Consider the following 72,089-nt stretch of genomic DNA (forward strand, 5'->3'; position numbering starts at 1 on the left):
TATATGATGTACACTTTCAGAAAATTTCTAAGGTTCAAAAATTTATAATTACCCCAAAATTTAGAACGACACACAACACAAATTCTTAGGTCCATAAAGTTAAAATATTTATTTTATAAGTAAAATTGTCCTTGAAATTCAAAAAGATCTCAAGTTCAAGAAGACATACACAATCAAGGTGTAAAGACCAAAAGAGGTCATATTATCAGTTTTATCACAAATTTATAGAGTTAAAAAAACTAAAAGACAACCTTTATTACTAAGCCGACATCAATTTATTCTCCACCATTGTCCACTCCCCTTATCCGTTTCTATCTCTCTCTCTCTCTTTTATTTTAATTCTAAAATCTCTCCTTCCACCTAAAGCTCCAACAACCCTAGCAAAACCTCTTGTTTCTTAGATAACTTCTATAGGTTTAAGTAACAGGAGCAAAATTATTATTTGGTCATTCATTATTTATCTCATATTTAGTTAATTATTCTTTTTGAGCATAAATTTTATAGACTGTACTAAATAGTGTATTTTTTATGTAAGATTAATTTGACGCAAAAATAAAGAAATTTAGAGCTAAAATAAATTAAAGATGGAAGATTAAAGAAGAAAATCAAGCAGACAACTTAATGGATTAAATTGAATATTATATTATATTATATTAATATAATTTTATTGAGATCATCACACATGGCATGAAGGCTCATCAAAGGAGTTGGTTACAAATCTGTTAGAGCATTAGTTGAAGTTGTTAGCTAGATATTTTATTGTATTGCCAGTTGTAACTTGTATAAATAGATAGCTTGTATTCATTTTACAAACACAAGTTCACAATATATGTAGCTAAGGCAGTTTCTGCTTTTTCTCTTGTTTAGCTGCATTGGTGCGATTGGATGTTCATCATTAACGATTCAATCTAAGCTTGAGTAGCTGGATTTCACATGGTATCAGATCTTTAGAAGGTCCTATCTAATCTCGATTTTTTGTTTCTCAGTTCTCTATTGGTGATTTCTTCTTCAATTTGAGTTCCTTCTTCTCTGAAAATTTCTTATTGATTAATTATCCTATCGCACCATTTAATTTGATCTTTCTAGTCTTCAACTTAGATATTCGAATTTTAATATGGTAGAAGTTGTACCTAATTTGGTGGTTCATCTAGTTCGACTTCCACGACATTTGATGTGGGAACTCCATTATATATTCATCCTTCTGATAGCGCAGGTTTAATGCTAGTTCCTGTACCATTTGATGGAATTAGATTTTGTTCATGGAAGAGAGGAGTGTTACACTCACTTTCAGTGAAGAACAAACTAGGATTTATAAATGGAGAATGTAATAAGCCTCTATCAACGTCTTTTAAGTGTAGACAATGGGAGCGTTGTGATGATATGGTAACCTCTTGGATATTGAACTCTATAAGTAAAGACATTGCAGATAGTGTTGAATATGTGTTCGACTCATTGGAACTGTGGAGTGAGCTACAAGATCGACATGATCAAGCAAATAGGGCTAAATTGTATCAAATCGAAAAGGAGATTAATGATCTCAGCCAAGAAACTCTAGACATCACCTCATATTACACAAAAATGAAGAAACTTTGGGAGGAACTCAGTACTTTGAGTGTTAAAAGCCAATATAGTTATAAATGTACATGTGGTTCCAAAGACACCATGCACAAGGCAAAGTAGGACATACGTCTTGTTCAGTTTCTCATGGGTCTCAATGAAGTCTACACTATCATCAGAGGAAGTATACTCATGATAAATCCATTACCTTCTATGGGACAGGATTTTGCTCTCCTTATTCAGGAAGAAAAGCAAAGAGAATTCAAGCCTAGCCATCAACATTTTGCATACCATCTTCCCTTAACGTCAGCTCTTCAGGTGGACACTCAAGAGGTCTTGGAGTCCTTCAGGAACACAAGGATTTTAATGCAACTATACACAGAACAATGGTACAAGAACAAGACCATTTTGTGATCACTGCAAATGGCTAGGGCACACTAAATACAAATGCTATAAACTTCATGGTTATCCAAATAGAACAACAACCAAGATTATAACAATCAGCCTCAGAAGAGTCAGTGTTACACCCCGTAATTTGGTACCTTAGAATGCTTCTAAGGCTTCTCAAGTTTCTGGGAAGGCTCTTAAGTTTCTTAAAAGTCGTTATGTGAGTCAGATAGTTAATAATGCTATCAAATAACTCCAAGGAAAGGAGAACGAAATGCTTCATAATAAGGAAGATTGGAAATAGGGTTATTAAAATTCGAAAGGAGTTGGAGGCCGAGAAATGAGTCGTAGAACTCGATTTACCTACGTAAGCTACCAACTTAGACGTCTTACATACTTGAGTTGCTTAAGGACATACCAAGCTTACGTAGTATGGATTACATAGGCTCCTAAAATAAGACGAGATGACAAACCTATGAAAGAGAGCAAAAACGAGTTTCCGAACTTACGAAAGCGAAGCAAGCAGGTGACAAGCAAGCAGGTGACAAGCAGGCAGGTCAGGCAGGTGATAAGCCTAGATGGGACCCACACTGCCACGTGGCATCATGTGATTAGTGGCATGTAATGATGTGGCTGCCTAAGGTTGTGACACATGTCACCCTTAGAGGATGACACGTGTCACCTTCCAAAAGGATATATATGTGTAAAGTGCTGAAAATTTATCACATTTCAGCATTCTCTCTTCAAAAAAAAACTTGAGAGAAAAACCAAGAACAAGAGAAAGTATAGCTACGGGTTTGGTGGCCACGAAAGGTAAGGCCCGATTTCTTTCCGTGAATTAATTATTTAATGTATCCTATGGTGATATGACGGTGTTTAACAACATAAAATTTATCGTTAGGGAAAAGAGGAGGTTTTGTTCTTGTTAACAGACCCATTTTTGAAGATACCGCTGTTAGTAAAACGAGTATAACTCCTTGTGTAAGTCTTCATTTCAAGTGATTAAATATGTTTTGGAAAGATATTTCGTAGGGATATAACTTTCATTTAGACTCTACAACCCAGTTTTGCTTTTCTGTGCTCGAAACATGGTGGTGAAGCATGGGGGAGCTGCTGCCCGGATTGTGTTTTGGAAATCCTACACGGACATCTGTGAGTATTTTGGTCATATATTTTCATACAAAATTGCTGTAGGGGTAATTTAAAATTGTTTACGACCTTGATACACATGTCTATAACTTTCATTAGGCCACAAATCCTGTTTCCCTCAATTATCCCTCCGAAACTAAGCGACAATATAAGACAGTGGGCTGTCCAGATTTCACGTTTTGGATAGTTTTGGCGAGTTTGACAAGTTTAACGTAAGGTAAGGCCTTTATTTTTAAATTGTAGTTTATGGTGTTGTTATAGAGGGTATTATACATTGTGTAAGTGGCTGGAAATGTGAAAATATGATAAATATGTTTGACGCCCGAAATAAACTAAATTGGAGTCGCTAGAAGTGAATTGTCGTCGAAATAAAGTGTCGTTCTTGTAAGTTGTTGCTGCAGGGGTGTAATGTATTGTTGCAGGGCCTAAATGCGTTCTAAAAGGGGTGTGGATGTTGCTGGTTGCATCCACACGATCCCTCGTTGCGTATAATGAAAGGCGTTACAAAATAAAGGCTAGACGCCCTATTGTGCTATCGTATTTTTGAATAAGTCGTTTGGAGTTTATGTTGTATATTGTTGGTGTGAATTGCTGCAGGTTGTTGTTGTTGGTTGGCTGTAGGTATTAGGTACCTAATTGGAAATTTGGATAGGGCACATTATAGGGGAGGTGCTGCCCAATTTTCGTCGACGCCTTACCGAATAACAGAACTAGTCGGCGAAACGACTAAGGAAATAGATTCCATTAATACTAAGATGTAACCTAGGGTGCTGGAAAGTAAAAGGGGTTAATATTCATACTACTTTCATGTTGAATAGGTTCAAAGGACGGCGAGACAAGCAGGATAAGGAATAATTCAGACAAGGTATGTGAAGCTTTCTTTTGGCATGTTTTGGCATAAGTATGTAAAGTTATTCTTTCTTTTGGCATGTCTTAGTCTTAAGTGAATTGTGTATGTAATGTAACCCCGAGTATGGTTCATCAATCTTATTCACTTCTCGATATTAGAACTCCTGCGATAGTTGAGTTATGGACCTGTAAGTCTTCTATATGCTGAAAAGTAGTGTATGTAAAGCTATTCTTCTCTTTTTTTGGCATGTCTTAGACGTTAGTAATGAATGATATGTATTTGAGCTTGGGGTAATTCCATTCATAAATTCCAAGCATGAGCCATGAGTTTCATTGACTTCGTGATATTAGAACTCCTGTAGTAATTGAGTTGTTGCCTTTTAGGGCTTCTATATGACGAAAGGTGGTATGTGTAAATCATGTCTCTTCTTCCCGTTGGAATGTTTTAAAATATAAGTGAATTGAGGTATGATATGAGTGTAAAGGCAGTTCCAGTTGTAAGTCCCGAGTATAACTTGTGACTCGAGTTTACTCCTAAATGCTAAGGGTCTTGAAGTAGTTAAACTACGATCCTCGGGCCTTCTATAGGCTGAATAGTGATTGGGTGTGTAAGTTCCTAAATCTGGGGTCTCTTAGGCATATTTGTAATAATGGTGATATCTAAGGGATATTTGATATGTTAGAGAGTTTTGCGTGCACGTATATGCATTATGATATATATATGGATCGGGCCGAATGTACCTCGGCACATTTTGCTATGTAAGGATCGGGTTGTACGTTCCACGACAAATTATGCATTATACGGATCGGGCCATCGTACCTCGGCATTATTATGCATTATATGGATTGGGATGTCGTACCTTGGCATTATTATGCATTATATGGATCGGGCCGTCGTACCTCGGTATTGTTATACGATATACGGATCGGGCCGTCGTTCCTCGACATTATTATATGATACATGGATTGGGCCGTCGTTCCTCGGCATGTAATTTCTATATACAGGGATTGGGCTGTATATCCCACAGCATTAATGGCGTATATACACCTATCATGATAGATGATGTGTTTGTAACACCGAGTCCTCGAACGGGCCGGATACGGTATGTGATAGTGGTATACATGACTTTATTTTGTAAGGTACAGGTACAGTACCCTATTAAATGTTATACTTGGTTTTCTGCATCCTTGGTTCAGTTGTTATCTCAGTTATGTTATGCTTATATACTCAGTACATATATCGTACTGACCCCCCTTTTTTCGGGGGAGCTGTGTTTTATGCCCGCAGGTACAATACAGATTTTGGGAGTCCACCAGCTCAGGATTCCAATCAGCAAGTTTAGAAGAAGCTCCATTGATTCAGAGCCAAGTTTTGGTACCAAACCACCGATGTATATATTTGGTTACACAAGGGTACGACGGGGGCCCTCTCCCGCCATATGTTGTCGTTCCTATTCTTAGAGTTCTGTAGACATGTATGTGTGGGTTGTTCATGAGTTTATTTTGGCTGTGCCTATACGACACGTTTTAAATCTTTTTACGTTATGACAGTTTTGTCGGCTTGCATTCTCTTTAATGATACGATATGAATGAAAGAGGCCACACGTACACGAAATTTGTTTAACTCATTGGGTTTTTTTGAGAGTAGTATCGCTTTGCTCATAGTTCAATTTGACTACAGTTGACAAATATGTATACAGGGGTCCAGGTCGGACCCCAGTCGCAGCCCACGGGGTTGGGTCGTGACAGTCAGTTCAACAACAAAGGTTATAAAGGAAAGGGAGTTGAAATAAATATTCATAAAGATTTGAATGCTTCTTATCCAAATGAAAGAGGTGGGATTAATACACAGAATGGTCCTATCAATGCCTTGTCTAAAGAAAAGTACACCCATCGAGTTAACATGCTGCAGAAACTCCAAGTTGGAAATATGGGAGATTTATCTACTGAACCACTGACTACCACTGGATCTGTCAATTTTGCAGGTATAATAGCTTGTAATTCTTCTATTGATTTTGACAAACTTTCGTATGGATGTTTCAAAGCAAAATCTGACTTATGGATCCTTGACTCAGACCTTTGAAAAGACTCACCTAATTAAACTCATAACTATACCTTATCCCACATGTCAGATTACCTAATGGATATAGAGTTAAGGTCACATAAATTGGAGAGGTAACACTGACTCTTGAGATTACACTATCTAATGTTCTCTTTATTCCTACTTTCAAGTATAATCTGATTCCCATTAGTTCATTAACAAAACACCTTAAGTGCATTACTTCCTTTACTGAATCTTTATGTCTACTACAGGCCCTTTCACTAAAGAGGCCTCTTGAGATTGGTAGAGTACATGATGGTCTATATTTCCTCTACTCACAATGCATATAGAAAAGCAGATCCATAACTCAGAAAAGCAACATGTTCCCTTGTCTTTCATCTCATGTTCTCAATATAGATAAAGTACACTGTCAATGTCATTCCCATTCCTATTCCCCTAGTTCTGTTGTACAAACTTCATTTGTTGTTCCTAGTTCTATTGTAGAAAATTTAGTTGTTGCTTATAAAGACAGTGTTTTAGTTCCTAATTCCTCTATATATCATGTTAATAATATTGATCTGTTATGGCATTATAGACTTGGTCATGTCCTTTTTGTGAAAATAAGAGGATTAACCTCTTTTCCTGTGAAGTTCTCGGCTAAACAACCTTTCTTTTGCCCAATTTGTCCCATGGCTACAAAATCTAGACTTCCCCTTCCCACCAGAACTACTACCTCTAAGGCTTGTTTTGACCTGTTACATTAGATTTATGAGGTCCATATCACATCCAAACATATGAAAATTACAAATACTTCCTTACCTTAGTTGATGACCATAGTAAAGCCACATGGACATATCAGCTAAATAGCAAGAGTAATGCCCCCCATGTGCTCCAAACCTTCACATCCATGGTTGAAAATCAATTTTATACCACTATAAAGACAATCAGATTAGATAATGGCTTAGAATTTTCCAACACTCAAGCCAACTCTTTCTTTCAAACCAAGGGGATTATACATCAGAAAACTTGTCCACACACACCACAACAAAATGGTGTTGTGGAAAAAAAGCACACATACCTTCTTGAAACAGCTAGAGCACTTCTTATTCAGTCCAAACTTCCAATAAAATACTGGAGAAAGTGCATTCTCACAGCCACTTATATTATCAATTGATTACCCTCACACATCTTAAACAACAAGTGTACTATTGAGGTACTTCACCAATAGAAACCATGCTACTCTCATATGAGAAGTTTTGGATGGCTATGCTATCCTACTATTCCTAAAGTATAAAGAATCAAATTTGACGCTAAAACTAATCCCCATATCTTCATAGGATATCCTTCTCACACAAAAGGGTACAAATTTCTAAGTCTAGCCACCACGAAAATCAATATTTCCAGGGATGTGGTCTTTCATGATAATATCTTTCCATTTTCTTTGACTAAAAATAATACTACTTTCCCTACATCACCACTTTATTACTCTAGAATTCCCTCTTTTTCTTCTCTTTATCCTGATAATGTGTCTTCTACTTCTACTCATGAGAATATAGCCTCTAGACAGTGTGATCAAGGCACTAGTGATATCTCCACACCATTTGTGAACCCTCACTGTCCCTCATCTACCCAGCCTAGCACCGTGTCTCTTTCTGAGAGTGGTCCCTCATATCTCCCTACAACACCAACCTTACCCAACCAATCCACCAGACAAAATATCCATATAGAAGTTCCCACACTTAGACAATCTACTAGAACACACAAACCACCTACCTACTTAAAGGACTATGTTCATTATGTCCCAAAGTGCACTTTACTTTCTCTATGTGCATCTTTTAAACACAGTAACCACATTGATCCTGAAGATTTAATGCCTTCTAGTCAATCTTTTGTAATGAACATATCCCATGATTGTGAGCCATCATCTTATGAAGAGGCAACCATAAACCCTGCTTGGTAGACAGCTATGACACAAAAGTTTAATGCATTACATGAGAATCACACATGGTAATTGGTTCCTTTACCACCTAGAAAAAAACCCATTGGGTGCAAATGGGTATATACGATCAAACATAAAGTAGATAGTAGCATAGAAAGGCTGAAGGCTAGGTTGGTTGTGAAGGGGTATACACAACATGCTGGTATTGACTCTACTGAGATATTCTGTCCTACAGTCAAGATGACTACAATCAGATCTCTACTTGCAATTGCAACCAAGAAACATTAGGATATATTTTAATTAGATGTCAATAATGCATTCCTTCATGGATAATTATACGAGGAGGTTTATATGGAAGTACCACAAGGATTGGACACTGTTTCTCATGGAGTTGTATGCAAACTTAACAGGTCCTTATATGGACTTAAATATGCTACCAGAAAGATGCAATACTAACTGATGCTCTCAACTCAAGAGGTTACACACACTCTATAAATGCTTATTCCCTGTTCTACAAAAGATTTGGTACTTGTATTATTTTTATAGCAGTCTATGTTGATGATGTCTTACTCACTGGGACCGATCATGCTGAAATTCACCACTTGAAGTCTTTTCTACATGAGACATTCAAAATAAAGTACTTAGGAAAATTGCACTACTTCCTTGGTCTAGAAGTTTTATACAAACAAGATGACATTCTTATCTCTCAGAGAAAGTTTGCTCTAGACCTGCTCAAAGAGTATAATTGCAGTCAGTTTACCCCTTTGTCTTCACCTCTTGATCCCTTGATAAAATTGAGAGCCGAAGAAGGACCATTGTTGTTAGATCCTACTTATTAAAGGAAGCTAGTTGGGAAGTTGAACTTTCTCACAAACACTAGACTTGACATTGTTTATGGTGTCCAACACCATAGCCAGTTCATGTATGCACTTAGAGAACCTCATTTGGAAGCAACCTTCCACATATTAAGATACCTCAAGTAGGATCCAACATTAGGCATTTTTATGTACAACTCATATGACTACTCAGTGAAATCATTTTGTGATTTTGACTGGGCATCCTGTCCTGACTCTAGGAAATCTTTCATTGGTTATATTATTCTACTTGGGGACAGATACCATTTCTCTATCCTCAGCTGAGGCAGAATACAAATCCCTTAGAAAGGTGGTTGGTGAACTAGTCTGGTTACAAAGATTATTTAATGAACTCATAGTCCCTTCTACATGTCCTTATCACGTGTTTTGTGACAGTCTGTCTACTCTACATATTGCATGAAATCCTATTTTTCATGAGCGTACCAAACACATCAAAATAGATTATCATTTTGTTCGAACCAAACTTCAGAAAGGCCTAATTACTTTACATCATATTGGCACTAATGAGCAACTGGATGACATCCTTACTAAGTCCCTAACTGGAGTTAAACATTCTAGTATGCTGTCCAAGTTGGCTGTGATTACATTACCTCCAACTTGAAGAGGGTATTGAGATCATCACACATGGCATGAAGGCTCACTAAAGGAGTTGGTTACAAATCTGTTAGAGAGTTAGCTAAAGTTGTTGGCTAGATATTTTATTATATTGCCAGTTGTAACTGGTATAAATAGGTTGCTTGTATTCATTTTACAAACACAAGCTCACAATATATGTAACTAAGGCAGTTTTTACTCTTTCTCTTGTTTAGCTACATTAGTGAGATGGGATGTTCACCATTAACGGTGATCATGAAGTTTCAATCTAATCTTGAGTAGCTAGATTTCACAAATATTCAAAATTTGAAAAGAGAAAAGAATTACCTCCTTCCATTGAAGAAACCATCGATGTTCACAGTGATTGTGCACATCCACAGTCCAAATTTGTTTTGGGTTTTGGTTTCTCAATTAGTTTTGGAGTTAGTTATTTTATTTTTGAGTTTTCCTACATTTATAAATATTCCATAAAATTAGTTTTTTTGAAGAATTAACTTTTAACTTTTGACCTAGACTTCTTTTCTTCTTCTTCTAGCTAAAGACCCTTGTTCTAGGGTTGTGGATACGAATGTTTGTTGAACATTAATTTTATGGATGAAGTTGGTTATTATTTTTATTACTCCTATATTCTTGATTCTACTATTTTAATCTTGATCACCATTAGAATAAATTTGTTGTCTACCTAGAACTCGAGAGACGGAAGGGAGATAAAATATTATAATATAGGGAACATGTTTGTTCTAGAATTGCCTAGGATAATTTGTGTATAGGATGCCCATGACACATACCTATACACCATATTTGGTTACTAGACAGGGTGATAGGATTAATGCATCTTTGTTGGTTCATGCTTATCCGCACTCAATATTGTAGTTAGGCTGTCAAGAAAGGTAGGCAACTAGAGGTCGGAGACCATGATTGTAAAATCAGCCTTGTAAATTAGTAATTTGTTAACCTTATTAAATTCATAAAAGAGATGAGAAACATGAATTTTCAGTACACTGCAGCACTGGAATTGTCCCAATAATATTGTAAGTTTACTATATTATTTAATTCTTACAATTTATAGTATAAAAAGATTAATAGTATTTATTTTATTTCAATTAAATAAATAATGAGATTTAATTTAATTTAGCAAAATAATTGAGTGAAAGTCCCTGTGGGTTCGACATCCAGCTCCTAAAAAGAGCCACTATATTATTTGTGAGGACGCGTATACTTGCGTGTGCTTTGATAGCAATAACACAATCATATAAAATTAAGATCCAAGAGAATTTAGAAATCAAGAAATTAAAAGAAGATAGAGGAAAATAGAAGTAGAATCATGTGAAGATGAACATAATTGAAATTGTGATCAGCCGAAAGATGAAGAAAATCGAAAGAATACTTTGAAACTTAGAAGAAAAAAATACCAATAAGAAAATAAAACTCAAGGAGATTAGACATACCCAAACAAGCTTTAATATGATTACTATAAAAAGTTAATTTAGTGCTGTAATAACTTAAGTTTTAGTTTGATTTTTACTTCAAAAATTGAGAAATGAATTTAGTGTAAGATTTTCCCCATTTTCACACCCCTTCTTATGTGAAAAATCCGGTATTCTTTCCCTCTTCACTTTATTGAAAGTATAGAATTCAAAAATTGTTGCATATATAGTAAATTTATTTGTGCCCATGCATGTAAGTAAACTTACATTATCAAATTGTGGATTTAACTTTTCAGTTATATATCCTGCTGGATCCTCATGTTGAATACTAACAAATGCAGATTAATACAAGTTATAATGTACTTACATAATAAGTGAAACTTCTTTTAATAAGAAGAATTCTCTGCAAGGTAAAATATTTATTTTTTATGGAATTCAAGTTTAGATATATAAAGAGCAATCAATTTCTATTTTTAACGTATCTTATTTGTTTATCTGAAAGTTATGCCTTCATTGTACTACTTTGCTTAGTAAAGCACCTAATTACCAACATGGGTTGTGATGCAATGGTGATATTGCTTTATCCTTAACTAGAGGTCTCGGGTTCGAGCCCTAGGTATGAAAAAATCCTGTTGGAAGAGCCACTCCTAAATGGGATTTGCAATGCGCGATCCGAATTTAGTCGAGGCTCCACGGGGCTCCGAACACTGTGTGGAAAACAAAAAAGAAAACACCTAATTGAAAAGTTCAAACCAGATAACTCTCAAGATTTGCACATGTTTATGAATAAAAGTAATAAAATGAAGTTAATTTCCTTAACAGGCTAAAGGAAACAATACATGGACATAAATCAATGAACTTAGAAAGAAGCCCATTTGTATTGTATAAATAAGAAAATTAATTAATTTCTGATGCAGAACGAATACTTCTCCAATATATGAAGTATGAAGTATGATGGTCAGACAGTGCAGTTAGTTAGTTAGAATAGTACACGTGCACAGTTAGTTATAACAGTGCAGTGTAAGTGTACTCGTTGATCAGTATTAGCTGGCATCCAGCTGGCAAAGGGTAATTAGTTAGTTTGGTTAAGATATTTTGTGATCCTTGGCTATAAAGCCTACAGTATATCTTGGTGTATACTCATTCGAGATAGACGATTCAATAAAATCTCCTCTCCTTTTCTTCATTATTTTCTCTCTAGCTTGTAATGGAGTTTTGAGTTCTCAAAGTTCACTTTTCATCATTGTATTAGAGCATTCGATACTGGCCGACTAGAGTTAGATTAATAGAGTTTAGATCCTACTAGATAGTTGTTTTTCTGGTTTACTTCATCACTAGATTCTGCAGAAACGACAATTACGAAGATTGATCAGAATGATCCTCTGTACATTGGGCCTTCAGATACTTATGGTGCCGTGTTGATTTCAATTAATCTGGTTGGATCCGAAAATTATGGACTATGTAGTAGGTCAATGAGGATCGCATTATTGGGAAGAGAGAGTGGTTTCATGATAGGTGCTTGCACTAAAACACTATATAGTGATGAACTTCATGAGCAATGGGAGACTTGTAATGCAATTGTTCTTTCTTGACTGATGAACACAAACAGTGAGGATCTTCTTAGTGGTATTGTTTATTCCATAACTGCCTTCTTAGTTTGGGTAGATCTGAAAGAGAAATTTGACAAGGTAAATCTTTATGAGAATATATCAATTACATAGAGAGATCACCACACTTGCACAAGGCACAAATTCTGTGTCTCATTACTACTAAATTGAAGACATTATGGAGTGAGTATGATGCAGTGATACCAAGTTCTTGTTGTACATGTCCTCAATTGAAATAGTATGTTGGTCATCTACAAAAATTGACATTGATTCAATTTCTGAGTGGTCTAAATGAATCATATGATTAGGCTCGAAGATAGATCTTACTGAAAGGAGATACACCATCCATCAATTAAGCCTATGCTATGATCATAGAAGATGAGATTCAACACTCAGCTTGCATGACTAATGTAGTTGAAAAACCAGATCTTGTAATCATGAATGTGAATAGAAACCAAGGAAGGGAGTATTACAAAGGTAGAAAGTGTAAATACTGCCACTTTACTGGTCACACCAAAGGGAATTTCTACAAGTTGATTGGTTATCCGACTGATAGAAAGGAAAGGAATAATTAAAATTATGGAAATGGTGGAATGAGGAATGATAAAATCCAAATATACTTCTCGAAAAAAATTGTTACAACCCAAGCCTAGGGCCTAGACGTGATATGGCTAATGAGGAAACCGAAAGTAACTCAAACAAGCCTCTTAGCATTCTTTTAGCCTTTAATAGGTAATGACAATAAATAAACAAGTGGAAATCATAATAGTAAATCTTCAGCTCACATATGTCCAACAATACCTCTAACCTTTAGATTTAATGGGGCTAAGACAAGTTCCTAGCTCACCCTCAATCATAACAAAAAGAAATGCCATAGTAAGAGTCTAGAGATCTTAATATATCATAAGCTAAAAAGATAAAGGAGTATTGTTCTCGGAACATGGGAACTCACCAAAAGTAGTCTTCAAACGAAATCTTAACTAGCCACGTGGAGGAGAACGAGGAGGAGCTCCGATCCCTACATGGTGATATCATGTAGGAAAAAGAGTATGCGTTAGTACTTTTAATGCACTAAGCATGTAGGCATGCATTACAAAGTAAAATATTTAGGACATTTATAAGGAAAAGTACAAAAATGAGTGCATGCATGTGTAATCAAGTAGATATCATTTAAATCATACATATGTGGATATATACATGCATGAGTAATCATGTAAATAGTATTTGAAATATTCATTTGTGGGAAGTTGACTATAACTGACATTAAGACCACGTGAGCTATTACATGAAATCCAACATAATGCCCTACGTTGGAAGGGGAGTCTACTTGCCTAAGGTATAATTTTATCAATTTTACATTAATTTTTTAAGTTTAACTTTAAGGACTTTTGTGGATCCATTAGCCTAAGCCTACAAAAGGCTCCTATGTTGTCATGTAGTTAATGAGATAAGGAGTTGCTGATAACGCTCAATTACACCTATCGAAAGAGATATAGACGATCGTTAGCAGTGTATTTTATCCAACTAAGAGTCGGGGTCGAACCCACAGAAAATAGGTTGAAACAACTTCTATTAGCTATCACTATTTAGTTGTAATTTCTACTTCCCGAAAATAAATTTGCATAAAGTAAAAGTGGGGGTTTTGGTTTTAGTTTAGAATAAGTATAATGCAAAGACAAGTACACAAGATTAAGGTTGTAAATAATAGGAACACTAGATAGGATTTTGTTCCCCATGACTTATACTTTAATAGGCTAATCGTATTCATGATATCGTTCATTGTATTGCATGTAAAATCTAGCGAGTTAGGTAACATGTAATTCACCTCTCGATACTTGTTAGACGTATTTCATTCATCTCCTTCCATTCTCAGAATGTATATTTTACTAACCCTCACCCTGGATCCCAGAGTACTATCTCCTCTTGTTCTCAAGTAACTTAGACGAAGTTTATTCCTTCTTTCGAAGTCAGACTCTTCAAATTTCTATCGTGAAGTCTTTTCCTAATCACTACCTCTCTCCTGGGAAAAAAATGAATACGGGCAAGTTATTAATGTGTTTCTCACTAAGAAAGACTTTTTAATAAAGAAAATCATAATACATGAAAAAACAAATCACGAATATCAATCCTACTTTTGCCTATTCTAGTTAAGTTGTCATGGTTCCCACAATCCTAGTTGTGGGTTTAGCCTTGCATAATTATGATGAATAACTCAATAAAAAATGAATGAAGCATGTATTAGAAAGCTTAAAAACACCAATGAATCAAACTTTGCAATTGAAGATTAAACCTTGAGTTAAAATACCAAAATAAGAATCAAAAGAAACCAAGTATTGTCATTTTCTCTCCAATCTGTCTCGTGTACCTTTGATGAAGGAAAAATATCCCAAAATAATGTTTGAGTCATGTATTTTCAACCTCAAAACAATAGGTAAAATGTGTGAAAAGTATATGTAAAGTGTACCCTAAAAATATAACACAAGAGGGTATTTATAAAAACCTAAAACTAGTCCTAAACCAACTAGGAAACCAACTTAGTTTTGGACTCTGATGATGCTGGATGGGAGCAACCACGGCCAGTGGTGTCCACCATAGCCAGTGGTGGGAACCACAGTTTTTGGTTTCCCTTCCTTGGTGATTGCCTTAGCCTTTTATGGATGTCCATTCCACCACGGCACCCACCACGATAAGTGGTGAGGACCACGGCTCGTGGTGAGGCCCTTGGTGATTGCCTTGGCCAAGTTGCTCCTTGCCTTTGCATTTTGATGGATGCCTCTTCACTACGGAACCCACCATGGCCAATGGTAAGCACCAAAGCTCGTGATGGATGGGTGTGGTCCATGCCTTAGCCCAAACGATGGCTACCTTCTCTTGGATGGATTCTTCACGGATGGGGGCTTCCTTTCATGGCCAATAATGCACACCACAGCCTGTGGTGGCTGTCTTGGTGTGCATACTTGGTTAAAACATGATGATTTAATCTCCCAACACCCATTCCAAGGTCCTTCAAGTTCCGGTAAAGTTTGTTCTTTGAGTTCTCCTTTCAAGTTATCGCAAAACCTTGCCAAACTCAATTCAACATAGAACTTCTTGCATATTTTGCTTTCCTTTTGACCTCATCTCAACACCAAGCTACCATCATCCTTCAAGATCAATCAAATTTCTACATAAACCATGCCAAAAATCATCAACCCAAACGTGCTTCAATTTTCCTGAAAACTAACTAAAAACACATAACAAACTAACAAAATGCGCTTAAGAATTTACAACAACTTCTTGTATTGAGCGTTGTAAATGTCATATTTTGGAGACACATCAGTTACTACTAGGATTCCCTTACCGAATATCACCTCAATGATCCATTCAATGCTATCCCACAAAATAGTTTATTACTTCAAAATAGTCATAGCATATAGCTTGAGAATTCAAAATATCACATTTGGTAGAATAGCTCATTAAAACCTTTGGTTATTAAAATATACAAGAATTGTCCTTTTTGCATAAAGAATCCATCATTCATATAATTTCATCATTCTTTTCTTTCATAAGACTCCCTTTTGATCATAGACATTGCTTTCACAAACATTCATTTAGAGTAAAAACTTTCAAGTTAAACTTCATTGAAAATATAGTAAAACTAGGTGGGTTCAAATCACTTCAACTTTCAAACATGTATGTAAATGAATATGCATAAATACTTTGAAATTCATTAATTAAAAATCATGCTTTAAACAACCCACCATGAATTTCAAGAACCTTTAAAGAGCTAAATAGAGAAAATACTTGAAAACCATCAATTCATACCTATGAAATTATTTTGAATCAAAACAGATAAATAGTAATTAGTTTAACCATGAGTCATGCTATTAAGTAGAAATAAGAATTACCCATAATAAAATCTTATTGGAAATCAAGAGATTTAGTTGATAGAGTTTTGGACTCCATGGGTGGAAGAACCCATGGATAAACAACCACATACCTTAGAGTAAAGTTTAAAGAAAATAAATATAATTTATCATATAATCAAAATACTTTAGCCATGAGAGTGGAAGGAATACTCTTATTGAAACGTTACATATCTGGAATCCATAGGTTTACTCAAAATCGAATGACTTAATGAACACTCTTGAATCCTAGCCTTTTCTCCTTGCCGGAGCATTTTGTGTACTACCCAGAGTATTTGAATCACCATAATAATATTTCTACACTACTAATGACTAAAACTATATTTTGAGAATAAGTAAAGAAATATATAGAGAGAAGAGGTGCTTGAGAAATCTTGATGAACAAAATGATGAAATAAGGTGGGTATTTATAAGTGTAAAGGAGAGACCTAATAATAATAAAAAATTATAAAAAAATATGAAAATTTAATGGAGTATTGTGATGTCATGCTGATGTCAAATGGAAGACTATTGATGTCATGGGTGATGTCAAATGGATCTAGATCTTCCATGGTTGGTGAGATGAATCTTCTTTATTACAGAATACCCTTTTTCGGAGCTACGTTTGAATAAGATAACTTCCTAATTAGGATTTTGTGTCTTATATGAATTGTAGCTCTAGAAGCCTCCTTTCATGTCATTCAAGATTCAACTAAATGGGATCATCCTACAGTGAGATATGATTTTTCTTCTACAAACACTCTATTTCATCACAGGACCAGGTCTTGTAAAGATTAATTTATTTGACCTACTTAGCATCCGAATCTTAAATTATGGTCTTCTCAAAAGTTGTAGGTAATGATGTTGGAGTTATTGACAAATTTGAATCTCTTAATTTAGACCATTGTATAAAAAGTTATGCCTAAAATACAGAAGCAGTATTATTTTCATTGAGAATTGGAACACCATATATAATATTTTTAGGGGGTGTTACATTATCTCCCCCTTGGGAACATTCTTCCTTGAATGAGGAAAGACTTAGCTTGAGTAGAGTAGAGTGTAAACCAAAAACCCATCATTAATGAAATGATGCAATTTAAAATATCGATCGAAACACATTTCATAATTTTGCAAGCATATGACAAGAAATGTTGGAATGCAAGGATTCCAAGTAATTGAGCAAGTACAACTTAATACCTTAGGTTTGAGTAAAGGGAAAAAGATGATGGTATCTCTTAATCATATACGCTTCTGCTTTTGCTTCCCATATAGCACTTTCGACTTGTTGATTTTTTCAAAAGACTTTAATAGCTGCAACTTCTTTATTCCTCAATTTCTTAACTTGTAGGTCCAAAATTTCAACCATGACTGCTTCATAGGTCAAGTTTTCTTCAACATTCACTACTCCCAAAGGAACAATGGAACTAGGATCACCCACATATTTTCTCAACATAAACATATGGAACACCGGGTGAACCATGGTCATTTCCAATGGAAACTCCAACTCATACGCAACCTTGCCAACACGTCTCATGATTCTATAAGGCCCTACATACCTAGGGCTCAATTTCACTTTCTTACCAAACCAAACCATACCCTTCATGGGTGAAACCTTTAAATACACCCAATCATCCATATTAAACACAAGATCCCTTTTTCTAGTATCAAAATAGGATTTTTGATGACTTTGAGCCATCTTCAGCCTTTTTCTAATGATCTTTACATTATCTAAAGCATCAAGTACCAAATTAGGGCCCAACAAGGTCATTTCACCTACTTCGCACCAACCAACCGGGGATCTACATCATCTCCTATACAAAGCCTCAAATGGCGCCATCTCAATACTTGAGTGGTAACTATTATTATAGGGCAAGCGGTATTATTTTCAATTCATTTTTGAAGCAAACGCGATGAGTGGTAGATGATCATCCCAATTTGCTTTAAACTTCAACATACATGCCCTTAACATATCCTCTATTGTTTGAATCATCCAAAAGAGAGAAGTGAATTGGGTACCATGATCCAAAATAATTGTTAAAGTCACACCATGCAACCTTACCAACTCTCAAATATATAATTTGGCATAGTCTTCGGCACTATAGGAAGTCTTAACCAGTAGGAAGTAATCTGACTTAATCATTCTATCAATAATTACCCAAATTGAATCATGAAGCTTCTGGGTATGAGGCAAACCCACTACAAAATCCATATTCACATCTTCGCACTTCCAAGTAGGAATTTCAATGTCTTGGGCTCGGCCACCCGACCTTTGATGTTTGGCTTTCACTTGTTGGCAATTCGGACACGAACCTTGCTATGTCTTTCTACATGACACCCCAACAATAGAACTCTTTTAAGTCTTGGTATATTTTTGTAGAATCGAGATAAATGAATTATGTTGAATTACAAGCCTCCATCAAGATCAAACTCCTTAGACCATCCACATCCGAAACACATAGACGACCTTGGTAGTATAGTACCCCATCTCCCCCTTGGGAAAAAAACTCTACCTTCTTTTCCTTCACCAATTTCTTTAACTCAATAAACGTTGCGTCAAGATCTTTCTTTGACTTAATACCCATTATCAAAGAGAATTTAGACCCATTTTGAACAGCCATACCACCATTATCGATACCACACAACTTCACCCCTAATCTATCCAGCCGGTGAACATATTTCACCAACTCCCTGTTTCCTTCATCAACATGGGCTACACTCCCCATAGACACTCTACTAAGTGCATCGGTAACCAGATTGGCTTTACCCGGATAATAGTGAACATTTATGTCATAGTCCTTAAGGAGTTCTAGACACCTCCTTTGCCTTAGATTAAGGTCCTTTTCAGTGAATATATATTGAAGACTTGAAGACTTTTATGATCGATATACATATCCACATGTACCCTATAGAGGTAATGCCACTAAATCTTCAAAGAAAAAATAATGACCATAAATTCAAGGTCATGGCTAGGATAGTTACGCTCATGCAACTTTAATTGCCTAGATGCATAGGCTATGACATTGTTTTTTTGCATTAAGACACGACCTAAACCAATCTTTGAAGCATCACAATAAATTAAAAAACTTTTAATCCTTTCAGCAGAGTCAAAATAAGAGCGGAGGTAAGTCAATCTTTCAAGTTCTGAAAACTCTTCTCACACTCATCTGTCTATATGAATTTGGCTTTCTTTTAGGTCAATTTTGTCATAGGAGATGAGATAGAAGAAAACCCTTCGACCAACCTTCTATAGTATCCATCTAGACCCAAAATGCTCCTAATGTCTGAAGAAGACAAAGGTCTAGGCCAATTCTTGACTGACTCTATTTTCTTAGGATCAACCATGATCCCATCACCAAACACTATGTGTCCAAGAAATGCCACCTCCTTCAACCAAAATTCACACTTACTAAATTTTGCAAACAATTGCCTATCTCTCAAAGTTTAAAGCACAACTCTCTAGTGATTCTTATGTTCTTCCTCACTTCGAGAGTAAATCTAAATATCGTCAATGAAGACCACCATAAAAGCATTAAGGTAAGGTTTGGAAACGCTATTCATCTAGTCCATGAACACCGTGGTTCATTCATCAACCCAAATCTCATCACCCCAAACTTGAAGTGACCATACCTTATTCAAAAAAGTTGTTTTAGGAATGTCACACTCCCTCACCCTTAGTTGGTGATAGCTGGACTAAAGGTCAATCTTGAAGAAGTGACTTTCCCCTTACAATTGATCAAACAAGTCATCTATTCTAGAGATTGGGTACTTCTTCTTAATGGTCATCTTATTTAATTACTGGTAGTCTATGCACATTCAAGGTGACCTATCCTTGTCACGACCCGACTCGGGACCTAGTTGTAACACGGCGATCGAAACCCCAAAGGGATCAGACCAAGCCTCTTATTCATATCATAAGCATACATAAGGTAAAGTAAAAGTGGAAATATCATAAGAGAGTCTAAACCATGAATAGAAAATGAAGAATGCACATGACAACATAGACTCAAAATCTTTGTCCAACTAGATGCCTCAACTCATGAACATGGGCGGGGGATAAGACATGTCCCTAGATCACCCTCAAAATAAAACTTAACAACAATCTTTACAAACGAAAACCAACTCGATAACTAGTCCTTGAAGAATGAGGACTCACCATTACTTCGCTAGATAGAAAAGCTTAACTAGCCATGTGGATGAATATGATCCTTAACCTCAATCCCTACATTATGAGTCAATGAAGGAAAAAAATATACATTAGTACATTAGAATGTACTAATTATGAGGGTATGACATGCAATGTAAATGAGAAAATCATTATGACCAAATCATTTGAAGTGCATAAATTCGATTATGACATACATAAGAGATCATACATATGTGGAATAGGAATCATAATTGACTTTAAGACCATGTGAGCTATAACATGAAATCTCGTTGTCTCTCCACACAATGAAAAAAAGGGAATCTACTTGCCAAGGTAGACTCTACCCCGCTAGGCGGATTATGTACATACGCTATATGTGGATCAACTAGCTAAGCCATAAAACAACCTATGGTGGCACATAGTTTATGGGACATGAGGCTGGTACTAAGGCTTTTAATAGGGTCCCCACCTCCAGTCCACTCGGTGCTAAGTCAAATCCCATGGAATACCTATGTAGCAAAGTAATCATAGTTAACATATCATAGACATGATGATAGATTTGAAATTCATAGAGTAGCTCATTTTATAACGTAAGTGCAATGTGAGTATTGTCCTTCTACATTAAAAATCATGCATACAATATTCATATCATTAGGCCTGAAGTCACCACATAGGGCCCTAATTTACCTTTTCCATAATTTGTATGAAGAAAGCACAATTTGAAACATACTTGAAAATCATACTTGAATAGTCATGCTTGAAAGTAAGTTCATGTAATGGAGGAGTAATTGATGCTTAGTTGAGAGGTTAAATCATAATAAAATGTAATTCATCCACTTGAAAGAGTAGTTGATGGGAAGGAAGGGTCAACAAGACAAAACAAAAGAATTTTTATATCATACGTCGTATTTGGTGAATGCGTTTTATGGAAAATTGGGCGATAGAGCTATAAGGGTGCATCGCACCAAGGTGTAATCCACTGGCTCTCTGCAGACACTATAGTGGTCCCTCTCACCAGGTGGCAAACTACAGAGATACATTCCTGGTGCGATAGTTGCGTGCCACCCCAACCTTTTCTCAGCAAATTCTTAGATTTTTCATTATTTCATGAGTTTTCATCACTTACAATGAGATCCTAAGAACTAACTAACAATATAATAAATATATATGAAGAATATACCAATTCCAAATAATTACCAATCAATTTATACTAAAATAGATTTGAATTCACAAGATACATGATAGGTCATGTAACTGAAGTTGAAATTAAGAAGATTCAAAGTTTTAGTTGAAACTCATGGACGATTTAAGAAATTCTTTGGGCTCCATGGGTGAAAAGTACCCATGGATAAATCCCACATACCTTGGATACAAATTATGAAGAAAACTTGAAGTCAATGGAGAATTTAAGAAGATTATTGCTAGGTCTTCAATGGAGGTCTAGAGAACCTTTTGTAGAAAAACAATTTTTAGGATGAGTGATTAGTGAATGAATGAGGAAATATTAAGAGCTTTGGGGATTAAATAGATTAGGAACCTAGCCCAAAAGCTGTCTAAATTCATCCCCCCTATAAAAATAGGGAAAAGACTACTTTATCCTTAATGAAAATCTCCCTTAACCCACCAATGGATTCACCAAGGCTAATTATTCATTTTATTATGTCATGAATCTAAACAACATTACTACAAATTCAAAATCACCATACCGTGTCCCAAAATCCATTTTAGGAATATCACACTCTCTTACCCTTAATTGATGATAAGTGGAACGGAGGTCAATCTTAGAAAAGTAGGTTGCTCCTTGTAATTGATCAAACGAGTCATCTATCCTTGGAATTGGATACTTGTTCTTTATGGTGACCTTATTCAATTGTGGGTAGTCTATACATATTAGGAGTGACCCATCTTTCTTCCTTGCAAATAACATAGGAGCACCCCATGGAGAAATACTCGGTCTTATAAAACCCTTATCCAATAAATCCTTCAATTGCTCTTTCAATTCTTTAAGTTTCGCTGGAGCAATATGGTAAGGAGGAATAGAAATAGGTTGGGTATCGGGAAGGAGATATATTCTAAAGTCAATTTACCTTTCGAGAGGAATACATAAAAATCATCAGAAAACACATCAAAAAAATAATTAACTACAGGGACCAATTCAAGAGTAGGAGTTTTGGATTCGATTTCCCTAACTCGCACAATATGATAAATGTACCCTTTGGAAATTATTTTCGGGCCTTAATATATGAGATGAATCGACCCTTAACCACCGAATCATTACCCTTTCATTCAAGACTAGGTTCATTAGGAAGGTGAAACTTAACCATATGAGTCCTACAATATATAGATGCATAAGCGGCATGTAACCAATCCATACCAAGAATGATGTCAAAATCAGTCATGTCAAGTTCAACAAGATCACATGGAATAACTCTTCGCAAGACCCATATGGGATAATTTTTATAAGCTCTTTTGGACAATATCGAATCACCAACGGGGAGTATAAACAGAAAAAGGTTCTAATAACACTTCGGGGCACACATCATATCGCATAGCAAGGTAAGAAGTAAAAAAAGATAAGTTAGAACCCGAATCAATAAATGCATAAACATCAAAGTTAATAACCCATAACATACCCAAGACAACATCGAGAGTCTCATCAACATCTTGCCTAGCATGAAGAGCATAGAATCAGTTGTTTTGTTAGCCACCCTTAGGTTGAGCTTGGGTGCCTTTTTGCACTTGGCCTCCTAGAGGACGACCTTATCCACCCTTGTTGGCAACATAAGGGCATTCAGATTGCATATGGCCCATCTTGCCACATCCATAACAAACATTTCCCTTCATGATTTTTCCACACTTTGCAAACTTAGGAGCAGAAGGGTACTGTCATTCACACCTTCTCCTCTTTGAGCTTTAGGGTATGAAACTCTATCCTTAGAAAATTTCTTCTCCGAGCTTTGGCTTGTTGAGAGCGTCCACTACCACCACCGGTCCTAGAATTGAAGAACCCACCCCTCTTAGAATCCCTTATCCTAATCTCCTTGATCTTTTCTCCTTCAAGTTATTTGTCAAAATTGATGAGCTGAGATATGTCCATCTTTTTAAAAAGCATAAAGGTACGACATTCCTTAGAAACTAAGTCGGACACCCTTGATATGAATTGACTCATTCAGGCACATGGATCGGCAACCAATAAAGGAGCATACTTGGATAGCTTAGTAATTTTGAGGGCATAGTCTCTCATCCCCATATTGCCTTGTCAAAGATTTATGAACTCCAACACTTTAGCCTCCATTAACTCAAGAGGGAAAAAGTTATCAACGAAAGCAAGTTTGAAAGCTTCCCGTTCAATAGGACCTTCATCCACCCTCTCCAACTTCCATTGAGTGTACCAAAATTTAGCAACACCCATAAGTTGGTAAGCTGCCAACTTTGCTTTTTCTTCTGAAGGTTCCCCCATAATGCTCACTATATTGTAGACTTTATCAATGAACTCCTGAGGATCCTCATCACCTTTTGAGCCATAAAACTCTAGAGGATTCATTCTTGCAAAGTACCTCACTCTTGAGGCCGAAGTAGGAACATTGGGAGGAGACGCAATCCCTTGGTTGGTCACCACTTGGGCTAACATAGTAATAAGAGTCCGTAAATCTGCATTAGTCACTTGGTCCGATAGAAGACCATTGTCTTGAGGAGCCAGGGGAACTTGGTCTCCATTAACATTATTTCCCCTTGGAAACAGTGGTCTTCTTAGAGCCATTCTTCTGAAAATTGCAAAGAAAGACTGTTAGGGAAAATAATTCTTAAGGTAAACTCTATAGCATGACAAAGATCATGAAAGAAGTGAGAATTCCTAAAACGTCTCATAGCCTTCTATTCATAGATATGGCACTTTTCACCACCATGAATAAGACTCTACTTAATGCAGCATATTGGAAATCCTAGGACACTTGAACCTTATGCTCTGATACCAAATTTGTCACGACCCAACCTAGGGCCTTGTTGTAACATAGTGATTACCCCAAAAGGCTCCAACCAAGCCTTTTGTTCATATTATAAGCACATATAAGGTAAATTAAAAGAGGAAACATCATAAGAGAGTCGAAACCATGAATAGAAAATAAAGAATGTCATATGAAAACATAGATTCAAAACCTTTGTCAAACTAGATGCCTCTACTGATGAACATGGGCGGGGGCTAAGACATGTCCCTAGCTCACCCTAAAAATGAAACTTAACAAAAGTCTTTACAAACAACAACCAACTCGATAACTAGTCCCCGATGAATGAGGACTCACCACCACTTCGCCAGATAGGAAAGCTTACCTAGCCATGTAGATGAATATGATCCTCAACCTCAACCCCTACATTATGAGACAATGTAAGCAAAAATATGCATTAGTACGTTGAAATGTACTAAGTATGAGGGCATGACATGCAACATAAATAACTGAATGCAATGGTTAAGTAAAGTACATGATAAGATGAGATAAGTTAAACACGAGAAAATCATTATGACTAAAGCATTTGAAGTGCATAATTTAGATCATGACATACATAAGAGATCATACATATGTGGGATAGGAACCATAACTGAATTAAGACCATACGAGCTATAGCATGAAATCTCATTGTCTCCGCATACAATGAAGAAAAGGGGAATCTACTTGCCAAGGTAGACTCTACCCCTCTAGGAGGGTCATGTACATACGCTATATATGGATCCACTAGCTAATCCATAAGGCAACCTACGGTGGCACATAGTTTATAGGACATGAGACTGCTACTAAGGATTTTGATAGGGCCCCACCTATGGTTCACTTGATGCTAAGTCAAATTCTACGGAATACATACATAGCAAAGTAATCATAGTTAACATATCATAGACATGATGATATATTTGAAATTCATAGAGTAGCTCATTTCATAGCATAAGTGCAATGTGAGTATTGTCCTTCCACATTATAAATCATGCATACATAATTCATATCATTAGGCCTTAATTCACCACATAGGGCCTTAAGTCACTTTTTCCATAATTTGTATGAAGAAAGCATAATTTGCAACATACTTGAAAATAATACTTGAATAGTCATGCTTGAAAGTAAGTTCTTGTAATGGAGGAGTAATTCATGCTTAGTTAAGAGGTTAAATCATAAAATAAAATGTAATTCATGCACTTGAAAGAGTAATTTATGAGAAGTAAGGATCAAAAAAACAAAACAAAAGAATTTTTATCACATACATCGCATTTGGTGAATGCATTTTATGGAGAACTGGGCGATGGCACTATAGTGGCGCATCGCGCCAAAGTGTAAACGAGTGGGTGCTATGCAAGTACTATAGTGGCGTGTCATCCCAGATGGCAAACTACAAAGGCACATTTCTGGTATCATAAGTTTTCATCCATTACAATGAGATCCTAAGCGCCCTAACTAACAATTCAATGAATATATATGAAGAATATACCAATCCCAAGCAATTACCAATCAATTTATACTAAAATAAATTTGAATTCACAAGATACATCATAGGTCATGCAACTGAAGTTCAAATTAAGAAGATTCAAAGTTTTAATTGAAACTCATGGAAGATTTAAGAAATACTTTGTGCTCCGTAAGTGAAAGGTACCCATGGATGAATCCCACATACCTTGGATACAAATTATGAAGAAAACCTGAAGGGGAACTTGAAGATCAATGGAGAATTTTAGAAGATTCTTGCTAGGTCTTCAATGGAGGTCTAGAGAACCTTTTGTAGAGAGAAGATTTTTAGTATGAGTGATTTGTTCATGAATGAGGAAAAGTTAAGAGCTTTGGGTATTAAATAAATTAGGAACCTAGCCCAAAAACTGTCTAGGTTCATTACCCTTATAAAAATAGGGAAAATACTACTTTACCCTTAATGAAAATCTCTCTTAACCCACCAATGGATTCAGCAAGGCTAATTATTCATCTTATTATGTCATACTCTATCTTTCTCAAAACTAAGATATTACAATCCTTCTTTCTCACAAATAACACGGGAGCACCCTATGGCGAAATACTTGGCCTTATGAACTCCTTTTCTAACATGTCCTTTAGTTGTTCCTTCAACTCTTTCAATTTCGCCGGGGCCATCCTGTAAGGAGGAATAGAGATAGGTTGGATATCGGGGAGGAGATCGATACCAAAATCAACTTCCCTTTTGGGAGGGACACTGTGAAGGTCATTGGGGTACTCATTGACTACGAGAACTGACTGAAGGGGAGGACTTTCAGAGTCAATATCCCTAACCCTCACAATGTGGTAAATACAAACCTTAGAAATCAATTTTTGGGCCTTAAGAAAAGAAATTAACTTACCCTTCGTTACCGAATCACAACTTTCCTATTAAATAACAGACTCATTTAGAAATTAGAACTTGACTCAAAGAGTCCTACAATCTATCGAATCATAAGATGCATGTAACCAATACATCCCAAGAATGACATCAAAATCTATAATGTCAAGCTCAATGAGATCACAAGGAATAACTTTATGCAATATAGTCACGGGAAAACTCTTATAGACCTTTCTCGCAACAACCGACTCACTAATGGGGGTAGACACCAAATATGGCTCTAATAATATTTCGGTGACACATCCAACCTATTAGCAAGGAATGGAGTTACAAATAATAAATTTTCACCCAGATCTAATAATGCATACACATCAAAAGCAAAGACCTTTAACATACCGGTAATGATATTGGGTGCTTCCTTAATCTCTTGTCTCCTATGCAAGGCATAAAAGCGGTTGGTGCATTGACTACCTCCTTGGGCATGTTGACCATGAGAAATTTGGACTGGAGGCCTACCACCACGACCTCTACAATCCCTAGATGGTGGCGCCTGACTTTCCACACTTGAAGCATGCATTGGAGCTGGCTAATCATTCCCCTTTGTGAGTCCTTCCACACTTCTTACAAACGGGGAAAGTTTGAGACCAACATTCTCTATTGGAACCATTGGGTTAGCACCCTTGTCCTTGTTGAACCTTGGAGGAGGAGTATTGGTGGAAACCTTTCCCACAAACTATTGCCCACCTTGGCCTTTACCATTATTACCATAACCGTACCTTTGAGGGTTAAACCCTCCACCATCCACTCTACCCTTTTTGAATGCCCTTGATCTCTTTTTCAGCTTCTCTTCTTCAATTTGTTTTGTGTAAGTCATTAATTGAGAGGTCTCCATCTCCTTGACCAACATGGCCATTTTGCAATCCTTGGACACCAAGCTTGAGACACTGGAAATAAACTCTCATTCTATCTCTTGGGTCGGAGACTATGAAGGGAGTATACTTTGACAACTAAGTGAATTTGAGGGCATACTCCCTCACTCACATACTTCCTTGATGGAGGTTGATGAAATCTTGAATTTTGGCCTTTCTTAGCTCCAATGGGAAGAAGTAATCTAGGAAGGTATATTTGAACTCTTCCCATCCTATCGACCCTATTTCTCATTCGGTGGCATACCCATGATAGCCACAATCTTCTACACCTCATCAATGAACTCCATACGGTCCTCATCTAGTTTAGAACTATTGAACTCATGCGGATTCATCCTTTGGAAATACCGAATCCTAGAGGCTAGATTTTGCATTTGGAGAGGAGGAACACCTTGATGCCCTTGGTCGGCTATGACTTGAGCCAACAACATAATAATATTGCAAAACTCGGTATGGGTTACCCCTTCTTCATGATATGGGGCATCGAAACCGGAAGAGCTTGGTCCTCATTGTCAACCCTTGCTTTTTGAGATGCTCTTGCACGAGTCATTATCTAGAGAACACGAAATGGGTTGTTAGTTAGAGGAAATCTTAGGACACTCTAAGCTACGACATGAATTTTAAAAAAGTGAAAACCTTCCAAAACGTCCCATAGTCTCCTATTCATAGTTATGGCTCACTTCACAACCATGAACAAGATCCTATTTGATGCAGTATTGTGTACTCTGAGGATCATTCAAAACCTAAGAGCTCTGATACAAAGTTTTTCACGACCCAATCCTACGGCCCAGACATGACATGGTGAATGAGGAACCTGAAAGTACCTCAAACAAGCCTCTAAGTATTATTTTAGCTTTTCATAGGTAATGACAATAAATAAACAGGCGGAAATTATAATAGTAAATCTTCAACTTACATATGTCCAAAAATATCTCTAACTTTTAGATTTAACGGGGCTAAGACAAGTCCCTAGCTCACCCTGAATCATAATATAAAGAAATGTCATAGTAAGTGTCTAAAGATCTAAACATATCATAAGCTAAAAAAATAAAGGAGTACTATTTCTAGAATATTTGAACTCACCAAAAGTAGACTTCAAATGAAATCTCAACTAGCCACGTGGAGGAGAACGAAGAGGAACACTGGTCCCTACATGGTGATATCATATAGGCAAAAGAGTATGCGTTAGTGCTTTAAATGTACTAAGTATGCACGCAGTATTACAAAGTAAAACATTTAGGACATTTATAAGGTAAAGTACATAAATGAGTGCATGCCTGAGTAATCTAGTAGATATCATTTAAATCATACATATGTGGATATATACATGCATGAGTAATCATGTAAATAGCTTTTGAAACATTTATTTGTGGGAAGTTGACTACAACCGATATTAAGAACATGTGAGCTATTACATCGAGTCTAGCATAACCCCTATGTTATCCAGAGAGTCTACTTGCCTAGGGTAGAACTCCGTTAATTTTACATTCATTCTTTAACTTTGACATTAAGGGCTTTCGTAGATCTATTAGCCTAAGCCTACAAAGGCTCCTATGTTGGCACATAGTAATTGAAATAAGGGGTTTCTACTAGGATTCCCTTATCGAATCTCACTTAAATGACACATTCGGTGCTAAGTAAATCCCACAGAATAGTTTCATACTTCAAAATAGTCATATCATATAGCCTGAAAATTCAAAACATCACTTTTGGTAGAATAACTCATTAAAACCTTTGGTTATTCAAATATGCAAGAATTATCCTTATTGCATAAAGAATCCATCATTCATATCAATTCATGATTATTTTATTTCATAAGACTTCCTTTTGATCATAGACATTGCATTCATAAATATTCATTTGGAGTCAAAGCTTTCAAGTCAAACTTCATTAAAAATATACTAAAACAAGGTGGGTTCAAATCACTTCAACTTTCAAACATGTATGTAAATGAATATGTATAAATACTTTGAAATCCATTAATTAAAAATCATTCCTTAAACAACCCACCATCAATTTTAAGAATCTTTAAACAGCTAAGTAGAGAAAATACTTGAAAACCATCAATTCATACATATGAAATCATTTTGCTTCAAAGTAGACCAATAATCATTAGTTTAACCATGAATCATACTACTAAGTAGAAATAAGAATTACTCATAAGAAAATCTTATTTGAAATCAAGAGATTTAGTTGAAAGAGTTTTGGACTCCATGGGTGGAATAACCCATGGATAAACAACCACATACCTTAGAGTAAGGTTTAAAGAAAATAAACATAATTTATCATATAATCAAAATACTTTAGGCATGAGAGTGGAAGAAATACTCTCATTGAAGCCTTACATACTTGGAATCCGAAGCTTTACTCAGAATCGAAGAACTTAATGAACACTCTTGAATCCCAACATTTTCTCCTCGCTGGAGCATTTTATGTACTACCTGGAGTATATGAATCACCAAAATAATATTTCTACATTACTAAGAACTAAAACTATATTTTGAGAATTAGTAAAGAAGTGTATAGAGAGAAGAGTTGCGTGAGAAAGTTTGATGAACAAAATGATTCAAAGTGGTGGGTATTTACAGGTGTGAAGGAGGATCTAACAATAATTAAAATAATTATAAAGAAAAATCTAAAAATTTATCGGAGGATTGTGATGTCATGGGTGATGTCAAATAGAGGACAATTAATGTCATGGGTTATGTCAAATGGATCTAGATCTTTCATGGTTGGTGAGATGAATCTTCTTTTTAACGGAATACCCTTTTTCTGAGCTACGTTTGAACAAGATAACTTCCTATTTAGGATTTGGTGTATCATATGAATTATAGATATAGAAGTATTCTTTCATGTCGTTCAAGATTCAACTAAATGTGATTAACCTACAGTGAGATATGGATTTTCTTCTACAAGCACTTCATTTTGTCACAACACTAGGTCTTACAAAGATTTATTTATTTGACCTACTTATCCTCCGAATCTTAAGCTATGGTCTTCACAAAAGTTGTAGGTAATTATGTTGAGGTTATTATAAATTTGAATCACCTAATTTAGACCATTCTATGAAAGGTTATGTCCAAAATACAAAAAATAATATTATTTTCGTCAAGAATTGAAACACCGTATACAACGATTTTAAGGGGTGTTACAGAAATATATATGGTCGTTTGCAATATATTTACCCAAACATGAGTCGGGGTCAACCCCACAGAGAATATGGAAGAATATTGTGAACAACAAAATTTAACTTGATAGTCCTTGTTTAAAAAAGGAGGGGGGGGGGGGTTAAATTGAAACAGAAATAAAAAGAACAATAATAGCTTGGAATAAATATTTATGTGTATTTAGATTATTAGAAGTAACTAGGAATGTGTTCCCCATTATTTCATAACTCAGCAAGAATATTGTATTAGTAATTGGTTTTAGTTCTTAGCATGCAAGATTAGTAAGTTAAGTTCACTTAAGTCTTTGATCTGGCAAATGAGTGAATTTCACTACGCAACTTAATCCGTCTAAGAGTGTATGTTTTACAAACACTTACCAATGATCCCAGATTTAGCTATCTGTTGATCTGTTCAAGCTAATTAGATGAGGATAATTAGCCCAAATCTCATTGTTTAATCTCTTTTCCCATTCGTTACCTCCTTGATCCGGCAAGTAAGAATAAGGCGAGTTCTAACATTTGCAACCGTTAAAAAATAATTAAAGAAAAGGGAAAAACAATACATGCATAAAAACTATTAAAGAATCACTTTTTACATTAACTTACCTCGATAATTTATCTTGGATTTCATAAACCCAATTATGCAATTTAGCTACTCATAATTTGAAAGTCACAATTTAGAAATTATAAACAAAATCTTAATTATGAACTTGTAAAATTGAATAGAATAAATCAAAATTTTGAATTCTTGAAGATATAATAAAAAAAATTGAGAAGGAAAGAATAAATAATTTTCTGCGGTCTTCACGACGGCTCTTCCAAAATTCTCAAGCTATAAAAATCTAAATCCTAGGTTAAAAGTTAATTGTGAGTTGTGTGTTAGTTACCTAAGAATTATTTTTATGGAATATTTATAGTTATAGAAAATCCCAAATAAAACAACTGAATTCAAAACTAATTGGGAAACCCAAAAGCTAATTTAATTTGGTTTTCGCGTGTGCTTGCGCCGTTTCTAGTTCTGTTCCACGATCAATATCTGTCACATGGTAGATTTAATGAATCTATATCTTTTCCAATTGCAATATATATAAAAAATATGAATATAGTATTCAATTTAATCTATTAAGCCATTTGCTTGATTTCCTTCTTTGATCTTTCATCTTTAATTCATTTTGGTTTCAATTTTTTTTTTATTTTTGCGTCAGATTAATTCTACAAAGAAAACACACCATTTATCACAATCCATAAAATTTATGCTCAAAAAGGACAAATAAAAATACTAAATGTGAGGGAATTAATGATTAATAATATGTATTTTTGGCCTCACATCAACCCCCACACTTAAACTTTTGCTCGGCCTCGAGCAAGCATTAAAGCTCATCTAAAAAATATCAAACTTGAAATGCCATCACCTTGGTTGATACTAACAATTAAGACATACTCAAATTTCAAAACGTCAAGCATAAGTTTTGATCATTATGCAAGATATACAATAAAACAACAAATCTCTAACCTCCTAACCTCATAGAAGGACTCTTAACTCATCAAATTTAAGTTTGCTCACCTACTCCATCGAAGAAAGATAAGAAAATCACGTATCTATCATGAAACAAGTGCCCTCACAAGAAAAAATAGTCTACACACTCAATTTAATAATTGAATATAAATTAAGGACTTAGCATCAAAGAACAACTCTCACACTCACAAAAGAATTCACATGTATACATAAAGAACCATAGGCTTGCCCATTATGTACATCTCCACTAATTAGGCATGGTCGACTAGAATCAAATAGAATTTTTAACGGGTTGTAATGTAGGATAGGGGACGGGTAGGAAAACTATATAATAGTGACTTACACTTTCCTTAGAACTTTGCATTTTAATACTTTATCACCCATTATTTTCTCCACTCTATTTTCAGCCTTTTCTTCAATAATTATTTCACTAGTAATTTCATCTCATCAAGAATGCTTCAATCATTATAATTATTTTATTTTCAAGAAAATTTTTTCTCCTTTCTTTTTTGGTCACATTCTTTCCAAAAGGGCTTTTTCATCACTTTGCAACTATCATCGATTACCTTTTTGTACGCAACCATCCCTTTTTTCAAATTTAACAATCATGATAAGTCTATGCTACAATGCTCAAGGAAGAAAGGTGCAAAAATTAGGGATTCAACAAAAGAGTCAAGGCATAAATATGGCTACCATTAAAAGGCTATAGGCTCAAAAGGGCTAAATAGTGATATAATATCTTAACAAGGCTAAACTTTACAAGACAAATCAAAGAAAGCCTAATATCATCTTCTAAACAGAGCAATACTTTTTATTTCACTTCAATAACATGCAGGGCAAGTTCTAGACTAAGATGCAAAATATAGAATATATGCAAACAACCTCACCACACATGGCACAAGTCTCAATCAAGATAGTTCAATTTTACTTCTAATTTTACTTCTAAGATAGATAAGGTCATTACCAATAATAAAATAAAATAAATTATATACAGAGTCATAAGAATGAGTTTAGGTGTCAAATAGCCTATAATTTAATGAGTACTCAAGTATTCACAAGAAGGTATACTCAAAATTAGACCTAAATAGCAAGTATCAAATCAAAAACGTCTTTTCTTTTCTCTTTCAAAAAAATGGAAACAAAAATCTAATCTAAAAAAAAAGATACTCGGTTCAAAGGGACCCCCTCGAAAAAGAACCGAAAAAAAACAAGGAGTGGATGAAGTATGATCTTAAAAAAAATCTAAGAACCATAAAAAAGACTATTTTATTAATAAAAAAAAACTTTTTGTATTTTTGGTCCTTTTTTTTAAAAAATCAACTATAAATAAATAAATAAATAAAATATTATAGCATACTTCACCCTTAAAATAGTGGAAGATATTCTACCCCACTTTTAAAATCATGCTTTGTCCAAAAGCAATTTATAGAAAAAAGATGAAGCAGAAAGGTAAGAAATACTCCATGAGACCCTTTAAGGCCTAGCTAACAACATGTTTATTCAATTTTAATCATGGGTTGTGAGAACCCACACTAAACTAAACAAGTGTTCTTTAGCTTTAAATTTGGGTACTCGGACTTCCCCTAAATCTACAAAAACAAAACAACACAAAAAAGTGACACTATAAAAATAAAAATAAGAAGCTACACTTCAAATTGGGTTGCGTCCCAATAAGCGGTTGATTTAACATCGCGGCACAATGTTGGTCACTTGACTACTCAAACTTCATCAAGTTTTCACATAGGTTGCCTCCCATGAAACCCCTGATTTAACATCGCGGAACGACACCATCAGTATTACTATTTTTCCTTCCACTTTGAAGATATGAATTGCACCCCCAATTTTGCATCAATTTTTCTATCTCGTACAAGAGGTAGCGGTACAAAAATAAAGGAACCAAGCAATAGAAATTGTATGTTGCAATTCTTGGCCCTTAAATGAGGAATATCATTTTTCAATTTTGAAACAATAAATTCAAGAATACAGGTACATTTTTTCTCCTCCATAAACTCTTCCACATGCTCAGATGGCTCAATTAATATCTCATCATCTAAAAATAATGTGCAAAAATGATTAGAATGAGGTTCAATGCATCATAACTCATGAATTTTATTGCTATTTACATCCTCGTATTTACACATATTAGAGTTTTAAAAAATAATATTAGCTATTTCATTACATAACTCTAGTGTACTCTTCTCAACAGTGACAACATCAATAAAAATATGATCAAGTAATTGACTCTCCAATTTTAGCTCCTCAAGTTGGCCTATAAGAATCTTTTCTTCTTCACTAGTTTGTTGGGTGTCAAACACGTCAATCTTTGCATTCAACTTAACATTTAATTTGTAAATATCCCATACAAATATATTATCAACATACATTAACTTAGTTATTATTTTATAGAAGAGTATCAACAAATCTTACATGTCCCAATATAACTTATCTTGTTGAAAAAAGCTAACCTGTAAGAATCCATAATATCAAAAGTACAAGAATTACAAGAACACTTATCACTGCATACTTTTTCAGATGACATCTTAAGAAGTGTAAAAATTAATAATAAAAATAATAAAAATAATAATTAAAAAAATGCAAAAATAATACTTAAAAATAAACTAAAAAATAAGGAATACAAATCAAAATAAATACTAAAGAAGCCATATTCCCCGGTAATGGCACTATTTTTTTGAAAACGTCCAAATATACTTGTCGAAAAGAAATATAAACAGTCATTTGTAATATATTTACCCAACTATGAGTCGTGGTCGATCCCACAGAGAATATTGAAGAATATTGTCATAGGTAAAATTTAACTTGATAGTTCTTATTTTTGAAAAAAGGGGGGATTTAAATTGAAACAAAAATAAAAAGAACAATAGTAGCTTGAACTAAATATTTATGTGTATTTAGATTATTAGAAGTAACTAGGAATGTGTTTCCCATTATTTCATAACTCAGCAAGAATATTGTATTAGTAATTGATTTTAGTTTTTAGCATGCAAGATCAGTAAGTTAAGTTCACCTAAGTCCTTGATCCGGCAAATGAGTGAATTTCATTATGCAACTTGATCCGTCTACGAATGTATGTTTTACTACCCCTTACCAATGATCCCAAATTTAGCTATACCTTGATTTGTCCAAGCTAATTGATGAGGATGGTTATCCATAAATCTCGTTGTTTAATCTCTTTTCCCATTCGTTACCTCCTTGATCTGGCAAGTAAGAATAAGGCGAGTTCTAACATTTGCAATCGTTAAAAAATAATCAAAGCGAAGGGAAAAACAATACATGCATAAAACCATTCAAGAATTATTTTTTACATTAACTTACCTTGATAATTCATCTTGGTTCCAACAAATCCAATCATGCAATTTAGCTACTCATAATTTGATAATCACAATTTTGAAATTATAAACAAAATTTTAATTATGAACTTGCAAAATTGAATATAATAAATCAAAATCTTGAATTTTTGAAGATATAATAAAAATATAGAGAAGGAAAGAATAAACTAATTTTCTCTGGTCTTCACGACGACTCTTTCAAAATTTCAAGCTATAAAAATCTGAGTCCTAGGTTAAAAGTTAATTATGAGTTGTGTGTTAGTTCCCCTTAGAATTATTTTTATGGACCATTTATAGATTTAGAAAATCCTAAATAAATAACTGAATCCAAAAATAATTGGGAAACCCAAAACCTAATTTAATTTGGTTTTCGTGTGTGCCTGCGCCGTTTCTAGTTTTGTTCCACTATCAATATCTGCCACGTGGAAGATTTAATGAATCTATCTCTTTTCCAATTGCAGCTTATATAAAAAAATATGAATATAATATTCAATTTAATCCATTAAGCTGCCTGCTTGATTTCATCTTTAATTCATTTTGGCTTCAAATTTCTTCATTTTTGCGTTGGATTAATTGTACAAAGAAAATACACTATTTAGCACAGTCCATAAAATTTATGCTCAAAAAGGACAAATAAAAATACTAAATGTGAAGAAATTAATGATTAAAAATATGTATCTCTGGCCTCACATCAAGGAATAGTAATGGTAGTTATGGAGGAGGTCAAGTGTCAGCAAACAATCAGAGAAACTCAGTCAATCCCTCACACACTAGCAGCCATGGAGGCTAGGAACACTCAATAAAAAGTGTTTCTAGTAACCAACACGATCATTCTCAGATGGCATCAACCAGTCAAGTGGAGAATGATGCAATCCCAACCAAGGGACAAGCATTCACAAACAAAGATTATAAGCAGACACTGGATATGCTGAATAGAGATGTGCACGAGCCTAGACTTAACATGGTTGGTATTGCTACTTGTTTGATGTCAAATATTTTCTCTCGGGACTAGATAGTAGACTCTGGAACATCTCATCATGTCACAACAAATAAAAACTTATTCATAAGAAATTATAGTTTCACCAAGTCACAGAGGAATCAAGTGCATCTACCTACTGGAGATACATAAGAGATCAATCTTATTGGTGAAGCATCTTTGTTTGACAATGAAGTAGTGAAGAATGTGCTATATGTGCTAGACTTCAAGTTCAATTTATTATTAGTATCCAACGTCATAAGGGAGTTGTCTTGTTTTGTATCATTTTACCCTGATTTCTTTATTTTTTAGGACTTCTTTAGTGGCAAGGTGAAGGGGATTGGTAAGGAAGAAGGAGGTTTTTACATATTCAAAGGAGCTCTTATATTAAAACAAAAGGAAGCTATACAATGCACTCAAGACATGGTAGTTGCAGGAACAACATCACACGACACTAACCTATGGCATATGAGACATGGACATCCCTCACAACAGACCTCGAGGTCTTTAAATGTAGTTCACAACAATAAAAGTGGTAAAGTATTAGCCAACTGTCCTCTTTGCCCACTGGCTAAGCAAATAAGGCTCACTTTTCCCATCAGTAGCTCTAGAGCATCCATGAGATTTGATGTAGTCCATATGGACCTTTGGGGAACTTACAAGACCCAACTTTAGACAACAAGCATTATATCTTGACAATAGTAGATCAATATAGTAGATTTGTGTGGATTCAATTGTTACAGTTGAAGTTTGAGACTGTTGTGTCTATGAAATTATTTCTTCAAATGGTCAAAACTCAATTTGATTCTTATGTTAAAGTTGTTAGATCTAATAATGGGACAAAATTTTTCATTCCTCAATGTACTGCACTATTTTAAACTCTAGGATACTACATCAGAGTAGCTGTCCTCACACACCACAACAAAATGGTATGGTGGAAAAGAAGCATAGACACATTTTTAATATAGCTAGAGCTATTAGATTTCAATCACAATTGCCTATTAGATAAGAAGCATAGACACATTATTAATATCTCTAGAGCTATTAGATTTCATTCACAATTGCCTATTAGATACTAGGGATATTGTATCAAGGCTGCAGTATATTTGATGAATAGGCTCCCTTCCACAGTGCTTGCCAATAAAAGTCCCTATGAACAGTTTTATTCAAAACAACCTAACTTGTCTCATTTAAGGGTCATAGGATGCTTATGTTATACTTTTGTGTTACCAAAGGGTGATTAGTTCTCAAAGAGGGCCATACCTGCTATCTTAATTGGCTATTCAGAGCTATAGAAGGGATATATATTATTGGACATCAACTCAAAGAAATTTTTTGTAAATAGAGATGTGGTTTTTCTTGATGATGTTTTCCCTTTTGCTCATGCCTCACCACACAATGATGCCTCAACAGATACTTATGGTTCTTCTTTAAAAGTATTTGAAAGTCCTTCCTTGGATGAAGTTGATGCTAATGTATTTGACACTTATGGTGAAGATGATGCAGAGTTTGACACTAGTAATAATGTTGATGGGACCATGATATAGATACTGAGATCACTAAAGCATCAGAAATTGTTGATACCATTCCTCCTTCTACAGATCCTCCTATCAGAAGACCTTCCAGAAGTCTCAAGGATCCTTCATGGATTATGGATTATGCTATTCCAACTAAGAAACATAGCAATACTAGACACCCTTTGGCCAATTCTCTTATTTATGACAAGGTTACTTCCTGTTATAAGGGATACTTAAGCAAGTTTTCTGATTTTCAGGAGCATAAAACTTTAGACACACTGTTAAAGATAATAGGTAGATTCAAACAATGCAACAAGAGAAACAGGATCTTGAAGAAAACAAATCTTGGATAGTGATTGACTTACCTAGAGGGATGAACAATGTTGGTTCCAAGTGTGTATATAAAGTAGAGTATAACACAAATGGTGAAGTAGAAAGGTTCAAGGCCAGGCTAGTGTCTAAGGGGTATAGTGAGAAGAAAGCATTGGATTATTAGGAGCTCAGTCCAAGGTATATTAGGTCACTTGAAGTTCTTAAGCATTTTGGAGAGGTGGCCTATGAGTTGGCTTTACCTTCAGGTTTGTTCGGGGTACACCAATTGTTTCATGTCTCTATGCTAAAAAAATATCATGTTGATGGAAACTATATTATTCACTTGGATTCGGTCTTGCATGATGAGAATTTGTCTTATGAGGAGGAGCCTGTAGCTATTCTTGATAGGGAGGTGCGAAAGTTGAGGTCAAAAGAGATTCCATCTGTGAAGGTCCAATGGAGGAATACTCCCATTGAGGAGTCCACTTGGGAGATTAGGGGTGATATGCGTGGAAGATATCCACATTTGTTCGTTGAGTTAGGTATCCTTTTCTACCCTCATATTTTTTTGACCATTCAGGAATGAACAGTGGGTAAATTGGTATCTGCTGTAATGAACATTAGGTAATTTTAAGAACTAGAGCTTTTTATTTCATAAAATACTCCTTTTGTAAATTTTTAAGGGGTATTTTGGACTAGTCGATAATTACAGTTATTTAGTTGGGGGTAAAATTAGATAATTAATCTAATTAATGGGCTGAAGTTGTAATTTATTTAATATCCTATACAACTTATCTCATAGTATTAAAATAAGTTAAAGGTATTTGTCACTTTTAATATCTAAGAATTTTAGAAGAAAAAGAGAAGGATTTGGACGGAACTTGGGCGACGAACGAAGAGGAATGAAGTCCTTCAGGTAACGGCTGAATTCTTTTTGTTGGTTCTGCATATTCATTACTAGGTTAGGTTGTATATATATATTAGTAATCATTGGATAATTATTAACGAAATATGTTGGATGATTTTGAAAATTAGAATTCGTTTCTGCCAACGTGGTCATATAGTTGATAGGGTAAGTTGTTATATGTAGTGGCTAATTAGAAAACTGATTGGGTCAATGATTTGGGGAATTAGTGGTGATGTGATCATTGCATAATGATTATATGTTATGACTTTGGTTATGTTCTGCAGTTGTTCTCACCTAGACATTAGTTTCAGTTAGTTTTGTTTTAATTCATTCTTATAATTATCTCATTATAATTCAAGTTTTGATATATTGAGATAAGTAATTAAATATTAGGTGTATTATATTATATGAATACCATCAAATTTATGATATTGGAGGAATTGAGGCTTAATTCTAAGCTTGAGATGTAAGAATTTGATTATAGATTTGAATGAGTTATTGAGTCTAGACTAGATATATAGTAATATGGGTGTGTAAAAACTAGTGTACTTATGAAAATTATATATTTGATAGATTATAAACATTCTGAGGCATCGAAGAAAGGGAAATCACCGGTGAATTAGCTTGTTTGACTTTGGTTCTTTGGTTGAGGTAGGTTATGATTTATTCTATATCATAGATAGACTCTTAATAGTGATTGATAGTGATTGAGTAATGTGTGAAATTTACTATGCATTTAATTATTGTGGGTTGGATGGTTGATATGTTGTTGTGATTGATTTGCAATTCCAAGACTATGAAATCCATAATTTTGAATTTACCCTATTAAAAGTGATGTCTTGAATAAAGAAGGCGTGATAAAATATTATTAATGAAGTGATTTGTGATAATAAAAGATGATAAATTAATTATATTTGTATCGATTGTCACGTTCCGATACAGTATATTTGGATCGAGTATCATATTCCAATATTGAATATTTGGATCAGGTGCCACATTCCGATATGATATATTTGGATCAGGTGTCACGAGATGACACGATATTATTGGATTAGGTGTCATATTTCGGCACGGTAATATTAAAAAACAAATTAAAATAATATTAATGCTACCCAATCTCCAATAACTCATTTTCCAAAAATATGTGATGTGGAGGCCTGAGTCCTCGTGTGTGATCTAGATATTGTTGACTAGTTATGTATTTATTCATTGTGGTTTCACTTGATCTTGATCTTGTTGGTTGCCACCTGTTAAGTGTTATAATTGATTTTCTGCTATTACTTTATGCATATTGATTTCTATTTTGAGTTGGCCAATGATACCTACTCACTACATGTTGTCCTGTACTAACCCTTACTTGTTTGTTTCTTTATTTTATTTTGTGGAGTGCAGTGAATGTTCCATCGACTTTGAATGGACCTCATCTCTAGCTAGTGTCTAGTGCATCAAGTTCCAGGGTGAACTACTCCTTTTAGCTCATGTTGGATTCTCTCGAGCGTGTCATGATGTCCTTAATTTTTGGACACATTAAGTTATTTATTTATTCTGGGGTTTTATATTTTCAGACTTAGTATTTTAGAATTAGATGTCCTTGAAGTGATGGCTTTCAGATTTTGGGAAAATGTATCTAATAGACTTTAGTGGTTTTATTATTTCTTACTGTCATAAATTGAGCTTCCGCGTTATTATCATATTTTATAAGTTAGGGTTTATACCATTTGTTTTCTCACCTAGGAGGTTAAGAGTGGGTGCCACTCATAGCCTATTTTGGGTTATACCAAACTTAGTATCAGAGCCTTAGATTCGATGATCTTATCACACAAGGACAAGTCTAGTAGAGTCTTGTAGAACAGTATGAGGATGCCTTTAATTTTCTTCGAGAGGCGATGGAACTTTTGGAAAAATCCATTCCTTCTTTCATTCGTGCTATTACTTGAATCCACTTGGTATCTAGGTGATACAAATTTGTATATGACATTCTTCACTTTATTTTCAAAGATGGTTAGAACTAGAGCAACATCAGCACCTGAGCCAGCCGTAGGGGTTGTAGCCAGAGGAGGAGTAGAAACGAGAGGCCATGGTAGAGGTCCTAGGAGAAAGCCCACTAGGGGCAGGGGCCAGGAAACTGGTCCAGCTAGGGAAAGAGCAGCAACCCCTCCATCGGCTGATGAGGTAGCTAGAGTGGATGTTGAGGTGGAGGATGAGCAGGTTCATGAAAGAGAAGCATCACCCAGCCTACTCCAAAGATGATCCACTAGGTTCTCACCTATCTAGTACCTCATATTCCAGGAGTTTAACTAGGAATTGTTGTGTCTCCCTGCATGACTGCGCCCTCGGGAAAAAATATGTTTCTTCGATTAACTATAGGTACGGTAATGACTAGTGACCAGTATGATCTCTTTGTTAAGTTTTTAAAGCTGAAACTCCCGATCTTCAGGGGTACTGAATCTGGGGATGCTTATGATTTCCTTATTAATTTTCATGAGTTGCTTTATAAGATGGATTTAGTAGAGTGATTTTGTGTTGAGTTTGTGACATACTAGTTTCAGGAAGACGCCAAAATTTAGTGGCGGTCTCATGTTGAGTGCCGACCAGCAGAGGCACCTCCTATGACTTGGGCAACTTTTTTTGACTGTTTCATAGAGAAGTATATTTCTCAGACCTTAAGGGACAGAAGGAGAGATGAGTTCCTGAATATAGAGCAAGGGAGGATATTCGTTACCGCCTATGATACCAAGCTTTGTGCCTTAACCAGCTATGCTACTCAACTTTGTTTCAGTACAAAAGAACGAATTCACCACTTTGTGAATGGATTGAGGTTAGATTTATGGATTCCATCTTTAAAGGTGGTTGCTTCAGCAAAATCTTTTCAGAAAGTGGTTGATTTTGTGATAGAGGTGGAGGGGGTGAAGCTAGATAACTTTGCTAAAGAGAAAGCGTTCAAAAAGTTTCATAAGGGAGGTGATTTAGTGGTTCTTACTCCAGAGGACAGAGTTCTGGAGATTATTCGACCCTTCCTATTCAGTCTTTATTGTAGGTTTTAGATGGAGGTATATTAAAGACTAGTCGGCCCTTTTCTAATTTTGGGGGTTATCTTCAGTCTTCTTTATCTTTACAAAGTCCCACTCTTGACCCTAAGACTTGTTACAAAAGTGGTGAGCCTAGACATATCAGAAAATATTATCTAAGTCAAAGTCAGGCTTGGCATGATCAGGTTTATAGAGCCCCAACAGCTAGAGGTAGAGGCAACGGCTATGGTAGGGCCATTATTCTAGAAGACGTGGTGGCTAAGGTCGTGGTAGTTGCTAGTCCATTCTGGGTGGCGAGTAGGTTAGAGCTACTGGAGTACAGCCCGACAAGTATAATGGTCAGACGGGCGACATAGCCTATTGTTATGCTTTCCCTGGAAAGTTAGAGGTAGAGGCATCCGATGCTGTTATCACAAGTACTCTTCTAGTCTACAATTGCATGGCTTTCATAATGTTTGATCCTAGATCCACATTTTCTTAAGTATCTTTCGCATTTGCTGATGGACTTAATTTATATTGTGACTTACTTGACAAGCTTATTCGTGATTCTACTCTGTTGTTGAGTTTATTCTAGTTGAGAAAGTGTATAGGTCTTGCCTTGTGAGTTTTTCGGGGTGCAGAACTTATGTAGATTTGATTATTCTGAAGATGGTTGACTTTAATGTAATCCTGGGTATGACTTGACTCTCTCCAAATTTTGATATCTTAGATTGCAATGCTAAGACTGTGACATTAGCCAGGCTTGGGATGGATTAGTTGGTGTGGGAGGGTGACTATCTTCCTGCCCTAGTTCGAATTATCTCTTTTCTTTGTGCTAAGAGGCTGGTGAGCAAGGGTTGTTTAGCCTTCCTAGCATATCTCAAGGATGATAGTTCTGAAGTGCCATTGATTGAGTCTATTTTGCTAGTGCTTGAGTTTATGGATGTTTTCTTTGCATACCTACCTGGTATGCCATATAATAGGGATATTAATTTTTTTTTGACCTGGAGTCGGGCACTCGCCCTATTTCCATTCCACCTTATAGAATGGCCTCAGTTGTGTTGACGGAGTTTTATGGCCCAACTTTAGGAGTTTTTGGGTAAAGGGTTTATTAGACTGAGTGCCTCTCCTTAGGGTGCTCCAGTTTTATTTATAAAGAAGAAGGACGGTAGCCTTCATATGTGCATAGACTATAGGCATCTGAATAAGATGATGATTAAAAATAGGTATCCCTTTCCTCGCATTAATGACTTATTCGATCAGTTGTAGCGTGTTTGTATTTTCTCAAAAATTGATTTGAGTTCTGGTTACTATCAGCTGAAAATACAGGCAGCAGATGTACCGAAGAGTGCTTTTCGAACTAGGTATAGGCACTATGAATTCTTGGTAATGTCTTTTGGGCTTACAAATATGCTTTGCTATTATTTTTATTGATGATATATTGATCCACTCAAAGAGTAGGAAAGAACATGAAGAGCATCTGAGGATTCTTCTTGAATTATTAAGGGAGAAAAGGTTATATGCCAAATTATCCAAGTGTAAGTTCTGGCTTGATTTAGTGTCCTTCTGGGGAACGTGGTTTCTAAGGATGGAGTGAAGATGGATCCCCAGAAGATTGAAGCAGTGAAGAGTTGGGAAAGACCCACTAATATCTCAGAGCTAAGAAACATTATTGGTTTGGCAAGCTACTACCGCCAGTTTGTCAAGGAATTTTCTTCTATTATTTCCGATCTGACCAATCTAACCAAGCAGAACATTCCATTTATGTGGTCGAACGAGTGTGAAGAGAATTGTCTAAAACTCAAGACCTTATTAACTACGTACCAATTCTTGCCTTGCTAGTAGAAGGTAAGAATTTTATTGTTTATTATGATGCATCATACTCTGATTTAGGCGCAGTGCTAATTCAGGAGAAGAATGTAATTGCCTAGGCTTCAAGGCAATTAAAGGTGCATGAACGTAATTACCCTACTCAAGATTTGGAGTTAGCTATGATTGTATTGGCATTGAAGTAGTGGAGACATTATCTATATAAGGTAAAGTGTGAAGTGTATACAGATCATCGCAGTTTACAACATGTGTTCACTTAGAGAGACTTGAATTTGAGGTAGATGATATGGATGGAATTGCTAAAGGACTATGATATAACTATCCTTTTTCACCCAGGAAAAGCCAATCTAGTGTCTGATGCCTTGAGTAGAAAAGAAGGAAGCATGAGAAGTTTAGCTCATTTGCATATTTTCGGATATCCATTAGCTAGAGAGGTTCAAACTTTGGCTAATGACTTTATGAGGCTGGAAGTAATTGAGAAAGGAGGATTCTTGTCTAGTGTGAAGGCAAGATTTTCTTTCCTTGACAAGATTAAAGAAAAGCAGTTTGATGATAAGACTGAGCCGGATTCGTGATATGATCTTGCAGGGAGAGGACAAAGAGGCTGTGATCGATGAGGAAGGCATCTTGAGGATTAAAGGGCGGGTATGTGTGCCCCGTATTGATAATTTAATTTAGAGTATTTTTCTAAAGGCTCATAGTTTGAGATATTCTATACATCTCGGTGTAAAAAAGATGTATCGTGATCTAAGACAACATTATTGGTGGAGTAAAATGAAGGATGAAGTTGTTGATTTTGTTACCCAGTGTCCAAATCATCGGCAGTTAAAATATGAGCACCAGAGGCCTGGAGGGATACTTCAAAGAATGCCCATTCTTGAATGGGAGTGGGAAAGGATTGCATTGGATTTTGTGGTTGGTTTTCCAAAGATAATGGGGAAGTTTAATTCGATATGGGTGATTGTCAACATAGTAACTAAGTATGCTCACTTCATTCTAGTCGAGGTGACTTATAATGCAAAGAAGTTAGCCTAACTCTATATCCGCGAGATTGTTCAATTGCATGGAGTTCAGATTTCCATCATATCAGATAGAGGTACGTAATTTACTTCTAACTTTTGGAGGACCTTATAGGTTGAGTTAGGTACTAGATTTTATATTAGTACCATATTTCACCCTCAGACCGATGGACAATCTGAGAGCGCAATTCAAGTGTTGGAGGATAGCTTCGTGCTTGCATGGTAGATTTTGGTGGTCATTGGGATCAATTTTTATCCTTGGTAGAATTTACATACAATAATAGTTATCACTTGAGTATTGATATGGCTCCGTTTGAGACATTGTATACAATGAGATGTAGGTCTCCAATTGGTTGGTTTGATGCATTGAGGTAAGACTTTGAGGAACTAATATTTTGAGGGAATCGTTAAAGAAGGTGAAATTCATTTAGGAGAATCTTCTAGCAACTCAGAACATGAAAAAGGAATATACAGACCAAAAAGTCAGAGACATGGAGTTTATGGAGGAGATCAAGTGTTATTGAAGGTTTCACCCATGAAAGGTGTGGTGAGATTCGGTAAGAGAGGTAAGCTCAGTCTGAGGTATATTGGGCCGCTTGAAGTTCTTAAGTATTTTAAGAGGTGGCCTATGAGTTGGCTTTACCTCCAGGTTTGTTCGGGATACACTCAGTGTTTCATGTGTCTATGCTAAAGAAATATCATGGTGAAGGAAACTATATTATTCACTGGGATTCGGTCTTGCTTGATGATAATTTGTCTTATAAGGAGGAGCCTGTAGCTATTCTTGATAGGGAGGTGTGCAAGCTGAGGTCAAGGGAGATTGCATCTGTGAAGGTCCAATGGAGGAATACTCTTGTTGAAGAGTCCACTTGGGAGATTAGGGATGATATGCGTGGAAGATATCCATATTTTTCGTCGAGTCAGGTACCCTTTTCTACCTTGATCTTCTTTTGACCATTTGGGGATGAATGGTGGGTAAATTGGTATCTGTTGGACCCATTAGTTCATTTTGAGAACTAGAACTTTTATTTTATAAAAGATTCTTTCTATAAATTCTTAAGGGGTATTTTGGACTAGTCGATAATTACAGTTATTTAATTTAGGGCAAAATTAGATAATTAATCTAATTAGTGGGTTAAAATGGTAATTTATTTAATATCCGATACAACTTATCTTATAATATTAAAATAAGTTAGCGGTATTTATCACTTTTAATATCTAAGAATTTTAGAAAAAAAGAGAGAAGGGTTTGGACAAAACTTAGGTGACGAACGAAGTCCTCCAGGTAACAGTTGAATTCTTTTTGTTGGTTCAACATATTCGTTACTAGGTTAGGTTGTATATATATTGGTAATCATTGGATAATTATCAATGGTATATGTTGGATGATATTGAAATTTAGAATTGGTTCATTCCAACGTGGTAATATAGTTGATAGGGTAATTTGTTATATATAGTGGCTAATTAGAAAAATGTTTGGGTTAATGATTTGGGGAATTAGTGGTGATGTGATCATTGCATAATGATTATATGTTATTCCTTCTAGCTCGTGTTGGATTCTTTCGGGCATGACATGATGTCCATAGTTTTTGGACAAATTAAGTTATTTATTTAGTATGGTATTTGATATTTTCAGACTTAGTATTTTAGAATTAGATGTCCTTGATGTGATGACTTTCAGGTTTTGGGAAAAAGTATATAATAGACTTTAGTTGTTTTATTATTTCTTACTCTCATAAATTGAGCTTTCGCGTTATTGTCATATTTTATAAGTTGTTGTTTGTATCGTTGGTTCTCCCACCTAGGAAATTAATTGTGGGTGCCACTAATAACCCATTTTGGATCGTGACACTTGGTGTGCTTAATATCATGAACCCTTCAGCTTGAAGGGGTGTATTCCAATATATGAAGTATGAAGTTCAGGCAGTGTAGTTAGTTAGTTAGAATAGTGCACGTGCACAGTTAGTTAGAACAGTGTAGTGCAAGTGTACTGACTATTCAGTGTGAGCTGGCATCCAACTGGCAAAGATAGTTAGTTAGATTGTTGAAGATATTTTGTGATCCTTGGCTATAAGGCCCATGGTACATTTTGGTGTATACTCATTCGAGATAGATAATTCAATAAAATCTCCTCTTTTCTTCTTCATGTTTTCTCTCTAGCTTGTAATGGAGTTTTGAGCTCTCGATGCTCACTTTTGATCACTTCTCTATTATTAACTGTTTGAAAAATGTGGTATTGAAAAATCTTTTATACAAAAGATAGTATCCCAAATGAAAAACATGTTCCAAGAAGTTGAATTTAATTGCATAATCTGTTACTGATTGCTTAAAAAGTTCACGTGGAAAAGAGGTGTTCTTTTCTTTGTTGATTGAATCATCATCTAAATTTCTATCCTGTTGTCATTTTTGTGTGTATGTGTTTATTGATAGTTTTATTTAGTATGATATTTTACCTTTTTTGAAATTAATTTTGATGTTCCACGATTGATAGTAGTGCAGTTACAACTTAACGCTAATTCACAAGTGTGTATAAGTTGAAAATTAGATGGAAATTCTAAACACAATATATGTTAAGCTAACAGAAACTGAAATACTCAAACAACAATTATCAAACAAAGAGAGCTAAAACAACCAAGTTGAACAGAAGAAGACAAAACAACAATTGAACAAAATATCAAAATGAACCATTTTCAACTATAAACTTAGCGAAAAAAATCAACAAATTTATAAATAAACATATTTGAAACTGATCAATGTTGTAGCACGTAGATATAATGAAACACAATGCTCATCTGAAATATCCGTGTAGTAGTTACAACTACTTTAATTAAATCTAATAAGACAGACAATGACGTTTAAACAACCAATTAAATCAAGAAATGCATAAAGTATTATGAACAACATTCACAGATGAGATCCTATACACAAATAAAGAAATAAATCAGAACTTTTTATTTATTTTGTGGGTTAGGAAGCATTTATAAATTGAAAAAGAAGACGAAGTAAAAAGAATTTAGGAAGAACTTACTCGAATTTAGACGAACCTGAAGAATAGACCAAGCTCGAAACAAAAACTTGGTAAGCAAGAAGATGAAGTCCTTGTGAGAAGATGAAACCTAAATGTTTATTTAAAGCATTAGTGGAAATTTCTAGTGAGAGATATTTTGACATTAGTGTTTGATTGCCACGTAAAATGTGAACAAGTACTAAAATATATATAATAAAATATTGAAATTACAATAAATATTACATAAAACGATAACTATATCCTTAAAATCTTTCCAGATATACTCTCCTTAACAACTCCTCTATTATATCTTCTGTATCTCTATCTTTCCCCCAATGCTTCACAAGCAACTCCTCCATCTTTGTATACTTCTCATTCTCATCATGTATCTCTAACTATATTTTCATCATATGCACACTCTTTACTGATATTTGGCTACAAAATTATAAAATAATTAGGGAAAAATCTATATATATACGTAATAAATTAGACAAGTTTTATGGAAATTGATTATCAATACAGTCCAAATCGACAGGAAAAAATAAAATAGGAGAGTCAATTGAAGATTTGTCCACTTTTTACTGATATTGTCTACAAAATTACATTTTAATTTTTTTAAAAACACTATGGGTGTGTTTGGTATAGAGGAAAATGTTTTTCTATTTTCACTTGTTTGGTTGTACTAAAATTTTGAGAAAACAATTTCCAAAGCAACTTCCTTTCCTAAAATTAGTGGAAAATGATTTCCATAATCAGTTAAGAAAAAACATTTTTTAGATTAAAATTCTAGGCGCTACAGAAGCGAAAAAATATTTTTTGGATAAAAATTCTAGGCACTACAGAAGTGAAAATATCACTCTCTCCCCACCCACCAACCCACCTCCCCCAGCCTAGCCCACCCTCAAACGCAACTCCCTACTCAACAGTTCCGAATTTCATCTTTTCGCCATCGCTGTTTCTCTCCATTTCAAGGGTTTTCCATCGCTGTTCCCATTCCTATTTCTGCAAGAATTTCAAATGTATGCTTTTAATAATTATAGTTTTGGAGTTTTTGGTTGTGAATTTCGTCAAAATATTCCATGCGATTTAAATTTGATTTTCTTATTGGGTATTACTTCTGGTAAATCAATGAATTGTAGACTTTTTCTTTTAAAAAATATGGCCTTTTGCTTTTGGTTGTGCCTTATTTTTCTGGGATTTGGATTTAGTATATTTGATTGTCTCTGTGTTTAATTTTATTTATTCATTGTTTGATTATTGAGCCGGAGATATATAGATCTGAAATGGGATTGTGCTAAGTCATTTAAAGATATAGACTTGGATTGTAGTTTGGATAAAATAATGATGATGATATTGAAGGACCATCCAAGGAGAAGGATGTGCAAGATGTGAGTCAAACTTCTCAAGTCAAGTCAAGTCGTAAAAAAATCGTTCTTCTAATGTGTAAGATGTAGTCAGTGATATTTCAACAAAACTTGAAGAAGTGGTAGCGACAATAAGTAAGATAACTCATAGTCTCTTAGATGTGGCTAGGTTGTACGAAGAAATTATGGAAATTGAAGATTACGAGAAAGAGTTCTTAGGTGATGCTTTTGATTATTTGGTGCAAAGTGATTCTTTAGCTAAGGAATTCATGGCAAAAAATCAAAATCTCCATAAGGTGTGGTTGGAACGATTCAAGAGACAACGTAAATAAAATACACAAGTGAGTTGGAAGAACATAGCTAGATAGGATATGTTCTACTACTATTAGTTTACAATAAGAGGACTTGATACTATTTATTTACTGCAAGAATTTTATATGACTGAGGCAGTGTTGTTTTACCAGTTGACAATTTGTTAGTTTCTTGGTTTAATGACTTTTTATTTCTACTGTTAAATGATCTACTAGCATCCTCTTTAGTTGTTTGATATTGGGCCAGTAGTGCCATCCTCCCCGCTAGCTGTATGGGCGAGTTGTCCCTCGCTGTTGCGTTCTTTTAATCTATGGATTGAAATTCAATTCAAAACCTATACCACTTTTGGTAACCGCTACGCAACTCATTTCTTCAGCAAGTAGGGAAATCAAATCAAGTATGGGGAGCTGTCAGCTACGTTCCATTATTAGTTTAGAGGCAGTTTAAGAGTCAGCTTTTCATCCCTCAAACTTTTGGTCTGATTTAAACGACTAGGTACATCATCATATTTGATAGGATTTCGAACCCAAGCCCCTTGTATAGGTTGGGCACTTGCGCGTATTTTTCTCATATTGTTCAAGGTTTTCCTTGAGTTTTAAATAAGGGGCAAGAAGCAAGCACGTAGCAGTTGCACGAAAGCCATATTGTTCAAGTAATTATACCTTATTGAACTATCATGTTGAGAAAAAGTATTCAGAATTATATTATTATGATACATTTGGACAACTTACTGTTTGGGATTAGTGAGTGGAGCATAGAAAAACATCAGGATTTTGTGTGTGGGGGGGTGGAAGAGCATTGAAAACTATTTTTCTAAAAATATTTTTCTACTCATCAACCAAAAACTAAAAAATATTTTCCACTCACTAAACCAACATGAGAAAATAAGTGTGTCACAACCCGAATCCAGGTCATGATGACGCCTACTATAACCCTGAGTAGGCAAGCCAAATCCAACTCACAAGTGAAAGTCAAACAATAATTTGAATAAATAAGTAATAGGATAAGGTGAAATAAAGGCCCGAAAGTGACCAAAAATGATGAACTGACACTAGACCAATCCCCAGACCTGGTATCACCTATACAGGAGCTACTAATTAAAAAACGTGACAATATATATACAATACAATTGCTACTAATGTCCAACTTGAAAATGAACGCTCTCTCATGACCTCCCATCGCTGGTGAGTTCAAACCTAGTTCAGCTTTATGCTATCTCTAGCCACTGGCTATCCCATCCATGGGGTTGGCTAGTCCTCACTCTCTCATAAAATGTTATTTCCACCTTTAGTTTATTGAAATAATTCAATTAGTATTAACTCTATTTTTCCTATCACATGTAACAATTTGCTTACCGATAATATTATCAGTATCTCTTCACAGGAGAATTATCCAATGTTCGTTGGGTCACCCCTGGTACTAAGGCTACCCTCACATGGGATGACCCAATTCTACTAAAAAAAGTTTCATTTTTGAATGGTGTTCCCAGAATTATTTGGATGGAAGGGAAAGTGGATAGGATGAACATAATTGAGAATCTCCAATTCACAGTAGTGGGAACATTTTCTTATGGTTGGCAAGAACTAGAGGAGATAAGGATGCTTATTCCTAGACAATGTAATGTCTAAGGAGAATGTTAGATAGGTCTACTGCGTAATAGGGATGTTCTTATAAGGCTTGATCAACAAAAAGATTTCATTAACATAATGTCAAAGAATATTTTTAATTTATTGGCTAAGGACGGATACTTGTATAACATGAGGCTTTTTATCTATGATACAAAGTTTAAGGTCGATGAAGAAATGACTCAGGCGATGGCTTGGATATCTTTCTCAGATCTCAAGCCAACTTTTTTTGTGAAGAAAGCATTATTTTCCCTTGCTTCAGCAGTGGGTAAGACCCTATATTTAGAAATGGTCAAAATAGATAAGACTAGACCAAGTTGTGCAAGAATTAATGTTCAGGTAGACCAATTCTCTAATTTCCCTAAATTTGTGGAAATAGAGATTGTGAATGAAGAGACTAAGGAGTTTAGGGTGAAATATGTAAAAATTCTTTATGATATAATGTCTAAGTATTGTACTCATTGTAAAGTTCAGGGACATGCAAAAGAAAAGTGTAGAAGTTTTCATTCTGAGCTCAAAAGAACTACTTAGGAGGTCAAGGAGCAAGCAAAGGACAAATAAGTACAGATTGAGGAACAAGAGGAAACAAGCGAGATCAAAGACATAGAAAATCATCAAAGAAGGAGAAGAATTTTGAGGAGATTCTGGCAGCCAACTAATAGGATATTCAGCATAGATAAATGAGCTACTATAAGTGAACAAGATTTAACGCCTGTTAAAGGAACAGATAGGAGCAATTCTATTGCCGCTCTAGATAATATATCTAATGAGGAGGAACTGGTTCTATCAATAGGAGAGGGTGAACTGCAACAACATGATAAATAAAGTATGGAAGATAGAGGGCAGTCACAAGGTGAGAAAACTATTACAAATAATGAAAATAACAAACAGAAAACCACAAAAGAGGGGATTACTAAAGCACTTGGCAAGAACCAGAAGACGAGCATTGAGAAAAATAACAGTATGCCAAATCATGTGCAGAATCATCCGAAAATCAGCAGCCTCGCAAAGGGAATATGGAAGGATCAACAAACCACCATACCTTCAGAAGATGACAAAGTAGAGGAGACAAATCAGGGTGATGAAGTTATTGTCTGTGGATAGGATATCAATCCAATAGAAGAATGTAAGACCCTGTAAGATAAAAAGTCGATCAAAAGGAAATTTCAGGAAAATTTGGAATGATCCCATGCCTAGGAGTCAGTCTACAACTCGTAGTGACTATTATGAGTCGTAAAGATGACTAGCAGAAGTGAGGTTAAGGTAGGAAATTGGACAAGGCACGAAGGCAAGTTAACGAGTCAAATAACGACTTGTAAAATAAATTACGACTCATAGAAATGAGTCATCATTAATGACCTTCATATGTCCACCCTCAAAACCCACTCTACGACTAAAAAGGATGAGTCATACAGGAGTTGACGACTTATCAAAATAAGTCGTACAAAAACTTCAGAGACTGGAAAAATTATAGGTCTTTTACCATTTGGGTCTACAACCCATAGACATGATTACGAGTCATAATAATTGTTACACCCTGTACTCTGGTACCTTGGAACACTTCATAAGCTTCCTAAGTTCTGGGAAGGCTATTAAGGTTCTTAGAAGTCATCATGTTAGCTGGATAAGCTACGACACTATCAAACCACTCCAAGGAAAGGAGAATGTGATACCCTATAGTAGAGAAGGTTGGAAATAGAGTCATAAGAATCCGGAAGGAATTGGAGGCCAAGTAATGAGTCGTAGGACTTGATTTACCTATGTAAGCTGCTAATTTAGAAGTCTTATACACTTGAGTTGCTTAAGGACATATCAAGCTTACGTAGCATGGATTACATAGGCTTCTAAAATAAGATAAGATTGCGAACCTACGAGGAAGGAAAAAAGACAACACGTGGCAGCCAATGGAGGAGCGACACGTGGCATCACCTCAAGCAAGCAGGTGATGCACCTACTTAGGTTCAAGTAGGTGATGTAGCTGCTTGGGGGGGTGGACCCCACTGCCATGTGGCAGCCCCTAGTTGGCAGCATGATACGGTGGCCAATTATGGTTCGACACGTATCACCCTAAGGGGATGACATGTGTCACCTCCAAGGCAGCCCATATATACATGTTAAAATGACTCTTAGCTTCAGTTAATTATCCAAAAACCTGTAGCAAAGTACCAAAAACTTCAGCAACACAAAAAAATGAAAACCCTAAGCTAAGAGAGAAAAGTGTGGCGGCTAGGAGGAAAAAATAGGTAAGTCCCAATTTCGTTCCATAAATTAATTATCCAGATTATACCACGATGATATGAAGGTATTATAAGTATAAAATCATGACTTGGTGCAGCCAAAACGGACAGCAAACAGTCCACATAGTTTCAACGCGACTAGAGAAGTTCCGAGGCGAGGTTTGGTATGTTTTGGCTAATTTCAGGTAAGTTAAGACTTCTCCTTTAAATTTGTACTTTATGAGGTTGTTATTTAGTGTATTATATACCTTTTTTTTACTGCTGTAAGTATAAAAAAAGTCGTGGAGATGCTTGACGATAGAAACAATCGAAAGTTAAGTTGTCGTAGTTAAATTATAGATGAAATAAGGTGTTGTGCATGTGGGGTGCTGCTACAGGTGTGTGGTAATGTGTTACGGGAACTAAATATATTTTAAAATGGGTGTGGGTTCTTCTGGTTGAAGCCACATGACCCTTCATTTCGTATAATTAAAGGTTTTGCAAAACAAAGACTAGAAACCCTATTTTGGTATTACAATTTTCAGCAAGTTGGGTGGAGTTTATATTGTGTAATGTTGTCATGTTTTACTTGTATATGAGCTGCAGGTTGTTGTTTTTGGTTGGCTGTAGTAATTAGGTATGTAATTGGGAATTTGGATAGGGCATATTATAGGGGAGATGCTGCCCAATTTCCGATAACTCTTTAAACTAGTTAAAGAACTAATCAAGGAGGCGAGCGAAGAGTTGAGTTCTATGAATACTCATACATAACCTAAGATGATGGAAAGCCAAGGGTTATTAATATTTATGTTGCTTTTATATTACTTAGGTTCAGAGGACAATGAGACGAATGAGATAAAGAGCCGTAAGAGGTATGTGAAGCTTTCTTTTGGTATTTTTTTTGGAATAAGTATGTAAAGCTTATTCCTTCTCTTGGCATGTTTTGGCATAAGTAGATAAAGCTATTCTTATTTATTTTGGCCTATATTAGATATAAGTTATGAATGATTTGTATATGGAACTTGGGGATAGTTCCATTCATAAAGCTCCTAGTATAGTCCATAATTCTTATCCACTTCGTAATGGTAGAACTCTTGTAATAGTTGAGCTATTGCCTTTTTAAGGCTTCTATAGGATAAAAGGTAATATATGTAGAGCCTATTGACTCGTGTTCAATTCTAAATGCTAAGGCTCTTAAGGTAGCTGAGCTATCACCCTCAAGCCTTCTATATAGGAAATAGTAACCGGATGCATGGGAAGCATGAACTATAACTCCTATTCATTTCTTAATATCGAAGTTCTTGAAGTAGTTGAACTGCTACCCTCGAGTCCCTATATGATGAATACTAATTGAATGTATGAGCTACTATGCCTAAGAACTCTATAATGACAAGTGTCTCTGATTGCATAAGCTGTTTGGTATTACCTTTATAAAAGTCTAGGACTCTTGAGACTCCGTCGATGTGGCCCCTAATAGAAGTTAGAGGATACGTGAGACGATGATAGTTTTGAACCTCAAATGATAGTCCATAACGATTGTTATACTGAATCTCAAATGATGAACTAATTGCATATGTTTCCTTGTTACTTTACTCATGTAGGCTGTTAATACGTCACTCACTGCGTCCTATGAAGGTCCAGGCAAGATAAACTCACTGGGTCCCATGAAGGGCCGGACATAATAAATGATGAAATGACATCTTCATTGAGTCCCTCACTAAAGGGCCGGATACAGTCTGTAGGCATGCATATGGAAATATAGTGACACACTTGTAGAACCAAGTCCATAGCAGGCCAGATATGGTATGTAAGGAAGGTATACATGCCCTCATGTCATAAGATGCAGGTAGAGAAATTCGTTAACTGTTATATTTGTTTCCTGCATCTCTACTTCAGTTGTCATCTTAGTTATGTATTATTATGCTTTATATACTCAGTACATATATCGTACTAACCCCTAATTCTTCGAAGGGCTGCATTTCATGTCCGCAGGTACAAATGTTCAGTTTAGAGATCTGCCAGCTTAGGGCTTCCACTCAGCAATATTGGGAGCGCTCCACTGTTCCGGAGCCTAACTTTTGATACTAGTCATGTAATATGTATGTATTTAATTATCCAGGGGTACGGCGGGGGCCCTGTCCTGCCATATGTTGCTGTTACTATTCTTAGAGGTCTGTAGACATATGTATATGTGGGTTGTTTATAAGTTTGTTTCAACTGTGCCTATATGACAGGTTGTAAATGTTTTTATCTTATGGCAGCCTCGCCGGCTTGTGTGCCCTTTCATGATATGATACGAATGAAAGAGGCTATATGTACATGAAAAAGTTTTCAACTATTGAGGCTTTTAGGTATAGTGTCACATTACACACGGTTCAACTTAGGTGTAGCTGATAGATACGCATAGGGGGGGTCCAAGTTGGACCCCAGTCACAGCCTACGGGGTTGGGTCGTGACAATAATGACTCATAAGAATAGTTTAGAGACTCAATTTTTAGTTGTTTCCCAAGACCTTTAGGACGAGTTGTTCTACGACTCATCTCCACTTCTACAAATCGTAGAGTTCAATTAGTAAGGTCAAATTTTGAATTTTAATGAAGGTTATAAGGGTCTTTTTCAAAGTTTGATTTGATGAACCTAGATACTTTTATGGCCAAGTTCAAAGTCCATATATACCTAATGCTTCAAATTTCCCTCCTATTCAATTTACTCTTCAAATTTTCCCTAAGGCAAGACTAAGAGATTCTCTCGAGGCTTCTTCTCCAAAATTCAAGCTAGGGTTTTAAATTCATCAAGGTTTCTCTTAAATTCTAGGTTAATTTTATCAATATATTTGAGGGTTGATTTGTGGGTCCCTTTCACCCATGGATTTCCAAGGGTTTTCTGTAAAATCTCATGGAATTTCATTTTCTTTAAACTTTAATTTTGATGAATTGTGTTGGGCTTTTTTAATTATATTTTTAATCATTATGTTTGTACATAAATTACATGATTTCAAGTTCAATTATGAATGCTTATGCATGAAGCTATTTTTAATAATGATATACATGAAGTGTGACTATGAAGTTCAACAATTTCAAAGTATTCTCATGGTTTTCATCCAAATTGATATACTTATGAGTTTTACTATAAATTAAAGTATGAATTTTGATTATGGATTTCAATTATGAACAGATTATGAATCTTGTGCAAGTTGTGAAAAAGGTGACTTAGGGACCTATGTTGGTGACCAAAAAATCTAATGATATGCATTATGAAAGTATGATATTTTGGTGTTGACAGGATAATAATCACATTGCAAGTATGTAATGAAAATGAGCTATTTAATGAATTATGAAGTTTATGAACAAGTTCATGATATATGCTAAGTATGATTATTATGTTATCTACTACGTGAGATTTGACTTAGCACCGAGCGGACTTTAAGGTAGGGTACCTATCAAAAGCCTTAGTGGTAGTCTCAAGTCTCAAAACTATGTGTCACCATAGGTTGCCTTCAAGGCTTAGCTAGTGGATCCACATATAGCATATGTACATGACCCGCCTAGCGGGGTAGAGCCTACCTTTGCAAGTTGATTCTCCTTTTTCCTTTGTATGAGGAGACATCAGGATTACATGTTATAACTCGCATGGTCTTATTTTCGTTCATGATAATATCCCACATATGCATACTATTCTTATGTTCTGCTATAGTTTTAACTATGCCTTAAATGCTTTGATCACAATGATTTTCTCATGACTTTACTTATCCTTTTTATTGTGTACGTTATTAGATCAATGCATTTCTATGATTTATATTGCATTTCATGCCCATATACTTAGTACATTCAAATGTATTAACACATATTATGTCTACATTGGTTGAGGATCATATTCCCGCACGTGGCTAGTGAGCTTCCATTCGACAAACTTTTGGTGAGTCATAATATATCATGAACTAGTTATGTGTTGATTCTTTTGAATAATTTTTACTTCATTCATGATTTGAGGGTAATCTAGGGATATGTCTTAGCCTCCGTCTACTTTCATTAGTAGAGGCATTTGTTGGACAAACGTGTAGAGTCTATGTATTCAAATTACGCTCTTTTTTATGATTTATGTTAGACACTTTCTTATGTTATATTCCGCTTTAATTTACCTTATATATGCTTAATAATATGGTAAAAGTCTTGGTTGGAGCCCTTCAGGGTTTCGATTGCTATGTTATGACTGGGCCGTAGGCTGGATTGTGACAAACTTGATATCAGAGCACAAGGTTCAAGATGTCCTAGGGTGTCCAACATGCCGCATCAAGTAGAGTCTTATTCATGAATGTGATATGAGCCACATTTATGAATAGGAGGATATAAGGAGTTCATAAAATCTTCACTTATTTCATGATCTATGTCTTGCTATAGAGTACAATCGAAGACTTCTTTCCCTAATGATTTTCCTTTATGATTTGTAGAAAATGCCTCCAAGAAGAGCTCCTATGCAAAGAGGGATCAATGCTAATGAGGACCAAGATCCTCCGATCCCTCAAGACAATGGTCCCCTACCCAACCATGTTACTAATGAGGACCAAAGAATTGCGACTCCTCCTAATGCTCCTACTCTAGCCTCTAAGGTGAGGGACTTTGCATGAATGAACCCTCCCGATTTCAATGGTTCGAATGTTGATGAGGACTCCCAAGAATTTATTGATGAGGTTTACAAGATAGTAAGTATCATGGTAGTGACTTCCGAAGAGAACGCGGAGTTGGCGACTTACCAACTAAAGAGTGTGGCCCAAGTTTGGTACACTCAATGGAAGGTTGAGAGAGTTGATGAAGGTCCTATTGAATGGGAAGCCTTCAAGTTATCTTTCCTTTACCGTTTCTTTCCTCTTGACCTAAGAAAGGCAAAGGTGTTGGAGTTCATCAATCTTTGACAAGGTAACATGGGTATGAGGGACTATTTCCTCAAGTTTACTAAGCTATCCAACTAAGCTCCTTTATTGATTATCGATCCACATGCCTGAATGAGCTAATTCATATCGGAGGTGTCCGACTTGGTTGCTAAAGAATGCCGTACCTATATTCTTTTTAAAGAGATGGACATATCTTGGCTTATGACCTTCGTTAAAAAATTGAGGGAGAGAAACTCAAAGAGATGAGAATGAGGGATTCTAAGAGTGCCCAGTATGAATGTGGGTTCTCTAATACTAAGACCAGTGGTGGTGGTGGTATTGGCCGTTCTCAACAAGGACTAGGTTTGGGGAAGAAGTTTGTTAAGGATAGGGTGACATACTCTAAGGTTCAAGGAGGTGGAGGTATAAATGCTAGTAGCCCTTTATTTCCTAAGTGTGCAAAGTGTGGAAAGCATCATGGAGGGAGATGCTTGATGGGAATGAGAGCTTTCTATGGATATGTCAAGATGGGTCATAAGCAATTCGATTGCCCTCATGTTTCCAACAAAGGTGGAGAAGGTCGTCCTCAAGGAGGGCAAGTGTAATAAGATGCCCAAGCTTAATTTAAGGGTGTCCAACTGTCATGGCCCAACCTAGGGCCTAGTTATAATACGACGATTGAAACCCCAAAGGGCTTCAACCAAGCCTCTTGTACATATCATAAGCATCCACAAGGTAAGATATAAAAGCGGAAACATCATAAGAGAGTCTAAACCATGAATAGAAATCTGAAAATGTCTTATGACAACATAGACTCAAACATATGTCCAACTAGATACCTCTAAACATGAGTATGGGCGGGCGCTAAGATATGAAACTAGCTCACCCTCAATACAAAATGTAAACAAAAGTCTTTTGAAAAGAAAATAGTAACCAACTTGAAAACCAGTCCCCGATCAATGAGGACTTAACACAACACAGTCAGATATATAAACCCTACTAGTTACGTGGACGATTAAGATCTACAACCTCAACCCCTACAGTATGAGACAATGTAGGAAAAAGTATGCATTAGTACGTTGGAATTTACTAAGTATGAGGGCATGACATGCAATGTAAATCACAGAATGCAAAGGTCAAGTAAAATACATGATAAGATGGAATACGTAAAGTCATGAGAAAATTATATTGACCAAAGCATTTAAAAGCATAAATTCAAAATCATAACATACTTAAGAGATCGTACATATGTGGGATAGGAACCATTACTGACAATAAGACCATGCGAGCTATAACATAGAATCCGATGATACCTACATCGAGAAGGTGGAGGCTACTTTGCAAAGGTAGACTCCTGATCACGAATATGTGCTATTTGTGGATCCACTAGCTAGGCCATAAAGGCAACCTACGGTGGCACGTAGTTTATGGGACATGAGGCTACTCTAAGGCTTTTGGTAGGGCCCCACCCAAGTTTACTTGGTGCTAAGTCAAATCCCACGGAATACATACATAACATAAGATCATAATTTCATATATCATAGTCATGATCATAGGTTTGAAATCATAGAGCAGCTCATTTTCATAGCATACTTGTATTGTGAGCTTATTTCATAACTTGCATGAAATTCATACCTTGAACTTAGAGTAGAACTCAATTGCATAATCAATTGACTTTGAAAATTATGTAATTTACTTAAAAACATAAATGATCAAAAACTTTATATCAGCTCATACATAATTCATATAGATAATAACCTTTGGAAGTATAATTCAAAATACTCATAATTTACACCATGAACCATAGAGATTAAAATAGGATAATTCATGGGAATACTCTTCAATTCAATACAATAACCATCAATTTATATCAAAATAGACTAATGATCATACTTTATGTCATAATTCATGTAATAGGAATAGAGATCATAAAACCCATAAAATACCATACTTTAATTTGATAGAAAACCTTGAGAAATTGATTGGTCTTCATGGATGAAAGAATCCATGAATCAATATCCACATACCTTAAGTGAAAACACCAAATAATTAGAAAAACATGAGAGTTAGATGGAGAAATTGAGTAGATTACTTGAATTCTTCAATGGAAACCCTTGAAAGCCTTTTTTTTGTAGAGAGAGAAATATTTGATAGATAAATTATTGGAGAATGAATAGAACTAGGGGCTTAGGTGACTTTATAGAGTAGGATTAGGCCCTAAAAATGTCTAGGTTCATTGACTAATAATTTGAAAAAGGTCTAAAATTCCCTTAAAAAAACTCCACTCGGCTAGAAAACTCGCCCAATCCGCGATGCAGACCTGTCATGGATCCTAATATTTCATGAATTTCTTCAAAAATCTATCATCTGATATACGGGTCTTAAAAATCCATCGAGACCATTTTTCTGTAAGTTTTGACCCCTGATCGATATTCTGAACTCGAATTTTCCAAAAGGATTAAAGATAACACATTACATGAGTGGACTATTCCCAATGCATTCTCAAGGTACTTGTTATCATTTTTGAGGGATGTTACACCACCACAACAATCAATTATATTCCCTACATGCTAGGCAAGATGTGGATGAGACTCCTGATATAGTCATGGGTATGTTATGAGTCTTTAAATTTGATGTTTATGCATTGCTTGATCTAGGTACTTACTTGTCTTTTGTTAGAACATTTTTTGGTTTATACTCCCATTGGTGATTCGGTGTTAGCCAAGTGAGTGTATAGAAGTTTTCCCATATTGGTCTTGCATAAAGTTATCTCTGGTGATCTTGTTGAACTAAACATGATGGATTTTGACATTATTATTGGTATGGATTGGTTACATCCCGTTTATGCATATATTTATTGTAGAACCCATAGGGTCAAGTTTTAATTTTCTAATGAACCTAATCTTGAATGAAAGGATAATAATTTTGTGGTTAAGGGTCGATTTATCTCATGTCTTAAGGCCCAGAAAATGATTTCAAAAGGTTGCATCTATCATATAGTTAGAGTTGGGGATGTTGATTCCGAAACTCCTACTCTTGAGTCGGTACCTATAGTTAATAAGTTTTTCAATGTATTTTCCGATGACTTGCCTGGTGTTCCTCCCAAAAGGGAAATTGACTTTGGCATATATCTCCTTCTCGATGCTCAACCTATTTCTATTTCTCTTTACCGTATAGCTCCAATGGAACTTAAGAAGTTGGAACAGTAATTGAAGGAATTGTTAGATAAGGGCTTTATAAGGCCAAGTATATCCCCATGGGGTGCACCCATTTTGTTTGTTAGAAAAAAAAATGGGTCGCTCCGAATGTGTATATATTACCGATAATTAAATAAGGTCACCGTAAAGAATAAGTATCCAATTCCGAGGATAGATGATTTCTTTCACCAATTACAAGGGGCAGGTTACTTTTCTGTAACATCCCTCAAAATGGTCAGAAGTGCCTTAAGAATGCCTTGGGAATAGGGCACTTTAGATGTTTCCCTAATTGTTAGCTAATGAACATAAATATTTTTAGGACCTAATTCATCTCTATAAATTTACATAAACTTCTAATTCTATTTATTTTTCTACAATTCACCTACTCAAATATTTCTCTCTCTACAAAACACTCTCAAGGGTTCCATTGAAGACTTCAAGTAAATTCAGTCAAGCTATCCATCAAAACTCTCAAGTTCTTCCAAATTATTTGATGTTCTCACTTAAGGTATGTGGTGTTGATTCATGGATCCTTTCATTCATGAATCCAAATCAATTTCTAAAGATTTTCTATCAAATTAAAGTATGATATTTTATGAGTTTTATGACCTCTATTCCAATTGCATGAATTATGATTTAAAGTATGATCATGAGTCTATTTTGATATAAATTAATGGTTATTGCATTAAATTGAAGAGTTTTTTCATGAATTCTCCTATTTTGATTTCTAGGGTTCATGATGTAAAATATGAGTATTTTTAATTATACTACGTAACGATATTATCTATATGAATTATGTATGTACTGAAAGAAAGTTTATGATCATGCATGTTTTCAAGTCAATTTTATGATTTTCAAGTCAATTGATCATGGATTCATGTCTTACCCTAATTAGTATAAGCTACGATCATAAATTTATAAGTATGAATCATGTCTATATATGTATGATTTGTAATGTGGAAGGATAATGCCTGCATTGTACTTATGTTATGAAAATGAGCTACTCTATGATTTCAAACCTATGATCATGACTATGATATATGTAATTATGATTTTTATGCTATGCATGTATTACGTGGGATTTGACTTAGCACCGAGTGGACTTGAGGTGGGGGACCTACTAAAATTCCTAGTAGCAACCTCGTGTCTCTTATAGTTTATTATGCATTGATCCTTCTTAAAGACTACTTATGATTTTTACTACTTCTCCTATCATGCTATTTAAAATGGTCATTTGTAGGCACATAATTCTCTATGCATTGTATTGCCTACATACTTAGTACATTCCAACGTACTAATGCATACTTTTTGCCTACATTGTCTCATAATGTAGGGGTTGAGGTTGAAGATCATAGTCGTCCACGTGGCTAGTTAAGCTTTTCTATCCGGTGGTATTTGTGGTGAGTCCTCATTTATCGAGGACTAGTGATCGAGTTGGCTATTATTTTAAAGACTTTTGTTATATTACATATTGAGGGTGAGATAGGGACATGTATTATACCCAGCCCATACTAATCTGTTGAGGCATCTAGTTGGACAAATATTTCGAGTCTACGTTGTCATGTGATATTCTTCATTTACTATGCATAGTTTAGACTCTCTTATGATATTTCTGCTTTTAGTTTACCTATGTATTCTTATGATATATACAAGAGGCTTGGTTGGAGCCTTTCGGGGTTTCGATTGCCATGTTACGACTAGGTCCTAGGTCGGGTAGTGACAAACTTGGTATCAAATCACATAATTTTTCAAGTGTCCTATCGTGTCCAACATACCACATCAAGTAAAGTTTTATTCATGAGTGTGAAGCATGCCATACTTATGAGTAGAAGGATATAAGACGTCTTAGTAAATTCTCACTTCTTTTATGACCCATGTCATGCGATAGAGTGGTACTCTAAGACCTTCCCTTCTAACGATTGTTCTTTGTGATTTTTTAGAACATGCCTCCGAGAAGACAAATCCCTCAAACTAATGGTCCTCTTCCCGATTAAGTAACTAATGAAGAGTTTTGGACCACTATCACTATGCTAGCTCGCATAGTAGCCAACCAAGGAGTAATGGCTCCTCCAAATGTGATCACACTAGCTTCATGAGTTAGAGACTTTACAAGGATGAACCCTCCCGAGTTCTATGGTTCAAAAAGCGATGAGGATCCCCAAGACTTTTTTACGAGGTATATAATATTAAGGACATTATAGGGATGACATCGAGAGAAGGACTATGTCTTATGTTAAGTATGATATTTACATGTTCTATGCATCTGTCAAAGTGTCCTTATATTCATGTTGGGTTGCTAATTCTTTTTCCATGTCCTTCCTATATTAGTTGAATCTCATTAAAGGATGAATGTTCCTAAGGGTGAAATATTACAACATCCCTCAAAATGGTCACAAGTGCCTTAAGAATGTCTTGGGAATAGGCCACTCATGTAATGCATTATCCTTAACCTTTTTGGAAAATCTGAGTTCGGAATATCGATCAAGGGGTCAATACCTGCGGGGAAATAGTCTCGGTGGATTATTAGAACTCATATATCGAAAGATAGATTTTTGAAGAAATTGCGCAGAATAGTAAGGTGCGCAACAAGTCCGCATCGCGGACTTGCTTGCCTCTATGTCGCGGACCTGGCGATGATTTTCTGGCTGAATTTAGTTTTTAGCAAGGGTACTTTAGACTTTTCCCTAATTGTTAGCTAATGAAAGTAAACATTTTTAGGACCTAATTCATCTCTATAAATTTACCTAAACTTCTAATTTTATTCATTTTTCTACAATTCACCTACTCAAATATTTCTCTCTCTACAAAAGACTCTCAAGGGCTCCATTGAAGACTTCAGGTAAATTCAGTCAAGCTATCCATCAAAACTCTCAAGTTCTTCCAAATTATTTGATGTTCTCACTTAAGGTATGTGGTGTTGATTCATGTATCCTTTCATTCATGAAGCCAAATCAATTTCTAAAGATTTTCTATCAAATTAAAGTATGACATTTTATGGGTTTTATGACCTCTATTCCAATTGCATGAATTATGATTTAATGTATGATCATGAGTATATTTTGATATAAATTAATGGTTATTGCATTAAATTGAAGATTTTTTTCATGAATTCTCCTATTTTGATTTCTAGGGTCCATGATGTAAAATATGAGTATTTTTAATTATACTACCTAACGATATTATCTATATGAATTATGTATGTACTGAAAGAAAGTTTATGATCATGCATGTTTTCAAGTCAATTTTATGATTTTCAAGTCAATTGATCATGCATTCATGTCTTACCCTAATTTCAAGTATAAGGTATGATCATGAATTTATAAGTATGAATCATGTCTATGTATGTATGATTTATAATGTGGAAGGGCAATGCCTTCATTGTACTTATGTTATGAAAATGAGCTACTCTATGATTTGAAACCTATGATCATGAGTATGATATATGTAATTATGATTTCTATGCTATGCATGTATTCTGTGGGATTTGACTTAGCACCAAGTAGACTTGAGGTAGCGGCCCTACCAAAATCCGTAGTAGCAACCTCGCGTCTCATAAACTACGTGCAACCATAAGTTGCCTTCATGGCTTAGCTAGTGGATCCACATATAACGTATGTATGGCCCACCTAGCGGGGTAGAGTCTACCTTGAAAAATAAATTCCCCTTTTCTCCTATGTAGGGCAATGTTGATATTCTATGTTATAGCTTGCATGGTCCTATTGTCGGTTATGGTTCCTATCCCATATATGTATGGTCCTTTTTATGTTCAAAATAACTAAACCTATCTTTTACTTTATATGATACTCTTATGGTTTATTATGCATTGAGCCTTCTTAAAGACTACTTATGATTTTTACTACTTCTCTTATCTTGCTATTTAAAATGGTCATTTGTAGAAACATGGTTTTCTATGCATTGCATTACCTACATACTTAGTACAATCCAACGTACTAATGCATACTTTTTGCCTACATTGTCCTATAATATAGGGGTTGAGGTTGAAGATCATATTCATTCACGTGGTTAGTTAAGCTTTTATATCCGATGGTGTTTGTGGTGAGTCCTCATTTATCGGGGACTAGTCATCGAGTTTGTTATTATTTCAAAGATTTTTTTTATGTTACATGTTGAGGGTGAGCTAGGAACATGTCTTATCCCCCATCCATACTCATGTGTAGAGGCATCTAGTTAGATAAATGTTTTGAGTCTATGTTGTCATGTGACATTCTTCATTTACTATTCATAGTTTAGACTCTCTTATGATATTTCCGATTTTACTTTACCTTATGTATGCTTATGATATGTACAAGAGGCTTGGTTGGATCTCTTCGGGGATTCGATCGATGTGTTACAACTAGGCCCGAGGTCGAGTCATTACATTTTCAATGATTGATCTCCATTCCAATTATTATCAACTAAGGGTAAGGGAGTGTGATATCCTAAAATGGCATTTCGGATAAGGTATGGTCAGTTTGAATTTGTATCATGTCGTTTGGGTTGACTAATGCTCCCGCTATTATTATGGATTTGATGAATCATATTTTCAAGCCATATTTGGACATGTTTGTAGTGGTATTTATTGATGACATCTTGATTTACTCTCGGAAAGAGGAAGATCATGTGGGTCACTTGAGGATTGTGTCGAAAAAAGAAATACCATTGCCAATGTTAAAGCTAGTAAATTAGTACCTATGGAAACATTGCATGCCATTGTATTTCATAAAATTCAGCTAAACAATAGAGTGAAAGCTATCAATAAGAGATCTATCAGTGCTGAATATATTGAGAGACTTATTGAAGATACCGAGGAAGAAGAATGTAGTCATCTAGAGTTTAGTATTTATAAAGATATTGGGTTATCTCCTCAAATATTAGCTAAGGGGGAACAAAGTGAAAAGCAAGAAGGTATTTGAATCAAAGCCAACAAGGATCCAAGCCTGGAGGGTAGGTAAAAATATTGTTAAATGATACAAAAGGCATTATTTTAGGACATTAGGTCTGTGAGAACTCAAAATGTATTTCATAGAGTGCAAATGTTACACAGATATCACCAATTCTTCCTTATTGTACCGATGTAATCTTTCTACGATAGCAGTCAAATACAACACTACAAAAAAAGTTATGCATTATGTTAATTATAACACCAATGGTCAAATTTGGGTGTTTGTTACTGAACATATTTAGGTTGGTATAGTCTCTGACATTGAGCGACAATTAACTTTGCAACATACTTTGGAGAATGATAATCAGTTTCTAGTTACAATAGTGTATGCTAGGTGTTCAACTTCTGAGAGATTGATATTATGGGATGATCTATACTCAATAGGCCATAGTTATTCAATGCCATGGATGGTTGGAGGTTACTTCAATGTTATTATGGGGGAAGAAGAAAAAATTGGGGTACTTCCTGTATATCCACAAGAATATAAAGACTTTGCTTTCTGTATTAATTGTTGTGACCTATTTGACATACATCTCTCGGGTATTCCTTACACATGGTGGAATGGTAGGACTGATGAGGAGTTCATTTTTAAAAGGCTTGACAGGGTGGTGGTTAATCAAGAATGTCAAAATTTACCTGACAACTTGGATGTTCAACATTAAGATAGAACAGGTTCAGATCATGCTCCTTTTTTAGTATCCTGTGGAGGTGCTGTTCAGGATTTTATCAAACTATTTAGGTTTCTAAAATTCTAGACTAGATGTGATGACTTTTTGGAGGTGGTCAAGCAGTGTTGGGAATATGATATAGCTGAGGATGTGTTTGTGTAATGGAAATTAAGACAAAAGAAAAAAAAATTAGATTTAGCTAGATGAAGCAAGGCTAAATTTGGGGATATTTTTAAACAACATATTAGAGAGGAAATTGTTATGCTGAAAGAAGGATTATTTGAAGTTCATCCTACTTGTATTAACAAGATGGTTCTTCATTAAGCTCAGGTAGAGTACAAGTTATATTTGCACTGTGAGAAAGAGTTCTGGAGGAAAAAAAGTATGTATTAGGTGGTACACTGAAGGGGACAAGAATACAGGATTCTTTCATGGTCTGGTTAAGGGGAGAAGATAGAGATTAACTTTAAAAAGAATATAAATATCATATAGTTCATGGGCCATGGGAGATAAGGAAATAGTTGTTGAAGTATTGATGTTTTACTCTGAACAATTCAATAGGACAGAGTGTAATGAAGAGCTTAGTCTATTACGATATATGCAACCTCAAATCTCTTCAGATGAAAATTCACCGATCAAAGCTTTGCCAGGTGAAGAGAAAATAAAATTTATAGTGTTTAAGTTGATTGGAAATAGTGCTTGTGGCCCAAATGGGTTCACAGGTCTATTTTACTAGGTATGTTGGCAGATAGTGGGAACAAATGTTACTAAGGTTGTGCAAGCTTTCTTTCAGGATCACACTTTACCAAAATCAATTACTCATACTAATTTTGTTTTATTTCCCCAAAAAAATATAATTCAAACCTTTTAATACTTAATACCAATTAGCTTGAGTAATTTCATCAACAAATTTATCTCCAGAATTATATATGATAGATTGGAGGGGATCTTACCTAGTTTGATATCACAAAACCAATATAGTTTTGTAAAAGGAAGGAATATTTCTGAAAATATGTTTTTGTCTCAAGAAATTATTAATGATATTTGAAAGAGGGGGAGGCCTGATAATGTTGTAATCAAGATTGATATGGCAAAGGCTTATGATAGGGTTAATTGGTCATTTTTGATAAGTGTTCTCTCTCATATGGGTTTTGATAAGGTTGTCATTGGTACAATATGGAGAATAGTGGATAACAATTGGTACTCCATCCTCATTAATGGTCAAGCTCATGGATTTTTTCTTTCTTCTAGGGGTGTGAAGCAGCGGGACCCCCTATCTCCTGCTCTATTTATATTGACTGTTGAAGTATTATCTAAAGCACTAAATCATCTTTTTTTACCCCAATGATTTTAAGTATTTTGGACTGCTAAAATGGAGGAAGAATTTGAACCATTTGGCTTATGTTGATGATACTATTATTTTTACCGCAGTAGATAGGAAGTCATTATCTTTGGTTATGCAGGTTTTACAGGACTATGAAAAGTAATCTGTTCAAATGATCAATAATGAGAAGAGTCACTTTTATAAAACATTACTGGTTTTACCAAAGGAAAGTTTCCTTTTTTGTATCTTTGATGTCCTATTGGGCATGCTAAAAAAGGGAAGACTAATTTCACAGAGTTAATTAAAAAGATCTAAAAAAAGTTACAAATATGCAAAGGTAGGTTGCTTTTATTTGGAGGTAAGGTAGTGCTTATTAATCATATGTTACAAACTATGCCTATTTATCTATTATTTGTAGTTGTTCTATAATGACCATCCTGTTCATTTTAGAAATAAAGAATTTATTTCATGATTTAAAGCATTTCTGTAGAGATCCCAAGTCATTTATATCTTGAGGACATTGACTGTTCGGTCTCCTGGTCGTTCGTTTAGGTTTTAGGCCCATTTCCCTATTTTGGAGAATTTATCAGTTGAAAAGTTGACTTCAGTCATAGCTTCAGAAAACAACCTTATAACAGAATTTTGACGCTTCCATCAGCTCCAGAATATCAAAATTAGGCTAGTAGAATGGTCAACATGAGTATCGAAGCAATTAGTACCACTTTAGGGCCATTTGGCGCTTTTGTCTTTGAAATTTGACCTATGATTGATTTGGTAAACATTCTTGGAAAATGGACTTGGATGGAAATTATGACAGTGCGGTTAGTTTTGAAATATCGATTTTGGTCTAGAATGATCCTTTGTTTGCTTTTTGAGGCTTTTGGTCTAATCTTTAGGCCTGTTGTGAAATTAGTCTCAAAAAGACAATTAGGTGTGGGACTTATTTTTTATTAAAATGACCTCGTATGAAAATTTTGAATCCACCATTGAGTTTAAAACATCTAATTTGTTAGGGTATAATATCTCATTTGCTCGCACGGGGTTTAGAACGAAACTCGAGCATCCTATTGGGGAAATTGGTATGCTAAGTTCACTTTGCATAAGCTGGGTCTGGTGCTATCATGAAAGAATTTCCTAGTCTCTAAAGTGAGCACCTCTAAAGCATCTAATAGGTTGATAAAGTGACCAACCCTATTGGGAGGGTGTTTCTTAAGAGACAGACCTGTCGCTAAAGTAACTGATCGCTTAAGCGTCTTGGTGTCGCTCAAGCGATGCCCGTTTCTTTGAGGTAGCGACTAGTGAGTTTTACTTTTGTGACACCTGAGGCCCGTTTAATTCCAAATTTCTAGTCTAACTTTAAACTACGAATTCTCCTTCGATTCTTGGGCAATTTAAACGATTCAAATGGCTAAGTTGTGTGGATTTTCCAGTGGAAATTAGTAGTGTGTTCAGAATTAAGATCTGAGGCTTTTCTTGAGGTAAATTTCCCTTTTCTCCCTGCTAGTTTAGTGTTCTTGAAGTTAAATACCTATGTTGATATATATTTGGATTATAGTTGGTATTGTGTGAATTGTGTCCCTTTTTGGAACATGAGTTGTGGGTAGTAATTGGAACCCATTTCGGAGTCACTTCCATGTGTTACGGAGCAAGTTCCACAATTCTCAATTTTTGACTCTAAAACTGTCCCATCTTCAAATTCGATAATTTTAGTTTCATAATGACTATATTAACATTTTGGTTTGATTGTTGATAAAGTAGCAGTGTTTGAAGCTGTTTGAAAGGGAAAACTCCGATTTTATGAGTTAGATCATGTGTGATCGGCCTACAAGTAGGCTACGGTTTTCCCCTCTTTAGACTGAGCATGTTTAGGCAATTGTATATTGAATTGTGTGATGTTGGAGGATCTTGGGCGTCGAGTATGCTAAATTCCTAGAATTTATGTCTTAGGCATTATTTTCATGATATTGTTAGACTGTTAAAGCATGACTCCTGTTATTGTGGTTATTCCTCCTTTGTGGTATATGTTGTATCATTGGGTGATATATTTGGAAGCATGTTTGACCTTAGTCTAGGATTAAACTACTATTGCCTTTAACTTGCGCAATTTTGGTGCCGTTGGGCTTTAGAATTTCTCCGACGTCGTTGCAGACAACTTAGCTCCCTATAAACTGATATAGCAGACTTGAGTCTGATAGTTTGAGCTTTAGAATGGAAGTAAAACAACTTGGGAACCTTACCTCCATAATGTCCAATTTTTCTATTGGTTCCGTATAGATTGGTTCTTGGTTTTAGAGGTGTTTTCGATGATTCAGGTGGGATGTGGTTCGAGCTGATTCATTGATGACGCTCGATATGGGGATAGGAAATCTCATAAAGGCAAACTAGCCTAAGGCTCACATCGAGACAGAGATGCAAGAAATAGGGAATTGAGCCTAACCTATCACATACAATCCAAACTACAAGATATTTATACTAAACAATACCTTATTAAGCTCAATCAAAAGAAAGGAGACAGTAGCGTAAATCGAAGCCGAAAATGATCTCCAAGTCCACTTTCCAATAGCTTTTCGCTCCAAAAATGACTTCAAATGCCTCCACTCTATCAAAATGTTCATTTCCTCGTCAATACAAATTTTTTGATACTAAAATCGTATTTTTTAGAGACAGACACAAAATTGGATCTAAAATGAGATTGTGAGACCCGTGGTGGGGATCCAAAAGAAGACTCTGTGAAAATGTTTTAAATACATTGTTGAGCTTGTACCCCAAATGGGGTACAAATCGATGCTCAAAAATTCCTAAATCAGCCCAATAATTTAAAATTCCTTTAAACCCTAACTAAGCTTGGGCATCCCCTTTGGGCAAGAAATTACCTCAAACCGACGATCATCATACTTCCACGAACATACCAACACGTATCCACGAACCCAACACACTTGGAATTACCTAAATTGGAGCTCCTTAGCTCCAACTATCAAAGAAAGAAAATGGGGTCTAGTCTGAGTTCGCGTCACTTGTCTTAATTAAAAGACCAATGAATTTCTCTCCAAGAAAGCGAAGAAAGAGGTCCGCGAATGCAGATCCTAAGGAGTCAAAGCTCCGCAAACGTAGAGGGACAACCACGAATGTAGAAGCCAAGCCTTCAATGCTTCGCTAACGTGGAGGCCAATATGCAAGGCCTTCGCGAATGCAGCCCATTGCCCGCAAATGCAGAGAACAAGAATCATGGCTTTCATGAACGTGGTCTGAGTGGCACGAACTCAAAGACC

General features: G+C 35.4%; 1 long non-coding RNA gene across 1 annotated transcript; it reads right to left on the reverse strand.

The window, feature by feature from the left end:
• Positions 1-33,865: 33,865 nt before the first annotated feature.
• LOC129901215 (uncharacterized) lies at positions 33,866-48,459 on the reverse strand. Its single transcript, XR_008769791.1, has 3 exons — positions 48,327-48,459; positions 35,513-35,597; positions 33,866-34,432 (listed from the first exon to the last, which is right to left on the reverse strand). It is a non-coding gene; the product is annotated as an uncharacterized LOC129901215 (long non-coding RNA).
• Between the last annotated feature and the right edge of the window lie 23,630 nt (positions 48,460-72,089).

The sequence above is a fragment of the Solanum dulcamara genome, chromosome 8, assembly GCF_947179165.1.
Source record: "Solanum dulcamara chromosome 8, daSolDulc1.2, whole genome shotgun sequence".
Classification (NCBI taxonomy): Eukaryota; Viridiplantae; Streptophyta; class Magnoliopsida; order Solanales; family Solanaceae; genus Solanum; species Solanum dulcamara.